Genomic DNA, 52,310 nt, shown 5'->3' with positions numbered 1-52,310 from the left:
CTGGAAATTTCTATTTGCAACTTTACACAAATTTGGTTTTGGAAACTCTTTCATAAACTGGTTAAAAATATTATATAATTCCCCAACAGCTTGTGTTAGAACAAATGACCAGACATCCTCCAGCTTCTGTCTCTTGAGGGGCACCAGGCAGGGATGCCCACTCTCCCCTTCACTATTTGCAATTTTTATTGAACCACTAGCAGCAGCAATTAGACAGAATTCAGTAATTAAGGGCATAAAATGCAAGAACGTGGAACATAAAATCAGCCTTTATGCGGATGATGTGTTACTCTTTCTCCAAAATTCACAAACCAATATCTCTGGGGTGATTGAATTGATAAACTCTTTTGCAAGAATATCAGATTACTCAATTAACTGGTCAAAATCTACAGTCCTACCGATTAATTGCTCCTTCCATAATTCCTCTTCTACACCACTGCAATTGGGAAATATAAAATATTTAGGTATTAATGTTTCTCCCAAGCTTGCAGATCTAACTAAATTAAACCATATCCCACTTTTAAAGAAGGTAGAAGATGATCTGGCTAGATGGAAATGTCTACCCATATCACTCATGGGAAGGGTTGCCACTATAAAAATGATGGTCTTACCAAAAATAAATTATTTATTCTCAATGATCCCAACTAAACCGCCACAAGATTGGTTCAGATCTCTAGATTCATGTATGTCCAAATTCCTTTGGAAAAATAAACCCCCACGTATAAGCTTAAAAACACTACAAAAGACCAAGGATAAAGGAGGACTAGAACTGCCTAACTTACAGCACTACTTCTTAGCCAACAGGCTTCAGTTTATCTCAGGATGGCTAAAACACACCCTCTTAGATGAACCTTGGCTAGATGTAGAACAAGCACTCTGCAATAATCTAGAGATCTCAGACCTACCATTTATCAGCTCAAACATCCAACGACATGAATGCTTTAAAAGCATCAACATCAGCTCTTCTCTGACAGCATGGTGGGAGTTTCTAAAATTGACGGCGTCTTCATTAATCCCATGCAAACGTACACCTATCTGGAACAACCCTGACATATTACAAAACAATAATATGATAAACTTTTCAGATTGGAGTGATAAAGGAATCAAATATTTAGAACATATACTAGAAGGAACAGAATTTATTTCATTTGACGGACTAGTTACACAATATGGGATCAACAAGAAAAGATTTTTAGAATATCAACAAATTAAATCCATAGTAAAAAAGAAATTTAAACCGGGTCAAGTTGAACTACAAACACCACCAAGTGTGGTTCAATTTCTTACTCTTAAACCCCCCAAATTACTATCCAAAATATACAGAATGCTTTCTAAAACAGATGAATCAATATCACTTCCTATTGCAAAATGGGAAGCGGATTTATCAGTTAACTTAGACCTAAACTTCTGGTCTCAGATTTGCTTAAAAACCTTTCATCTAATTAGAAATCCCAGTCTTCAATTAATTCAATACAAAATATTACATAGAGTGCACTATACAGGTCATCGGATGTTCAAGATGGGCTTTACGTCTACCAACAACTGCTCACACTGCCAAACCAATTCACCGGACAATTATATCCACGCTCTTTGGTTCTGTCCACCAGTTCAGAAGTTTTGGCGCGAGATATGTGAAGACTTATCGAAGTGTCTGAAATGTAACATCCCAACTTCCCCCTTAGTGTGTTTGTTGGGCAGCTTAGATAATGTCACTTCAGAAAAGAATATCGCCCATATGGTTTTCACTGCCCTATGCATAGCCAAGAAAACAGTCCTCATGAACTGGAAAAATAAAAATAATCTTAATTCTAACCAATATAGAAATTATCTATTAGATTACATTAGTCTTGACACAGCCTCTGCCACCACATCAGATCAATTGCTCTGGGCTCCTTTGATCAGCTCCATCACCTAGTGGGGGTGGGGGGTCATAGTTTGGTCCCGCCTTCACTGTTGTGATTGGTGTGGGGGTAGGGACAGGCTTAGGGCGTCGGGGGGTTCTCCGGAGGCATCTTCCTTGGGGGGCTCAACCCGGGGTAGCGGTCATGTCCGGTTAGGGGCTCTGTTGGCTCTCCGGTGACTGTTTCCTCGCGGCTGCGTGCAACGGGGCTAGGGGAGGGTCTGTGCTGACGGACGTGGGTTACTGACCTGGTAGCCTGGCTGCCCCTGGGTGGGTCCGGGATGGGCGTGAGGTTCTGGGGGCGCTCCGTCTCTGGGCTGGGACCCGGACCGGGCCTCGGGGGCTTGGGTCCTGGTTGGTGTGTTGCCGGGGTTGTGGGCGGGTGGGTGCATGGGGGCCCAGCCCTGGAGCAGCGTGCCGCCGGTGCGTCGAGCCACCTGGGGGGCTCTTCAACTGGTGGGGGAGATTGTCACATCTTGCAGGAGCTTTCCTCTCCTCAGGAGCTCCCTCTGCAGGAGGGGGAGATACAGGAGAGGTGGAGGAAGATCTCAGCCTGGGTGTTTATTGTCTTATGTAGTCTGGAAGAAGAGTGGATGGTGGGGTGGGTGCAGTTTTCTCTGTGGTGGGGTTGGGTGGACTGTCCCGGGCTCTGTGGGGCCGGGCGGCGCTGCTGCACTGGGCCCGGTCTGGATGGGCCTGGGCCCCCCTTCCCTGGCGGGTCGCGGAGTATGGGGGTGCCTACTGGGGTCAGCGGGGGAGCTGGCCCCAGGGAGGGGTCACTTGCCCCTCCCTTCCTTCCCTCCCCATCTCCAGCTGCCTCCCTCTTCCCGCTCCACCACAACCACCCACACATGCAGGGCCTTGGAGTAGGGGTATGTCACCAGGGTGCAGAGGAGGCTACCCCCCACCCCCCCCTCTGTCCCCTTCTGGCTGCCTCTGCCTCAATTTTATCCTACAACTTAGACATTCACATTACTCACACTCTCATTACACATACATATAGGATCTTGGGGGTGGGCACGATACACGGAGTCCAAAGTACCATCAGGGTGTACACCCCACCCCTGGCATCGTTGCCCACCTCTCAATTTTAAATACACGTAGACATTGAGGGCCAGCAGGAGGGACCATGCGCTTACCTGCTGCTCTCTGGCAGGTAGCTCCAAGCCCTCCTGGGTTTTAATTGCACCTTAGAACACACATGCATCAACACTACAATGAGCGGGTGGAGGGAGGTTTGGAGTCTTCTCTCACCCCCGTTCTCTGCGACCTGCTGGAGCAGGGGGGCTAGGACTAGGAGGAGGAGTTGGCCGTCCGACTGCGGTCTGGAGTGTGGAGCCTTCCTGCTGCTGCGGAGTCGGGGCGGTCTGCCTCCCCCCACCGCAGGGAAAAGGGAAACACCACCTGGGTCTGGGTGCAGTTCCCCCCTCCAGGGGCGGGGGCACCTAGACCCGGTTTGTAGAGTACGCTTGGGGAGTGTGATCGTGTGTACAACGTCTCTTTACGTCTGTCTCCACGTTGGTTGAGTGTGGAGTAAGTGCATATGAGAGCATGAGGGTGGGAATGGATGTTTGTATCTGTGTGTGCCTGTATGTCTGTGTCTATATGTCAGGTTGGGTGTCAGGCGCCACCTCTCTGGGGACATCTCAGGCCCTCCAAGGTTTGGAGGCCTATCTCCCCCTACCACCACTTCCCCTGCCAGTGGCGGACCCCCTCAGACATCGGTGCGTTGGTGGTTCTTTGTGTCCGGGGATGGGCGTCCAGGTACACACCGGCTCACTCCTTGGCGGCCGCTTATCGGGGCCTGGAGCCTGGGGCTCGCTCGGGCCACTTCGGAGGTGGGGTGCCCCCGGCCTCTCAGCCTGGGGCTCGGTCACTCAGGTGCAGCTGGCTGCCGGCGGAGCTCACGGGCGCGTCACTGCAACTCCCCCTGGCTTCTGCTCCGCGGCTGCTGAGTGAGCCCTCATCTGGGACTCTCCTCAGCTCTTTCCGGGACAGTGGCGCAGCTGCCCCTCTGTTGGTCTTCCTTGGTCTCTTGTGTTCTGGGGGCCTCTGGATGTCTGGAGTTTTGATCTCCTCCACACCTGCTTCACGCCCTGGAGGACGGGGCTGTGGCCCCCCCACACCCTCTAGCAGATTATTACATGAAGGAACCTTTTAAAAAAACAAAAAACAAGCGCGTCCATGCTCACAGGTGTACACACGGGTGATCACACCCACAAACTACACCCTTTTTGGCTCCTACCTCAAAGCACACTGTGTTCTGTTGATCTTATGTGCTGCACAATAATGTTTAACATTTAGTATTTACTGTCATATTCCCATATATCATTGTGATGTTGTTTATTCTATTACTCTTGTTCTCTTCTGCTTGCTTTCTTTTTTCTTTCTCAGCAGGTGATCCAGGTGATTGATATATGCATTTTTTTTTCTCTGCCCGTTCTGTTGGTTTTTGTCTTTTGCCCTTCTCCCCCGTACCTCTTCTCAGCTGTTTCTCTTTCCCTCTTTCTTTCTCCCCTTCTTTCCCCCAGTCAAGTCTGTCCCGTATTCAGTAAGTGAAAATAAAATAAACAATAAAAGGTGAATCAAATGGACCATTAAGGCAAGGCTGGGATGGTCAGTTTGGTAAAGTAAATCCGTTGGGCATCTTTCTTTGCCTTTAGACAACAATTCTGATGGCAAAAGAGCCAAACGGGACAGGCAAAAAAAAAAGAAAAGAAAAAAAAGAAAAAAAGAAAATTGAGGTGCTGTTGGGCCTTCTTTGCAACCGCTGAGTTGTTTGAGCTCCACTGGAGGTCTGTGTCTATGTGCACACCCAGGAACTTGAAGCTGGACACCCTTTCCACGCACTCCCTGTTGATATTCATGGGCTGCAGCTCAGACTTCTTCCTTTTGAAGTCGACTAACAGCTCTTTTGTCTTGGTGGTCTTGAGGTCCAAGTTGTTGTCCGCACACCAATCTGGTAGCCTATGAAGCTCAGCTCTGTGTGCTGTCTGGTCTCCCCCAGAGATGAGCCCCACCACAGTGGTATCATCTGCCAACTTAATGACTGCATTGTCTGTGTGGGTACTGACAGAGTCAGTTGTGTACAGAGTGTATAGTAGAGGACTTCGTACACGGATTTGTGGAGAGCCAGTGTTAAGGCTGAGGGCTGAGGAAAGATGAAGACCCACTCGAACTCTTTGTACACGGTCAGAGAGAAAGTATCTGATCCAGCAGCCGGTGGTAGAAGGAAGTCCGATATCCAGCAGTTTTACTATTAGTCTGTCTGGGAGTATTGTACTAAAAGCAGAGGTAAAGTCAACAGAGAGCAGCCTGGCGTAACACCCCTGTTGTTCCTGGTAGGAGATGGTGGTGTGGAGCGTTGTAGCAATGGCGTCTTCAGTTGATCTGTTAGCTTTGTATGCACACTGGAGCAGGTCGAGTGCGGATGGCAGGCAGGACATGATGTGGCAGCAGACCAGTTTCTTAAAACACTTCAGTATAACAGGTGTGTGAGAGCAACTGGTTGGTAGTCGTTGACAAGTCGTTGGCTGACAAGTCATGATGGAGAATGCTGAAGGTCTGTGGTTTCTATTTAGACATTCATACGCATGCATCTCAACTACCCCAAGCTCATGAAGAACACTGTGGCACCATATGCAGTGTTCAGTTCACAGTTAAAAAAATGTGTTGGGCCTCGTCCCAGAGTGAGGCTATGTGATTCCTTATTGCTTGATGCAGGCACTCCGTTTGTAACTTTTCCTCACCCATTAGTCCTTCTCCATACACCTGTAGCTCCATTTGAAGTTTGGTAGATTTTTTTTTTGTGTGTATCTTCTTGTATCTTCTAGTTGGGGCTCTGCTCATGACAGATCTTAAATTGTGAGAGGACATCGGTCTTTGTTACAGCCTTGGTCTTGATAGTTGTTTGTTCTATATAGCATAAATCACAAAGAAATAAAGAGTCTCTCTTTTGTTTTTTGTAAAATTGTCAACACAATATGTCAAATTGGATTCATGTTAGTGAAAACAGTTCCAGTAAACAACAGTAGTGAGTTTCATATGCAAGAGGTTTAGGGCTACTGGGGAACAAAAGCGGGGACAGCACTATACCCTCCTTTTAACACTACACTGGAGGACAAGAGATGGTTACGGGAGCACTGACAGCAGAAGGGTCTTCTTCAAACTGGAGATGGCCAGAAAGCTGAAGAAGAAATGTGAGCCAACATCAGACCCCTAAACTGTTTTGACCAAACGCCTTAGTGTCCTGTTTAGGACACATAATAAAAAACATTTACTGTCTGGGTGTGGTGCCCTCTGTAAAATTGTCAACAATGTGATGTTTTCATGGATGCAGTAAATAAAAATAGACATACTAGCGCAGAACCAAAAAGAGATATTAAGAATTTGTATTTTGAACTTCTATAAAATATAATAAAAAAATTAAATTAGAGAAAAATTATGCATCTGTGTCCAGTTTTAGCTGCAAATATTTCAGTTTCTTTTATCATTCCCACTTTTACATGATACAGTTGTGAGAACTCTTTGTCCCTCCTTCCAGGCCAACTGCAGACTTCCAGTCTGATACAGGACATACGCACACACATGCAACCATCTACACTGACAACAGACACACACGCACAGCTCCAAACGCCTTCAACTGCTTATCTCCTGCCAGGGTCAGAGGGTAAATCTGCGTGTCTCGCGCTGGACTCTGGCTGCAGGACTGGATGTTGCCGTCTGCCCTCGGCCCACTCACTCAAATAACCACAAGGTAAAGAATGCATTGTAAGTGAGAATGTAAAAACCACACAATCAGAATCCACACATGAGCTCATTAACATGGAGGAATGCCATTTATTTTTCATTTCAAAAAATTTCTTTAAAGATAAATATTTAATAATTATGTGAACAGTGTCACACTTGCCAACACTGTTCTGTTACATTAGTGCTGAGATGCTACAAATAAATGTAAAAGTAAGAAAAGCTTGATGTGTGCTCCTTATAATTTTAGGAATCATATTTTGGAATCATATGATGAAGCAACCTTGTATGGGACAGCTCACACAGCATAAGTATGACAATGAGAAGAGTTTGAAATAATACTGAAAATTAGGCCGGAGGATTAGGTGTAGCAATTAAGCCCGACAGTATTGTCAAGAGAGCTGAAAAAAAAAGAAGCTTGGAGATGGAACAGTAGCTTAAGTACTAAGAGATGCAAGTCTGCTGATCGCAGTTAAAACGGAAGAGCAGAAAAAGTATTAAATGCTGAGAGTTTCTGCAAAAAGTGTAGAGAGAGAGGGGAAAATATTGCTCAAGTTTAAACTGGTGCAGGGACTAATCACAGGTGTCCTAGTAGATCTAGAAAGAAATCAGACAAAGTATTTCTGGCAGCGAGGTCAGGAGGATTAAAAGACTGTTGAGAACAGTCAAGAGGGGAAGAGTTGACAGTGTGTCTGTAATGCTAGAATTTTAAGAACCAGTTCTTCTAGATAGAGTTAAGATAGGGTGCATGCGCTTTCCAGTAAGGCCGTATATGCCTGCTCCTCTCAGGTGCTATAAATGCCGGTGGTATGCAGTGTACTCGAGTAGTGAGACTAATTTGTTTGGGACTTATTGATTTATATATATATTTAATATATATATAAATTTTTTTATTTACGTTTAAGTCCACACTCCACACCAGGTGGTGGCGGTAATGCGCCATTTTGCTGTTTGACAACAGTCAATAAATAAAAAATAAAAGAAGAAAAAGACACCAAAGAAGAAATAAAACTGATCGTTTTCCGGATACATATGTCTATTATTTGTCGGGGGTTTGAAGTGGAAACCTTTGGTCAGTATGCTGCTGGTTTTGTCTGAGGAACATAAAGAACATCTGTCGTTCCTGCCGCAGGTTGACGCCGCAGGTTAGTAACTAGCGTGAGGGAGGATAGGAGGTGCAGAGAATCAGGGCTGCATACACTTAAGCTTGTTCTGCATATCCAGGATATCCTTCTGTTATCTAGATACACTTATCCTGACATTGACGTTTAGGATAAATGGTCACACGAAGTTGGTTACCAGCTCGCTGAGTTAACCCAGGGTTTTCCCTGCGCGTTTATATGAAAGGCGTGTTGTTGGCAGCATCGGGGTGGTCATATGACTCTTCTACCACAGAAAATGATCCCTACGAGTTCCACCTGGTTCAGGTTCACTGGCATCGGCAGATTCATGTTCACCGAATGGTCGTCTCTGTCTGCCAGTGTCTCATCATGCAGTTAAACAACATTAAAGACCTCAGCAAAAAGGTCTCCATTTCCAGCTGGTGCAAATGGTAAACACTGAGCAGCAGATCAGTCAGAAGCAGGCCATAAGTTTAAGGAACCGGGCTGAAATAATCTCAGTAATAATAATCTCAGTGCCATAAACCCATTTATTGAATAAACGTATAATAAAATATTACACTTACCCAGCAGTGGCTATGTTTGCATATTCTCCATAACACTGGGATTAATTATTTAAAGATGATATGCTTTTCACAATAACCATCTACTGTCTGTGACCAGTAAACCTGGGTGGGTTTCCTGAATATGTTTGCATCTTGAGAGGATGATATTCAGTCTTTTGAGCAAGGGAACTATATTACTAAGGTGCACAGCTACCTGTCCAAATGATAAGTTTCATTAAATCTATTTCTTTCTAATGCAAATTGGCCAAATCCTCATCAAAGCAACAGGTTTGCTTATAAAGTCAAATGAAGTTATCTCAGTGTCCATCGCTCCCTCCTTTTAAATCCCATTTGCCATTTATCCCAGGTCAGTCACTGTGAGGGTAAACACAAGCTGCAGTAGGTCTGTGCTGGGGAAATGAGCTACATTTGTTATTTTGTGCAGAATATTACAGTGACATTATGGTATATTGCGGGTTTCCTGAATTAGCAGCAGCTGTTGACAGCTGACTGCTGAACGGGATGTGTGCAGGGAAACTCGAGGGACCGTCGAGCTGGTCGTTGGTGTCGTGAGGAAAATGTGGGCTTGTTTTTTATTTTACAAAAAGACAGATGTACCTGGAACACCACCTAATCAAGAGATGATACTAAATGGTTGTGAAAATATCTAAAGAACATAAAAATATACAAGTAAAAGGCAAGGAGAGTGGAAATCTCTTCAGTTTGCTGCAGATCAAAGTAACATTAACCTGACTGATTGAACGGGTATCTGTAATGTATGTTCCGTGTGTCCAGGAATGTGAGACTCAGCAGGAGATTAGAATCAAGTAAAACTAAATTTATGCATTTTTTTCAAATCACAGAAATAATATCCAAACATTCCTGTGACAATGCAAAGCACAGTTTGTACTTTAGTGGTTTTAGTAAAGTACAGCAACTTGCACTTATACCATGTATTCCCCCCAGGAGAGAAGCTGTATTACACTTGTCTATGTGTCTACATCAATTTAATAAAATGTTATAAATTTGTTGTAAAGTGGTTTGCAAACAGAAAGCAAACAGAAAAAAAAATTGAGCAACAAAAAATTTGATTTTTTTTTTTTAAATATTTGCTCATCAGGGATACACAAAGACATTACACAGTGTAAAAAAAAAACACTTGAGACCTTCCTACTGTCTGCACACAGGGGTCTGAGGGATATTCCAAGAATGGTGATGCTATTTCCTGGAGAACTGATTGGTCAAAGGGCAGTGATTTCATATTTGTTGATCTGTGTTCTGCGAACTTAACCTGCTTCAGAGCAGGTTAAGTTCGCAGAATAGTCTAGTATCTAGTATAGTCTAGTATACTAGTGTGTCTAGTATCTCTGTCTGCATGGGTACTCTCCAGGTACACCAGCCAAGTCCAAAGTTTCCCTGTGACAGACTGCTTGTCTGTTACTCTGTGTTAGTCTTGTGATGTGTGTGACCTGTCTCTTGCTCCCTCGTGGCCCTGAGTTGGATAAGTGGAAGAGAATGAATGCATGGAATCTTAACAGAGTAAACCTCAGCGGCCGAATGGAACTAAGAACATTTAAGTTCTGTAATTAAATACAAATTGTGTCTACGTGGAGTATCTCCATTTGATTCAGTCTAACACTTTTTTACTTCAGTAAATCATAAAGCAAACGTTGTGCTGTTTATCACACTACAGCAATCTGAGAACTTTAGGATTACACTTTTATGTCCAATGAAAGCCGGCATACAGGCTTTAAATGATCTTCTTCCTCGTTTCCTCTGGAATTTGGGGGATTTTACCTTTGTTAGCCTGAGTCCTGTGTGTCAATGCTATCGTTCTGAGAAGAATCAATTTAAATTATTGATGCCGAAACACAGTTGGCTATGAGTTATCTATATATCATTCGTGATAATGATGCATTTATGTTTTTTTAACTTCCTCAGTGGTGGGAGAGTTTGGACGCATAGCGCTGGAGTTTCTAAGAAGAGGAGCTAGTCCAAAGGTCTATGAGGGAGCAGCTAGTAAGACTCTTCATCTTTTAGTGCTTCTTTTCAAGCTTATGTGACTTCTGTGGCTCATTAGTGCATAGTATTTGTTTATCAGGTTTGTTTTACTGCAGCAATCTCACACTGCCTTTTCTGAAATTCATATTAAATTGTTACATTATTTAGTATACCTTTTTAAGTAAGTACAACAATCATGCTAATATTGTTTCAAATATTTAGTCTGCCTTTTAGTCCATTTAAGGATTCAAATCTAATGTAATGAGTTTGAGTGATGAGTTTCCCTATTCTTGGTTACATGAATAGGGAAACATTGCTGGTTTGGGTCCCTTCATTAGGAAATTGAAGGACAGATCATAGAGTCTTTAAGATGGTACAAGTCTGCTCTGGTGCTGGGATAATACAGTTGTAGTTTATGTGTTGTCTAACCAGTTTATTATAAGGTAATAAGAGTTTAATTTCATTACTGTGACTGCTAAATAGAACAGGACTTTGTTACAGCGTTGATACATAAAATAATTACTTGTGCACTGCCTCTTTTAACTAAGTTTATGATTCATGCCGTTATGGTTGCAGGGAAACTCTGTGTTCCTGTAGAAATGGTACAACATGGAGTGGAAGGCCTGATGTTCCTGATGACAGAGAGCTCCAAACACATGGTGAGGAATACTTACTCCTCACACCTTGGATCAGTGAACATAGATGAATGTGCTGTTTATCCCTGAATGCTGTGATTTGAATGCTCTTTTTTTTCCCCCATGACGTCCATGTCCCATATTTAGTGTGTCATTTTCTTGATTTCTGCCCTGCATCATCATGAAATACTTAAACACTAGAAATATTTCACCAGCTAAGACAAAAACTGTAAACAAATGTGAGCTCTTCCAAGAGTCACAGCTGTCTCTTTCTCTCTCTCTCTGTAGATATCTGAAGTGGATTTCCTTGATTCAGTGTTGGTTTTGGGCTTTAGCGAAGAGCTTAACCAGATGCTCTTACAGGTGGCTTTTAAACAGTTTTATTTAACTGACTTTGTTTAAACAATGTGTACTTGATTTAAATACTGTATAGTCTAAGTTTTAGTTTTGTTTGTTGAAGTTTTGTTTAAGCGGTACATTGTTTATCTAAGCAGTGTGTCTGTCAGGATGTTGACTGGATCACTTTTCTCTTTTGGTACAGCTCTACTTGCAGCACCACAGTCAGATTCGCAGCATCCTGAGTCATCTGCCGTCCAGTATGCCTGCCTACCACAACCTGGAATGGAGACTTGATGTCCAGGTGTATTGTTTCTAGATCATTTTATTGTTTGACTGTTGTGGTACATAAAGTGGGAAATACAGGATAGTACTTATGTGCAATTGTTGCATATCACACTCAACTCTGTAGTCTGTTTTTTATTTGTATGTGTGTTTTTAATGTATTGGATGTTAAATGTTTCCTGAACTCATGGATTAAGACACTTTACTTAGCTTGAAGGATAAAATTATATTGAAGGGTATACAGGGTATACAGTTTCCCCTGGTCCTCACACTAATATTGTCCAGTCTGGTTTCCATCATCTGACCTTGTGATGTATGGTTTTATATCAGGTGATCATTATTAGGTGACACTGTAAGCTTGCAGGTGTGTAGTGATGTGCGGGTCGATATCGAAATATCGATTCCTCCGATACCAATAATTTATGTTCTAGAATCGATTCTCATATTAAAATATCGATATTTTAGTACTTTGGGGTAAATTGGTAGTTTTTCCATTAACAGTTACACAGTGGAAAGAAACTATCATTCGGATCGTCTAAATTGGAAGGAACTACTTCCTCTTACGTATTTCATAGTCATATGCCAAATACGGCTGCATAAATGTGTTACGGCCCCTGGCGTGCGCACTCACAACAATGGCTGGGCGTAAACGAAGTGACGTGTGAACGTATTTTACTTCCACAAACAGCCAAGACGCGGTTTGCGATACATGTGGCAGGACAGTGAGGTGTTGTGGCAGCACCGCTAACCTCGTCAAACACCTCAGAGTAAATCATATCACAGAATATGATGAGCTATGTTGAGGCGAACTGAAGAGGAGGAGAAGGACATGTGCTGCTAGGGCAAGACAGACGTCTCTCGCGGAGGCCTTTAGTGCTGCAGGCAGGCACCGTGTTCAATTAGCGCACAGCTTTAGGTTTTTTCATTTCTATATGATAATTCTGCATCATTCAGCAATAAGAACAAGTAGTCAGATGTCCTGTAAGCACTATGAAGCTCTATTATTATATTATTATTACAATTACATAATACAGTTATATATTGTATTATGAAATACAATGAAACACTAAGTTTTTGTACAGAGTATCGGTATCGGATCAGTATCGTCGATACCACCCTGAATTTTACTTGGTATCGGATCGAAAAGGAAATCAGTGGTATCACACATCACTGCAGGTGTGTAATGCAGAACAGAGATTTGCACTGTAATCTGAGCTACATAGACTGATTTCTGTCAGTAAGCAGTATTACTAATATTCAGTTTTCAACTATTTTCCCACTCTTTGTCTGACTACCTTATTGTGTTTTTTCTGCTTTTTCTGTCAGTTGGCCAGACGTTCAGTCCGCCAGCAGTTGATTCCTATGCTTACAATGCGTGTCCACCTAACCAGAAGTGACGGCCACAGTGATTACAACTCCAGGATTCTCCAGACAGATCCCAGCACCCTTCTGCACCTCATCTCCACACTGGAGGCCGCTCTGGCTGCCATGAAAACCAGTCATGCTCGTCGCATATTACGGAACATCAAATAATCCCTCTGTACAACGTGTGCCTTCTCTCACTTGCAGCCTTTATACCTGGGAAACATTAAGTAGTGTCTGTATTGTGCAGGGCAGAATGTCACCTTTCTTTGGACCTGGATGTTAAGGCTATATTTTTTTACTGGCAGTGTTTTTTTTATGCCAAGTTGTGATGTATGGATTGTACAGAAAGTTACTACAGTGCTGGTGATACTGAATTAAAGTGTAAGATACAGTTGAAACTTTATTTTTGTGGTTTGTGACGGCCCTGCTAAGGCAGACTGGAATATTATATAGAAGACTGTCATGACGCAAATGCAAATACAGCTCGCGCATTCAAAGAAAACTATGTGATGTGTTAATAAATTAATTTTTTTATACTGCAGGGTTGTAATGGTTTAATAAGTATATCGATGATTTGCTAACCGCGTGATGGTACATAAATCATAGATAAAAGTCGGGAAATGTTCAACGTTTTTCTCCATCAAGTCTTGCTACCCGGGCCAGAACTTCAGGCTCTGGAAGTTCTAGAGCAGGGTCTAGACCGCTACCGAACAAATGGAACGGAAAAGGAAGTGACGTATTCCAGAATCACCTGACTGTCGGCCCTTCACAGGAAGAAGGCTGGCGTATTCAACATGGCTGCGGTCTTCTGACATAGGAGTTGTCTAAAGTAATGCTATAGCCCGGCTTTCTTGATAGTACACTTGACTCCGTTCATTGTGTTAAATAGTTTTGACTCTGCTTCGACATGGCCCAGTGTGTCCAGTCTGTACAGGAGTTCGTTCAGGACTCGTTTGTCCCGATGGTGGCCGTCTTGTGCAGTGAAGAAGCTGAGAGAGTGACTCGCAAAAACAACCTAAATTTTGCGGAGCTGCTGAGGCCTTTTTGCAGACTTACGTCTGAAGGTATGAACAACTATTCAAAACACACCCTCAGTCCCGTTTTCAGCTTCGTAGCTGGTAAAAATGAGTAAAAGTTGCTTAGGAAAATAATGAGGAAAGATGTTTTGCTGCTCGAGGGGCTACGACTGTCGTTAGCTCCTCGCTAGCAGACGCTTAGCAGTTTGGCTCGTGATTAAGCAGCTATGCCGATCGCCCTGCTTGTTGACATGCGAGTGCAAAGTGACCCGAGCTGGAAAAAATAGCATTTGGTCTTCTAGGACAGCGTTTCAGTCAGCAGCTGAACAGTTCTGTTGGTGGTGGTTTATTAGACTCAGCACATAGTAAACAAGCTAACAGACTTTACTTGGAGCACGCAGCAATTGTGTTAGTTGTCATGTTCAGTACAAGCGACGATGCAGCTAAATGTGTTTAAGCTAAAGCTACATATTAAGTTTTTTGATATACATTAACATTCTTACTAATGTATAAACGAAATCTACAGGATATATACATTTTGTTTGATTTTTACACTTGGGTAATGTAAAATCCGTGAAACTATACGATAGCAGTTTAAATTGTATAGCTGAGTAAATATTAAAGATATGCCTCACTGAGTTTTTCACAGTCAACAATCAGTTACGTGCCATTACCAGGTTTGCTGTGTCTCTCAGCACAGTCTCAAGGGCAGGAGGAGATTCCAGGAGACAGGCAATTATCAGGGGAAGTTTTCAGCAGCAAAACAGTGGAAGGGAGATTGATGGAAACGTATAAGGCTGTGTCTTTGATATACCTTAGTAATCATTGCTGTAGTAATAATTTTTGATAAATTTTCACATTGCACTACTCTGAAATTAGTGCTTCCAAATTAATACATGTCACACAAAAAAATATAAAGCAACACTTTTTAATCTAAATTATAACATCAGGTAATCTTGTGGGATATCGCTCTTGTCAGTTAAGCAGCAGACGAGCTATTGATTTCAATTCAGTATTTATTTAGTGCTATTGCTATTTACCTGTTTGCTACGGTTGAGAGATTTTGCGCTGCATTCCATTTATGCATATTTCTTATAAAGGGGACACTTCTCCATCAGTGACATTTTTATGTATATTTTCTGATACTGTTTGAGTGCCATGCTGTGACTTACTCTTTTTTTCTTCTAGGTCACATCCGAGATCCCAGCAATCAACTGCAGGTTGTGAAAAACCTGCGTATCTGTGTCAACAATTTAGTGACAAGTCCAACAACAACATCTACGTCCCTGAGCCCTGCTCAGCGTCAGCTACTCAGTGATGTGGTGTCATCCTGCCAGCCCCAAGAAAGTGCTGTGACTAATGTGGTTATGGCAGGAGATTATGAGCTCAATTTCAGTGGTAAGGACTAATGCTTGATTGGAACGTGTTGATAAAATGTTAGCAATAGAAAAATATAATCATTATTATTATTATGGTAATCCACTATATTTGGCTGGATAGTCAGTTATGGACAATAAGTGATCAATTTCAAATTTTTGATATTTCTTATGAGCTTAGATGCAGTTTTGTGTGTGTAACTGTCCAGATCCATGATTAGAAATAACTGTACACCACAGATGTGTCTCAGAGCTCACTTCTCCTAGGTGTCGTTGATATGTTGACTTCACAGCTCAGTAATGAAAAAAGTACATCAAAGCATAACTGTACTCTATGCTTACTCTGTGCTTCAACCTACTAGATGACTGTGTTAAAGCTAGCACCCCCTGGTACAGTGTCTGGAGAGAAACACTGTTGGAAATCAAAACCTCCAAGTACAGCTCAGGTATCACTATCTGCTAGCCCATGCGTGGATCGCTATAGATCTATAAGATGTGTCACACCTGTTTTGGTCCTTACCTTCCAGTTCCCTGCAGTGTTAATTTTGACAGAACATTTTTACTTAATTCTAGTCATAGTCTATTAACTAAAATGTAATTTAGTTTTAGTTGTAATTTAGGCATCTACATTTTTGTAGTTTTAGTCTAGTTTTAGTTGACAAAAAACTGATTAAGTTAGACAAAATTTAAAGTATATGTTCTTGTTTTTACTAGTGACAGTCGCTCTAAATGATTTACAAAGATTATTATTTCCTTATTATTTCAAATGCGTGTTCATGTGTGTACTGTTTTTTTCTCCCAAGCTTTCACAATTGTTCACAAGAAATGGGAGGTAGCTGAAGTAAAAGAGTTGCGGAGCACCGCCTCGTACCGTTTGTCCAGGGCAGATTAAACTCGAGAATGAAAACTGATAACATGGGTACAAAAGAAAATCTCAGATGAGTTTTAATCTCAGTTACCTTGACCTCAGGGCCACCTGAGAAAGAAGTCACAGAGGATTTTTGAAATAACATAGGTGTGTCTGCTAGGAGACTGAGGGGTACCACTGGATGCAGCCAGTTATTTTATACATAAATTAAGAATGCCGGGATTATAAAACTGTATCAGTGACTAGTTATTTTAGACATTATGGCAGATTAAAAAAAAACTTACATGTACTACTTAATCACACTCATCACATAAGTGTAAAAGTAGGATTTGTGGTTAGTTAAATTTTCAGATGAGGAAGTGTAGACTTTTTTTTTCTAGATCAAACAGTGAGTGAATTAAGGATATTTTGGTCAAACGCATATTTCATGGCCTAATTTGAGTGAATTTGTAACCTGAGTAAGTATAATTCTTGTTATTTACATTTGAGTCCTGTGTAAATGATCTTTTAATGTATGTCAGCTATGAAGTTCTAATAATTAGGACTGAAATATCACCTCACATGATGGTTTTACTGGTACATGTGGTAAAGGAATGTCATGTTCCACATTGGAGTTGTGTGATTAATCCACTGTTAATCCGGTGCTCTTTATGTGCATCATCAAAACACCAGATGAAGGAATAAATTGTTCCAGCGATTCTTAAGTCTTAAGGCCAAGACTCACTGAAGCTGCTGTGTTGACAAGACATTTTATCTTTAGTTTATCGTCCATATTTTTCAAAGAAAAACATTCAAAAGTGGTTATCTTTTAATCTACATGTAGTATTAGAAACTACCTCATTTTTCTGGCTTTTTTTTAAGTCTTTTGTCTATTTTGTCTTTTTTCTATTTCAAGTAACCACGCCCTGGTTTGAAGCCTACAGGGAGAACTTCCTGCAGTCAATGCCTGCCTCTGACCACGAGTTCCTCAATCATTACCTTGCTTGTATCCTTTTAACAGCACACAGATCTGACCAGTGGTCAACATTCTGTCGTCAGCTTTTTTTTTTTAAATAGAAGAGCTGACAAACTGGAATTTAGGATCTTTAAAAAAAAATTTCCTCCTTTGTATGCTTGTGCTTTCTGTTATCGTATTATTAATAGTAGTATCCTTATATGTAGTCTATTTATTGTTGTATCCTTCACATGGTTCTGGCAGGCCTGCTAGTGGTATCATCCACTGAGGCAGTCCCTGTGGAGCAGTTCCTCAAGCTTTCTCAGGAGCAGCACAGAATTCAGCACAGTGGAGAATACACTAATCCCAAGTGGTTTATTCCTAACACACTCAAGTACTATGTCTTGCTACATGACATGTGTGAAGGGGATGAACAAAGGTACTAAAAGAAACATACAGTTCCTTTAAAATTCATCGACCACATTTTGATCATCTTTCATAGTGAAACTACTCCAGAACTTACAATGTCAAATGTTTAAAAATAAGTCAACTATATGTAATAACTTTAAATAACTGTTGAATTCATTATGCTCTAGTAAGTGTAAGCTGTTTTGTTCTAAAGTAGTATTCTCCCTGTATCTCCAGGGCAGATGTGGTTTATGAGGATATGAAACAGAAGTATGGTTCTCAGGGCTGCTATCTGTTGAAAATGAACTCCCGCACCTTCTCAGCTAATGTGGATGAACAGATTCCAGATCCCTGGAGTCAATACTTGCACAAGAATAATCTTCATAACCAGGTAAACATTGCAAACTCCTCCACATGCACTGGCTGTTTTAAATATTCCTGCAACAACTAGTGCCGGTGGACACGATTCTGCAGAAGGAAAAGTTTGTCGATGGCAGGGAAAGTTTGTTGGGTAGACTACAAACCAAAAGAATACAGTAAAAGCACAGGTTTTATGTGTGTGTTTGTCAGTTCACCTTGAGGGGTAGTTGTGACTGAATTGTGGACAGCCCAGTCATTAATAGTACTTTGAACTGTTGCAGTTGCCTGATTGTTCAGTTTTGTTCTCTTTTACCAAAGATTTTACTTTAGTTCACATAGTGAACCTGTTTTTGCAGGATGTGTTTGATGATCCAGCTCCAACTGTGAACAGTGCTGCTGTAGAGACCATTATTAGCAGACCTGAAGTAGACGGCAATTATTCAGCTGAGAAAGGTGAGTTAATTTAATACTTCTTTTGTAAACTGACTTGGGGAGATCTTTGCTTCTCTGCTCTTCAGTTACAAATAATCTAAAGGTCACCATTTTTTTTAATTTTTTTTTTTAATTCAACTTGCTTGGCTATATTGCACTCACAGTAAATTTTATAAATATGACTTCCTTTTTGCAGCTCCATTGTACCGCTTTCCATGTTTTTTTAGTTAGCACTATGTATTCGCTGTGTTGGTCCTGACCAGGTTCTTTGCCAGTCATGCTAGTCTCGATGAGAACTAAACCCTTTTATTTATTTTTGGTGTAATGTTAACAAAGACCATCCTGCCAGTATTCATCAGGCTTATTGTTGACATCTTTGGTGGTTGAATCTTGTAATTTGGCACCAACAGCAAGAGTGAGCAGAAGTGAGCAGAAGGGCACCAAATCTGTTTGTAAAGGTTGACTATGCCGTATGTTTTATACTGCTTGAAACACCAGTTTCCACATAATCCTTGCACCAGCAGTAGTTACTTTTCTGGGTGCATAAATAGTGGTACTATTTTATATTATGTAAGGTTATTGTTATGAGTTTATATTTTACACTATTTCCTTGCAGATGAGATGTCCAGTAGCTTGGAAGGGCATCCTCTCCAGTTGGACAGCAGCATGGCAAACCTGCACAACCTCAGTGCTGTACATACGGACCTAAAGAAAGGTGCTAAAGATTCAAACAGCCCAGCCTGTGCTGCAGGTAGCCATGGGGCTTGTCTGACCCTGAACGACCATGATTACATAAGACAGTTTATCCAAGAATTCACCTTCAGAGGTCTACTGCCACACATAGAGAAAACCATCAGACAGCTGAACGATCAGGTACGACTCATTTCTTGACCCTCAACATATTGTTGTTTGTGATTGTGATGTGCTTCAGGCAATGTAAAATTATACTAACTATATTAACTGTTTTAGAGAATGTAGTTTGTTGAGCATTATGCTGAAACAATATGTATACTTCTTTCATATTTCTGCCCTGGAACTGTAAAATTAATCATAATGGCATAATTTGAGTTTATGGCTTGTGAGAGTACACTAGCCATTTCAGTCAATTCTATTGTTTCGCTGACTTCTCCCAGCACTTGGAAACATGATTTGCTTCCCTGTCCACAGCTAGTATCCAGGAAGGGCCTGAGTCGGTCTCTGTTCACTGCAACAAAGAAGTGGTTTGGTGGAGGAAAAGCTCCAGAGAAGAGCATCAGTGAACCAAAGAGCACATGTGGCCTTCTGTAAGCTCATTGCAATGCATTTTATTCTTATAAATGAAGCCCATGCAACACCCTGTATATTGTATGCAATGCCCTTGACCCTTCCCTTCTGTCATACCAGATATCCCCCAGAAGCCCCAGAACTGCAGATCAGGAAGATGGCTGACCTGTGCCTCCTGGTTCAGCACTATGACTTGGCTTACAGCTGTTATCATACTGCCAAGAAGGACTTCCTGTCAGACCAGGCCATGCTGTATGCTGCTGGGGCACTGGTGAGAGCACGCATGTTGATCTGTCTGCAGACCGTGATGATATCAGAACAACTTCTTCTGCCTTTTGTTGTAAAATCTCACTTCAATTAAAACTTTGCAGTGATGGAATATTCTGTTTTGTTAAGTGTCCTAGAGAGCAAAAAGAGTTGTATATGTGACCCACAGTAAACTTTTGAGGGAATAAATCAGAAGGAAGCTTTTGAACTCAGCATTACAATATTAAAAAGTAAATTCAAAGTACTAACAAGTTCTAGTACAAAGTAATACGAGTTCAGAACATTTAGCATTATCTAAAGTCAGCCGTCAGACAAGAGAATTAACCTCGTAATAGACTCTGGAAATGTAACATTATCGGTCTTTTAAAGTGACTACTAGCATTCAGTCATTCAAATTCAGACACTTTTACCTATTATATCCTGTGTATCGCAAACAAAAACACAATAATGATAGAGAGTGTTACAGTACACATAAATACAGGATTTTCCATACAGAGGTCTAAACTGCTCCTGCTTTTAGTCACTGTAAAGTAATTAGAACATTCACATGCTGTTAAGATTATTAGGTGTACATATCTGATATATTTGCACATTCTTATTTTTCAAGATTACACTCACTACAGTGAGCTGACAGTAGTGTTGTATTACTTATTTAAATGGTACATAGACTGATTCTTATATAGCGCTTTTCTACTCTCCCGGAGTACTCAAAGCGCTCGAAGTAAAAGATTTTAAACTGTAACACAAAGAATATGCCGCGTATGTCTATGTATGTTGTCAGTCATTTAGGTCATGATAATCTAAGGAGCTTTGAAAGAAAGCAGCTGGACGTCTTTAAGTTTCTTGAAGACATCTCACCTCTCATTCAGTTATACAAACCAAATGGTGGAGAGTCCCAGGAATAAAAAATCCTGGTGGGTGTTGTCTCTCAACAGCGTTGTTGACCCACTGTTGATCATGTGCCTCATCACATGAGGCAAGGTGTGAAAGAAGGCATGCGGGTCATTATCAGCAGAGATTTTCGGGACGTTGCTCACGCTGTGAGGGTTGAGGCGCCTGGGAAGGGATCTCACTGTAGATAGCAGACTCTTGGTGTTGTAAGCCATACCCTCTGTTCAAAGATGGTCGTTTACAGTGGACGTGTTTACTCCTTTTTTAAATCATCTTCAAGAGGAATACACACATATAAAGAAAGCTCGTAAATCAAGTTCTTATCCCAACTGGGCCTTCATCAAATCAGCGTGGATGAACAGGAAAGAAGCTCAGAAACCAACTAGGGAGAAACAGAATAACAAACGCAGCACCGTTGTCATCCATTATCTAGCAGGTTTATCAGAGAAACTCAGGAGAACTTTCTCCAAGCATTACATCTAAGTGCACTTCAGCCCTCACAACACCCTCAGACAAAATTTGTTTCATCCCAAGGACAGAACTCCCAAACACAAACTTAACAACATAGTGTATGCTGCGCAGTGCAGAGTGCTCAGACTTCGACAGGACAAGAATCGGCTGTACATCTGAAGGATTTCACTCTTTTGAGTGGCTTACGATACCAGCTGTCTGCCACCTAGACTGAGATCCTTTCCCAGGCACCTCAACTCCAGTCACATCTTGTGTCAGATGATTTCAGTGGGTCACATGATAGGGTAAGGCAAGATGTCTCAATGGTTTCACCCAAAACCTCTGCTGATAATGATCATGTGCCTCCAAAAAGTTGATTCTGTTCATCTGAATGTAGCATTTTCAGTGGGAGCTTCGTCACTTGGAGCAGCTTGTCATCAAGTATGTCTCTGTACATTGCTTCAGTCTGAGACTGAAGAAGTCACTTGGATGAGTGACTCCCACTCCCACTGAAAATGCTATGTCCAGATGAACAGAATCAACTTTTGGGGATTTACTTACTGGATGAATGTGTGTACATCAAGAGCTTGGCTCATGTGATGAGGAACATGATAAATAGTGGGTCAACGACCCTCATGAGTGACAGCTCCAACTAGGGTTTAATTAGATGGCACCATTTGGTTTGTAGAGCTGAAGAAGCGTCCTCGATGAGAGGTGAACGTCTTCAAGAATGAAGTCCACGCGTTGTTTTTCCAAGCTCCTTAGGATATGGTTCTGAATAATGATATTTATTTTGCTCACTTTTATTTTCTATTCTGTTCCTTGTTACCATTACTCTTTATCTTTCATCTATTCATTCTGATTATTTTGTAGGAAATGGCTGCGGTGTCAGCCTTTCTGCAGGGTGGAGCCTCGAGACCTTATCCAGCACACTACATGGACACCGCAATACAAACGTACAGAGATGTCTGCAAGTATGACTGATGACTAACTAATTACATCATCTATTTCTTTCTGGTGTTTTAATTTCAGTGGATAAATTTCAGTTTGGGATTGTGGGAATTTTGCATAATTTACTTGATTCCCACAAATATGTCACTTATGATGCAGGACAATCCAACACACAATTACAGTCCTCTAAAATCTTCATCCTCATGTTGCACTGGTTTGTAATAAGTGGCCAATAACACTACAACGATGAGCCAATGTACAACTAGCACGTTCTATTTTCCCTCTAAACAAGGCAACCCTTTGTTGTTTGAGGAACTCTCACTAGCATATAAAGGCAGGCTTTAAAGATGTGTACTTGAAGGCATGCAAACATGGATTGCAAGAAAAAATGTAAATCTGAATTACCTGTTGTACCTGTTGAAGCAACTTTTACGCTTATAAAATGCTCCCTACACACAACACACACAATATCCCATAATTTAATCATTTAAGATTCATTTCAGGGTCTGGCTGCGCCACTCGAGGACATTTACAGAGTGGACTTGAAAGCCACTCATTAACTACCTGGCTGTGTGCTCAGGGTCACTGATGTCCACAGCGTTCTGGAGCAGCTTATCATCAAGCATGTCTCTGCACGTTGCTTCAGTTCAGTCTTTCCCTCAACACTGACTAGTCTCTCACTTCCTGCTGTCAGAAAACATATATAAGACATGATGCTGCTACTACTATGTAGTAATGTAAAATTTCTCCAGTCAAGTTGCAGAAATATGTGACAGATTAGTGGAAACTTTTTGAGGTGAAAAATGAATTTAATCAGTTTTGGAATGAGGCCATGACATATCAAAATGTGGGAGAAAAAAATGGTTGTGAATACTCCGTAGAGACTGCATGTTATTGTTTTGTTTTTGTGTGTTTTTTAAGACCCCATTATTGAGAAGCTTGTTCTTCTTGTAAACAAGAGGATGGTGCATTTACTGAATTGGTGTTTTCAGTGACTTCTTCAGTCTCAGCTGACTGCAGGTTTCACCAACCTTATAAACAGTACATTTGCACAATGACTGAAACTAGCACCACTGAATGAGCAATGGGCTGTGAGGTCAGTTTCATGATCATTTAATATGCAAGTTGTCATGACCAACGACCAATGATCATTGATCAATGGCGTTGGGTAACATTCACAGACAATTGGGGAATGGCTGCAATCACAGCATTGTAAGATGGTGAAAGATGTACCCTTAGGTCCCAGAATTCCTCCCTGTCCAGGATGTGTACATCCTCATCACCTGAAAGAGTGTCCACTGGCCTGTAGGTGTGAATAGACTGCGGACTCCTGGCCTGACGAGTTAGCTCTTCCGTGTTGTGCCATCCACTTAGCCAGAGGTTATTTGGTTTCCCCGATGAATAAATCATTGCAATCCTCCTGAGACTTAACAGTTGGGTTCATCCTGTCATCTCTTACGAACTACATCCACTGCTTCAGTGACTGGAACAGTGAAGTGGAAACAGTGGAAAGTGAAGAGAGCTGTAACATAATATAAGAACATTGTTTCTTCTGCCTCCATAGTGTCATTATCTCTTGTTCTCAAAATCCAAGGTCTTCTGGATGCGGTGTTTATAGCCAGAAACTTTCAGATGTTGTAGGTCACAGGTGTCGGACTCCAGGCCTCGAGGGCCGGTGTCCTGCAGGTTTTAGATGTGTCCTTGATCCAACACAGTTGATTTAAATGCCTAAATTACCTCCTCAATATGTCTTGGGGTTCTCCAGAAGGCTGGTAATGAACTAATTATTTGATTCAGGTGTGTTGACCCAGGGTGATATCTAAAACCCTGGAGTTCGACACACCTGTGTGATCGAGTTGATCATACAGACAATTGGTCTTTTTAGGATTTTGTTTAATATGTGACATAATGTACAGAGATGGTGTACAAACAGAGGGGTACCAGCATCTGAACTGGAACTGTTAGTATCTCTTCTCCTGATGGTATATTTCCCCACATCTCTTTACAGGAACATGGTGCTGGCTGAGCGCTGTGCTCTACTCAGTGCTGAAATACTCAAGAGTCAGGGAAAATACTCAGAAGCTGCCACTCTTCTCATTAAAATGACCAGTGAGGTAAGGAAACTATTATTTTGAAATCAGCTTGGGGTGCAGTTATTAAGAAGACTGTATTAAATTAGACTGCATTAGAATTCTGCTTGAAACTTAATAGAGGTTTTTAATTATTGCAGGACTCTGATTTACGGAGTGCCTTGCTGCTGGAGCAGGCTGCCCACTGCTTCATTAATATGCGAAACCCTATGGTGCGCAAATTTGCCTTCCATATGATTCTGTCTGGTCATCGTTTCAGCAAAGCAGGACAGGTGAGTCTTTTCTGCCATTTTTGATCTATCCTTCCATTTTACACCTGCATTGTATTGTGATGTAAAAATGTTCCCTTTTACAACTTTTATTTAATAGACTTTATTGACTTATGGGCAGGACTGAACTTAACAACATAAACAAACAAGCTTTATTCGTCACATACACAATCAGAGTACAACATGCAGTGAAATGTTTTGTGTCCGAGCTGTGGACAGGCTGCAGACGTCCATTTGTGATCCTTGTAATCAATCATGTGCGTGTGAAGTTCTTTTCTAGTGTTGCATATATACATAAACATATAAATACAAGCACATGCATACAGTTCACTATAGATTTATGATCAGAACTAGGCATCATTTCACTTTTGTTTAAAAAACAAAAAACAAAATGTAAAAGTATCCACACTACTCCGGGTCTGGGACCAGTTCCTGCCCCAGGTGGGGAAGTTTAAGTATCTTGAAGTCTTGTTCATGAGTGCAGGGAGAGGGGAGCAGGAAATCAACAAACGGATTGGTGCTGCAGCTGCAGTGATGCAGACACCGTACCGGTCCTTTGTGGTAAAAAGAAAGCCGAGCATAAAAGCAAAGCTCTCAGTTTCCTGCTAAATCCATGTCCCTACACCTATGGTCACGAGCTTTGGTAGTGACCAAAAGGATAAGATCGTGGATACAAGCGGCGAAAATGAGCTGTGGCTGGCCTCTCCCTTAGAAATGGGTGAGGAGTTTGGCCATTCAAGAGGGGCTCAGAGTAGACCCGCTGCTCCTCAACATTGGATGGAGCCAGTTGATGTAGTTCAGGCATCTGATAAGGATGCCTCCTGTGTGCCTTCTGGATGAGGTGTCCCACTGGGAGGAGGCCCCGGGGCAGACGCAGAACACGCTGGAGAGAAAATGTATCTCTCGACTGGCCTGGGAACGCCTTTGTGTTCCCCCAGACAAGCTGGAGGAGGTGGCTGTGGAGTAATAAGTCTGGGCTTATCTGCTTATTCTGCTGCCCCTATATTTAATGTTTTTTATACACCGTTATCGTGATAAAGTGTGTAGTCCAGCAGTAGATAATAAATGGCCTCATGCTAACAGCAATCATCTCATCTCCTCTAGTGTTTTCCGTCTTCTATATATTTATATCCTCATGTTGTCCTTCTGTCTCCCATCCTTTTTGCTGTTTCATAATGTAGAGGAGGCACGCACTACGGTGTTACTGCCAAGCCATGCAGGTGTATAAGGAGAGAGGGTGGTCTTTGGCAGAAGATCACATCAACTTTACAATTGGGCGTCAGTCCTTCACACTTCGCCAACCAGAGGAGGCTGTAACAGCTTTCAGACAGATCCTGATCAATGACAGCAGACAGACGGCTAAACAGCAGGGCGCCTTTCTGAGAGAGTACCTCTATGTTTACAAGGTAATGTAAAAAAAAAAAAAAAAAAATTTCTATGATTTTTGTCCCGTTTTATTTTCAAAATACATACTATCAATGTCCACTTTTTGCTGGGATACCACAATATTGTGTCCAGCCTTATTTTTCCTTCCTAAAGTTTCATATGGGAGGTGGATAAAGCAAAACAAGGTCCATAGGAGCTCAATGGCTATATTTACGTGAATAGACACTATATTTCATTTCAGCAATTCAGTTGATGGGCAAGAAAGGTTGCTGCTGACACTTCACAACATAAACTGTTTATGACATTTCCCTGTGGCAGGTGGCTACGGGCCATCACAACCAAAACCTGACAGCACAAGAACATTTTCTTTCTCCAGGCTGTCAGTACTTAACAACGCCCTCTTACCCTGCTCACTAGTTAGTTAATGTGTCACGATAACACACTTACTTACTCAGGCTACAAAAACGTTCCACAGTGGACTTGGTACAAGCACTTTGCACATTATGTTCTATCTACATTTTATAGAATTTAATATTAAAATTTAATATTGTGTTTAGGTTGAGTAGAAAAGCACTATATAAGAACCAGTCCATTTTACTATTTGCCATTCAGTTAAATAGTAAAATAAAAGTAAAAATTCAGTAGTGGCATATAAGCAGCATTATATGAGATTGTGACCTGATTGCACCCTAGTTTAATAGCTTTATCACAAAGGAACTATAGTTTATTTTGTCAAAGTTGCACACCAACCCAACATTAATTATAGTGAGGTTACAGAGTGTTATTGCCTCTGACGTTAATTACAAGCACACCAAATCTGTTTATCCTCATCCAACAGTTTTAAATTGGATTCTTTGTCACGTGGTTTGCATGTAGCTTTGGTCCCAGGAGCATGTAGCTTCACAAGTCTAAGAATGTCATTAATAAAAACTATTATATATATTCCTTTATCTGTATATGATGGTGAAAATTTAAACTGGGGATTTTGTGTGTAGCACCTGGTGTAATCAGTAACATTTCTGCATTTTGACCTGGTTCAGAAAAAAAACAACTTTCAAAAACTCTTATGTTTGCGTATTATTTTTTGTTTTGTTTCGGTTATTATAGAGCGTGTTGGGAGGAAATGAAGTCAGCCTTCCCCAGCTTCCTCTGCCCTGCATCCACAGCTCAGCAACAAGAGTCTACTTTGGACACGAACGCCGCCTTGCAGAAGGTAATGTCCTCGAGCCTACTCCTTTATCACTAAGCAGCAAAGTGTACAAAACACTTTGGGAAGTGGTGCAGGGTACACCTATCGATATATCAGCAGCTGAAAGATATTATCTGCCTGGTGACTTTGTGCAATGCGGCATAAATGACAACGTTACTGTAACACACACGACTCATATGCTGCCTCTATAAACTTTACAGGAGTCGAGGCACATGCTTATGTATGGCTTTTAATCCACAAGACAATAACTAACATTATTGCTTTGGAGACTGTCACACACAATGTGAAATGCCCAGGGCTGTGTGAATTTCAAGGTTCGCATCTGTAAGTGTCAAGCCTTATTTTGTATACAGATCAGCATCATTCCTGAAAAACCTTCAGTTAATCCAAAATGCTGCAGCATGAATACTGACAGGCACTAGAAAGAGAGCACATTTCGCCCATATTGGCTACTTTTCATTGGCTCCCTGTTCATTCCAGAATCAAATTTAAAATCCTGCTCCTCATGTACAATGTCTTGAATAATCAGGCCCCATCTTATCTTATTGACCTTATAGTACCGCACCTCCCACTAGAGGACTTCACTCTCAGACTGTGGGCTTACTTGTGGTATTTAAAAGTAGAATGGGAGGCAGAGCCTTCAGGTTCCAGGCCCCTCTTCTGTGAACTAAGTGTTAGTTTGATTTCAGGAGACGGACAACCGCTCTTTTTTTTTTTTTTTTTTTTTAAAGATTGGGCTTACGGCTTTTTGATCAAGCCCATTGTTAGGACTGGATCAGGTGACCCTGATTTGTCTCCCCTAGGCTGCTGGGGGCTTCTAATGATCCACTGAGTGTTTCTTCTTCACTCACCTTTTTAGATGTTTTTTCCCCTCGCTAATGTGTTTATATACCACTCTGCATTTAATCATTAGGCTTTATCAGTTTTTTGTTCTCTTCGATAGTGCGTCTTTTTTCAGTCTTCCTCCCCTCACTCTCAACTGGTCGCAGTAGATGGCTTCACCCCTAAACCTGATTCTGCCAGAGGTTTCTTACTGCTAACAAGGAGTTTGTCCTTCCCACTGTTGCTAGTTACTCTAGGAGAGCGGGACATGCTAGTACAAGGCAGCAGGACCAGTATCTGCGTCTTTGTACAAGAAGGAACAGGATCACCACTACCAGAGCCAAATTGGCCCCCAGCAGGCCACCAGTGTGATGTCTGTTTCTGATTGCTTGGGCAAAATTGAAGAGTTCGTGAGAGTGGCCTGGCAGCCCAATGTCTTCTAGTGGGCCCTGTGTTTACCTGCCTGGCACTGTGGAAATGAATACCAGATTTACCAGGTCTGCCACTGGCACCCTGTGGGTCTTTTTTTTTTTTCTTTTTCTTTTTTTTGATGAGATGAGAGTAGGTTCACCCTGAGCACATGTGAGAAATCATGGAGAACATTTTGCTGCCTATTACATCTTTGAGTGTGACCAGTTTGATGGATCAGTAATAGTCTAAGGACGCATATCCATGGAGAGATGCACGACCTCTACAGACAAGGCAATGGCACCCTAACTACCATTAGATATTGGGATGAAATTCTTGGACCTATTGTCAGGGGTGCAGTGGGTTCTGGGTCCCTCCCAGTGCATGAATTGTCTCATGTGGCTGGGATATAAAACAGTTCCAGGAGGGTGAAGGAAATGATAGGCCTGCCCTCCAGATTAACCTGACCAAGATACAATAGAACACTTCTAGGACATCATGCTTTGGCCCATCTGATGCTCCCAGGTTGCAGCGTCAGATGGGCCAGTGATGGGTCACCACTAGGTCAGTGATGACTGGTCCAATCTTGGAGATCTCCCAGGACACTATCTGTCGTCTCATTGTCATCTCATGCCCTAATGTTGTCAGGCATGCATACAAGCACATGGGAAGCATACAGGCTGCTGCAGCACAAAAACAAACATAAATTCAGTGCTTCTTAGATTTTTTTGTTTTGTGTGAATCATAATCTGTTATTAACCAAGAAAATAAAAGTAGAAAACCTTGTGAAGGAGTCCATTTAAAGTTAAGATATCCAGAATTCTTGTGACACTAGCGTTCAGTTTGCAAATATTTGTATATATTATGACCATTATGGACCCTGTCTAAACCCTGTTTTCAATGCAAAGCGTAACATGAAAATGTAGAGTGTACATAGGATGCTGACATACCCGAGCAGAGGTTTACTGTCAGACTTTTTACAGCAAAATTAAGTGGTTTGCATTTTTGGTTTGTATTTAATCTGATATTTGATCTGTTCAGGAGAAAAGCAGGCAGCCACTCACGTGTCACTGGACCAGGAGTTTGACCAGGATTTGTCAGCCATGTGGTGCCATCTAGAAGAGCAGCTTGTAGCGTCTGCAAATGGGGGTGTTGTCCCAGTAAATTTTCAGCCCACTCAGTGCTGCCTCAACAGTCAGACAGACAACCTCCGTCATCCCCTGGCTGTGGTTGAAGGTAAGATGTGTTCAGCACTAACACGGGAACTTTAAAATGTTATAAGTGCTTTTCTGGTTCCTGACAACTCAAAGCACTTAATACTTCAAGCCACATTTAACCATATATTCATATAGTATTTATTCTCTCCACTTTACCAATGTCACTGCCGTGGCCAAGCTAAAATTACCAGTTACCTAACGCGCATGTATGGATTGAGCTGTAGTACCCAGAGAAAACCTATGAAGGCACAATACAAATATGCAAACTCAACACAGAAAGGCCCCAGTCTGGGTTCAACCAGGAAACTTCTCACAGTGCATGACAGCGCTCACCTGTACCATTACTGAAATGTAAAGTTTGAGCCATCCCATGTCTAATAAATTGTGCCCACACGCTATGCAATCTTCTTTGTCTTTACAGAGCCAATCATAGTGGAGGTGACATTCAGGAATCCTTTGAAGGTTTCTCTGGCCCTGTCAAGCCTCTCGCTCCTGTGGAGGTTTACTGTTGACGGTTCATCTTCATCAAAGGAGATGACAGAAGAGACCATTACCAATGAGGAGACCTCGGCTGTAGGGGTGGGCAACATGAACAAATATGCTCTTAGGAACTGTGATTTATTTTCACCTTGTTTTTAGGTCTAATCTTATTTTTTTCTCTAATCTGTTCATTATATGCTTCCTCTTGCAGATGACACAGAAAGATGATATTGTAACCTCTGAGACTATCCAGGAGTTTCAGTTGGGTCCAGAGGAGACCAAAATGGTAAGCTGGTCTCTAAATGTAAATTCATGGATCTTTTTTCAGAATCTTTTCTGTTTCATAATGCTGCTACATTTTTTAACAATTCTGACCTAGTGTTGGGAAATACAAAGAGAGTCACAACATGTGTTTGCATTCACATGAGGAAGGAGGTTACACATAGTGATAATCTTTCATGTGAAATTGTACAATAAGATATGCTTAATGTAAGCATATCTTAAGTACAGCTTAGTTTAATCTTTTCAGTTTTAGTGTTGTGCGTTCTGTTTTGGCGAATAAAAGTGACAGCACAAACTGAATGCACTTTGGTGAAATAGGCCTTTGATGCTCAAAAAGTATTCACATTGGCCTCAGAAAATCGTAGAGTATTTAAAATATCTGCTAGATACTAATTGTACTGTACTGTACTCTCTTCATCCAAAAAAAGTTGATTCTGTTCATCTAGACGTAGCGTTTTCAGTCGGAGGAACATTTCATGCAAGTGACGTCTTCAGTCTCAGCTGACTGCAGGTTTCCCCAACCTTATAAACAGTACATTTGCATAATGACTGAAACTAGCATCACTGACAAACAGTGGGCTGTGAGTTCAGTTCCTTGATCATTAATATGCAAGTTGCCATGACCACTGATCAGTTCCATGGAAGAGGGGCCTTAAAGATGAAGGCTCTGCCTCAACACAGAAAGGCCCCAGTCTGGGTTCAACCAGGAAACTTCTCACAGTGCATGACAGCGCTCACCTTTACCATTACTGAAATGTAAAGTTTGAGCCTACATTCTACTTTTCAATACTCTAGGAACAACAAGTAAGCCTGCAGTGCGAGAGCAAAGTGGTCTATAGGGTGATATGGTACTACAAGATCATTAAGATAAGATGGGGCCTGATTATTCAAGACATTGAATGTGAGGAGCAGGACTTTAAATTCAATTCTGGATTTAACAGGAAGCCAATATAGGAGAAATATGGTCTCTCTTTCTCGCCTCTGTCAGTACTCTTGTTACAGTATTTTGGATTAACTGAAGGCTTTTCATGGAGTTTTTAGGACATCCTGATAATAATGAATTACAGTTGTCCAGCCTGGAAGTAATAAACTGACTAGTTATTCCAGTGTCGCTCTGAGACAGGATGTTTCTAATTTTTATTGTGCAAATGGAAGAAAGAAGTCCTACATATTTGTTTAATATGTGCATTGAATGACTCCAAGGTTCCTCACAGTGTTACTGGAGGCCAAGGTAATGCTATCCAGAGTAAGAATCTGGTTAGATACCATATTTCTAAGATTTTATATTTGATCAGTGGTTGTTGATAAATGGTTGTGATAATTTGCATATTAATGATCAAGAAACTGACATCGCAACCCATTGTTCACCAGTGGTGCTAGTTTCAGTCATTGCCCATATGTGCTCTTTACAAGGTTGGGGAAACGTGCAGTCAGCAGAGACTGAAGAAGTCACTTGGATGAGTGACAAAATGTAATGCATAATGCAAACACCACTGAAAACACAACATCCAGATGAACAGAATCAACATTTTGGGATTTCCTTACCTGGATGATTGAGCATGCATCATGACATATACAAATACCTAATGCTAAACAGAAATCCAGTTATTTTGTGCTGATCACTTTGATCTCAGGCCCGACTCAAGCTGCTGCCACACAGAACTGGTCAGCTGAACATTGTGGGTGTAGTGTACAACCTGGCTGCAGGCTCCTCTGGCGAAATGGCTTCTAGCACTGAAGGTAAATTTGACCTCATGTCAACTCATATGCTTTATTATTATTTGATGAAGACAGAATGTTTTTCCATTTGCATTATGCATTACATGGTATTTAAAAAAATAAATAAATAAAATTCCAATATGTTGTACTTTTTTTTTTTTTTGTCTTGCTGCCAGTTAGAAACCATATGGATTTCCTCTTGTTTACAGACCAGCAGACTCTAGATTTGATGGTTCGTGGGAAACAGGACTTGAACATCCTTGGCCCACGTCTTAATCTGACCAAAGAGGACAAGATGTCAGTTCGTCATGGTCCTGATCGACGTCTGAATCCCATCATAACAGCACCTATGCCCCTGATGGAGGTAGGACTTATTCTGAAAACCTTCATGGATGTAGTCATCATGAAATCACTTTACTGGGTTTTAGATTCTGCATGTTGAAAACATTTTTTTCTATGTTAGTTCTATGGAGTCAGATGTGGGAAAACTTTGATGGGAGGGTAGAGTTTGAAGTTGAAATAATGCTAGCAAGCTTTGCTAGAGAACAGAAACTATAAACACACATACACATGGATCTAACGGACAAACATATCTAATTCGACAGTAACATGCAATGTTAGTTTTTTGACAGGCTGTATCATATATATTATGAATATCTGTCACAGAATTCAGTTCAAATCCAAAAAATGACATCTACACTACAGACACAGTCGAGAGTTCTTGTTTCAAATAAGGCTCAACAGACACATACTGGCTACTGGTCAGTCAACACTCCTGTCCAGATGGATGAACTATTAAAAAACAATTGTGAAAAAGAATTATTATTTTTTTCATTTTGTTTTTTTGATTTGTGGATAATGACTCCATTATTGTTGGCTGGAGCCTTAGAAATGTCTTTTTAAGTCTTTCCAGGTGGATAGATATCAATGATTTTCTCATCTGTTCTTGAGTTTCTTGACATCGTGACAGGATGTGTTGCATGATGATGTTTTAGCCTACTTAAATTTGTTAGACATGTTCTATTGAAGTGACTTATTGATTCAACAGGTCTGGTTTATTACTGTTAATGAATGATTCAAGCTGTGGGACATTCATTTTTTTCACATAGGGCCATGTGGGTTTGGACAGCTTTCTGTCCTTATAAATTAAATCTTCTACCAGAAACTGCATTTTCGTTTTATTGTTTACTGTTTGTCTAATATTTAAATTTGATGATCTGAAACATGTGTAACAAATTAGCATAATTAGAAATTAGGAAGGGGAAAAATACTTTTTTCCCCTCCCCCAGTAGCAGCTGGGCTTTTAAAACAGGCTTCCAATGAACCTCTACTTGAATATCTATGCTTTCAAGTGTAGTTTCACTTATGTGTGGTGATGCTGCAGTATTGCTTTCTGTTTATTACTCTGTGTGTGTGTTTGTATGTCAGGTTTTTTTCCTGCAGTTTCCCACTGCTCTGCTGTGTGGCGAAATCCGAAAAGCATATGTTGAGTTCTGTAATGTCAGCGGTGTTGCTTTGTGTGGCCTGCGAGTGGTGTCCACACACGCCGCTTTCTTCACCTTTGGCAGCCAGGCCACGACACCCCTCAGCCCGACGTCAGCTGAAAATTGTTCACCTTATAAAACCGTGGCCACACCTCTCCAGCGGGCCTCAGAAGCCACTGAGAGTCTGGTTTCAGCTGATGATTTCCGACAGCCATCTGGTGTGATAGAAATTCCAATAGATGGCAGCATCCTGCAACCAGGGCAGTCCACTCAGCTGCCTCTCTGGCTGAGAGGACCAGACCAGGAGGGAGTCCATGAAATCAACTTTCTGTTCTATTATGAGAGCGCAGAGAAAGGACTCAAGATAAGGTAAAAATTGAAAATTAAGCACTTTTGTGAACTGACCTGTAGGCATACATATCATTTCTTGGAACATATTAGTATTTTTCAAAGAAACATGATCAGCCTGAAATGTAACTTACATAAATTAAGGATTGAAAAATACTTCTATGTATGTATTTTTTGATTATATTGACAAAAAGTAGATTATTTCAGTGCCGGGGCACCAGTGAAGAAAAGGGTCATGTAGCCGTGGGAAAATAATTATTTGATCTCCTGCTGAATTTGTAAAGAGAAAACTTACAAAGAAATAAACAGTCTATATGTGAAATGATAGTTTTAATGGAGAGAGATAAAATATCAACAAAACATTCTAGAAATAAACACGTTACATAAACCTTATAATTTTATTTGCATGTCAAGTATTTGGTCCCCAAGCAAAACATGATTTAGTATTTTTTTGGAGAAGCCCTTGCTTGCAAAGTGCTTTGTCAGCAAGACGGTGCTTTTGACCCACTCTTCTTTACAGAAACTCTAACTCCAGGCAGGCAGCATTCAAGAAACTTGAAGTTAAGCTCCCTCTACAGATTTTCTATAGGACGGAGGAAGAAGATTGGCTTGGCTACTCATAAACTTTAAGCCCTTTTTCCATTAGTACCTACTCAGATCGGCTCACCACAATTCAACTTAGATCAAGTATCACCTAATGTGCGTGGTCATTGATATAGCAACGTGTCCGAGCGTCCCGTGATGTAATTAGTATGCGACACAAATGCTATAGCAAAGGTGGACGTCAAGGCAACAATATACCTGCTGCTCGGTCTGTGGCTTTTGATCAGAGTCGAGGGGATCACGGAGTTGTTTTTGTTTGTTTTGGTGTTTGTGTTGGATTTTGTTTGTTCGGGCCCTTTCCCTTGTTGCCGTTTCAAAAAAAAATGGCAGTTTTGAATTTTGTGAACGAAACACTCTCATGACTCATCGAACGACGCCACTGACCAGCCAATTGGTGGCATGCAGTCTGATGACGTCACATTTTAGTACCATTCTGATTGCTTGGAGCCACAGCCGTGCAGGTGCTATGACCTTGTCCCGTAGTGTATTGAAGTCATCCACGTTTGGGTCATACTCAGCTTTTCTCTTCCTCCAAATAAGGTGGTTCAAGTTGCTCAAGAGCTCGATTTTAGTTTCATCTGATTATAATGCTTTATCTTAATCATTTAGATGTTCACTGGCAAGCGTGCGATGGGCCTGTACTTGTGCCGTTTTTTGAGCAGGGCAAATTCACGGGTGCTGTAAGATTTAAATTCATAATGGAGTAGTGTATTACCGATGGTGTTCTTGGTGATTCTCCTCCCAACTGCCTTTAAGTCATCAACAAATCTCTCCCATGTATTCTTGGGATGATATATCACCTTTCTCATGATAATCCTCATCCTGTTATTGCAAGATCTTGTATAAAGCTTCAGTTGAGAACCATCGATAGGTGTTTTATATTTCTTATTAATCACACAAGCACTTGTCAACTTCTCACCAAGCTTCTTGCTTCTTCCAGTCTTGTGGATGTGTACAATCTTGTCCCCGACATCCTTTGACAGCTCTGTGGTCTTGCCCATTGTGGTGGAGAGCTTGGAGTGTGAATGAATTGATTTAGTGGACAAGGGTGCAACAAGTTAATCTGGAATTGTTTGAAATCTGTTTGCCACATGGGCACGCAGCTGATCTTTGTGAGCCAGAACTCTGCCTAGGTTGTAGGGGATCAAATACTTTGATCATTTAATATCACCAGGTTATAACTTTTATGTAATGTATACAAAGTTCTTTACACGTTCTGTGTGACAAAGTCTATAAATCATATCCTTATCTGGATTAAACATGGCTGTTTTGGGTACGCACGGACTGGACTGTGACCTTAACAAAGAAATTTTTTTTTTTTAGTTTGCTGTGTGTGGGGTCACATAATGGCACAAGCCATAGTTCAGGTTTGTGTATGTTTGTGCTGAAAGTTCTCATAATCCTTGGGAAAAAACAATAAGGCTTTCTCTTTTCCCTCTCTCCGCATGTAAAGTCACCGGGTGCTGCGCCACACAGTATTTATCTGTGCTAGTCGGTCTTTGAGCATACAGGCATCAGCCTGTCGCAGCAGTGTTCCTCCACATCACTGTCTGGATGAAAAAGGCAGTAGTGGAACCCTTGTCTTTATTGATGTGGAGAACATCAATACGGTGAGATGCTCAGCATAGCACACACAGTTACATAGTTAAATCATGCCTGCTGCACAAATAACGATTGAACATTACTCTTCTCACAGAATGAAGGTGGTGTGCGAGAGTTCCACATCGTTCAGGTCTCGAGTAGCAGCCAACATTGGCGCCTTCACAAGTACATCAACCCGAACAAGGATAAAGGTGAGGTCTGGTACACCAGGAGATTTGTGCTTCATTTCATTTAATGGGCTAGTTCAGTTTCTCCATACAGTGTTAGCATGATTGATGAATATAATTTTCTATGGTGAAGTTCAAAGATTCAACCCATTAAAAACAATTGCTTCTAGAGCAGCAGCTGACCGGTCCTGTGCCCATGAATTTTAATTATTTGTGATGAAGCTAGATCTCCTTCAGAGGTTCAAAATCATGCCTCTTTCACTTTCATTTTGGGAAAGTGGAACATCTACACCACAGCAGCAGTGATCACTGAGATCCTTGGCTACAAGATGAACAGTGTCATGGAGCAGACCTCTCCATGGAGAAGGAGATTGAAGGCCAATATCAAGGCAGCACTAAGAGAAGTTAGCCAACTATTAGAGCTGCAGAAAGGTGTGATTAAGAAAGGAATGTCTGAGAAGTACAGCAAGCTGCCCATACAGGAGGCCAGACATTCAAGACAAAGTCTGAATCATAAACAGTTGGACAGCACCAGTCACCAACATGATTCACGCCTACCTACTGAAGAAGCTAACGGCATTCATGAGCGCCTGGCAGTATAAGATGAGATAAGATAAACCTTTATTATTCCCACACGTGGGAAACTTGTGTCACAGCAGAAAGTGGACAGTGCAAAGTTACAGTAGCAAAAATTAAGAAAAACAATGGAACAAGATAATAAGAATAACATACTATATACAACAGAATAAAATACTACACTGTCAGAAAACAAAAATACACTTAGACTTACACTTATAAATGAACCAGCTGCTAATGGATGAGTTGCACCTGGAAATAATCCCCCAGAAGGGATCAGTCAGTATATTAGCAATACATCGAAGCTCCGGTCAGGTATCATAGCTGCTAACATGAACAGGCACATAGCTCAATACATGAGTGAAATGGCAGAAATACCAGTTACTAGCAGATAAAGCAGTCAATTAAGACTGTAAGATCAGACTGTGACCAGTCTGTACACCACCTGGACTGATTGCAAGAAATCCTACGACTCAATGTCTCACACATGGATCCTGATGAACAACACTAGAGGCCAACTTTAAGGAAATTGCACAAGTTGCCAGCAAGTACCACTGACTACCAATGACTAGATCAATGGATATAGTCTGTAGAACAGAGTAATCAGTAAGCACTTCTTTTATATGGATGACATCAAGAGAAACCTAATGTTATTTCCTTTAACTAGTGAGGGACAGTAACATGCAGGACTTTTTTATGAACAACAAACTTTTTTCCAGGCTACATGAAGGTGTTTTGAATTAGTGATATGTCATTTTCTTTCCACCATACAAGTGATCTCCACTGTTTTCTTCTTCAATGCCATGTGCCAACAGTGTGGAGCAGCTATCTGATCTAGTTGTACAGAGGTCGGATTATCTTCTTAATACATTTACATCGTCGCTGCGCGTGACTGTGGAGACTGTGGATCATTTGAAAAAGAAACCCCCAAATCAGAAGTACTTGACTTCCTGGTATAACTGTCAAAGGCGAACATTAAAGGAGGGATTATATGGTTAAACTTAGTTACAGCACTTTGAGGATACTGTTTCATTTTCAGTGTCTCTGGTATATGTCAGAACGAGATCTAGCGTGTGATTAAAGTGGTGGGTGAGTTCTTTAATATTTGTGAGAGAAGTGAGTTGAGTCTAATAATGGATTAAATGAAAGAAATCAGACAGAAACTGGATATTGATGTGGATCGTAACTTGTCTTTTTCTTCCTTTTCTCCTTCAGAATGTAAACTTGGCAGCAGAGAAAGAGCCAAGCTGTGTTTTAGGGCCACACGTTGCAAACCCAGTGAAGGTACTTTTAGTGAAAAAACAAACCCCATCAGTTAGGCCATTTTCAGTGAGCATGAATTTCACAGTTCTGTCTGTTATTTCTAGCTACCTCTAAGGCTGTAGAGAAGTACACTTTTTCAGACCTGAGTATGGGAAATGAACAGGTGAGTAGAACATACACTTCACAATATACAATTTTCTGTTATGGTTGTATGTTCTCATGCTTTGTCATAGTTGTTTTTTGGGGATGTTTTTTGTTTGGTCCCAAAAGGTTGATTATTTTCATCTGGACGAAGCGTTTCCAGTGGGAGAAACGCTTCGTCAGTCATCCAAGTGACTTCTTCAGTCTCAGCTGACTGCAGGTTTCACCAACATTATAAACAGTACATTTGCACAATAACTGAAACCACTGAAAGAAGAATGTGCTCTGAGGTCAGTAGCTTGATCATTAATATGCAAATTGTCATGACCAACGATCAACAACCACTGATCGAAGCCTATTGATCAATGGCCATGAGCACCATTCACAGAGTTGGGGAACGGCTGCAATCACAGCATTGTAAGATGGTGAAAGATGTACCCTTAGGCCCCCTCTTCGATTCAGAGATGGTCTTTCCCTTTTCATGTAAATGGTCTCCTTGACTCTGCACTCACACCAGCGTTCCTCCCTGTCCAGGATGTATACATCCTCATCATTGAAAGAGTGTCCACTGGCCTGTAGGTGTAAATAGACTGCAGAGTCCTGGCCTGATGAGGTAGCTCTCTGTGTTGTGCCATCCGCTTCGCCAGAGTTTGTTTGGTTTCCCTGATGTATAAATCCTGGCAATCCTCCTGGCACTTAACAGCATATACTATATTACTCTGTGTTGGGGGACCCGATCCTTGGGGTGCACCAGTTTTTGGTGTAACATGTTTTGGGGTTAAAAGCCACAGGGATGCTGTGTTTAGAGAAAATGTGTCTCAACTGTTCCGATATTTCTGACAGATAAGGGATCGCTAAAGGTTTTCACTTCGGCAGCAGTTGTCCTTCTCTCCTTGATCACCTGGAGCTTTCTTTAGGAGCCTTCCCAGCTTTGACAAATGTCCAGCTGGGATATTTACATTTACTCAGTAGGCTGGTTTCAGTTATTGTGCAGATTTACTGTTCATAAGGTTGGGGAGACCTGCAGTCGGCTGAGACTGAAGAAGTCACTTGGGTGACTGACGAAACGTTTCTCCCACTGAAAACTCGACGTCCAGATAAACAGAATCAACCTTTTGGGATTTCCTTATCTGGATGATTGAGCATGCATCAAGACATTTTTGCCTTGTGTTTGTTGTAAAACAAATTTAAAGCTAGAAGGAACCATCTAGAAATGTTTGCCTACTTCTATGTAAGCTTTTTAACAAACAGTAACTCTTTCTGAATTTTGTGGAATTGAAAATGTGTTGTCAAGAAAACAGTGATGTAGCAGCATTATTTAATTCAATATGCTGTCTAACAGTCATCTATTAATGTATCACTGAGTTAAGGAGGAACGTTGGCGAAGTTCAGTTGTGTCGATGTTTAAATTTCCTTTAACTGACTGGCCTGCATGGAGAGAGGGTCTAAGTGATAGAGAGTGAATGGTGCTGTCTTTGTCTAGATCATCAGTTCTACCACACCATGTGGGGATTTCTTCTTCCGCTGCCTGACGTTAGAAACTCAGGAAGCATACGGAGCATCATCCAGGATATCATCAGTCAGCAAGAGTCAAGGCTCTGTACCCACTGAGAACAGAAGTTCAGACCTGACAGATATTGCCAAGGAGTGCAGTGAGCTGGACCTCAACATAATTGTCATTTGGAAGGTAAGAGAGTTTAGTGATACATGGATGGATAGATGTGTAGCACTGTAGATATTTACAGATAGCGAGCACCAGAGTCTCGGTTTGCAAGAGCAGTTTATAACTGGAGATCCTAAAATCCAGACTACTGTAAATGTTTAAATGCTGGCTTTTTTATGGGATATAAAACACACAAAAATATATAGAGAGAATTTCTAATGCACATTAATCTATTCATCCAAATTGCAGCATAAAAATAAATAATGGAAGAAAACAAAAATACAGTTAAGTCCTCTGTGCGTAGCAGTGACAGAAATGATGGTGTGGTCTTACCACAGTTTAGAAATGTGTTCTTATCTCTTGAATATAAGTTGATCCAGCAGGAATAGTTATCTTAGGGGTGGCTCGCTATCACGGTTTCACAATCTCAGTTTTACAGGTTCACAGAGCAAAGTTGTCCACTCGGCTAAAACAAACAAAAATCAGGTCAAATCCTCATTCATAAGTAATCAGGATAGATTTTAACCATAAAGGCTGGAGTTGGACACAAGGTTTATAATATAAATGCATCTGTTCTCAACTTGCTTGGCAGTTTAATCTCTCTCCGTCACGCTGGTTTCTGCTATCCACACTACAGTCTCTTTCTCACACTTAGTGTTTTTTTCCTTCCACCAGTGAGTGGCGCTGTAGTTACAATGATTGATTGCCAGAAAATAAGATAAAAGAACAATACACCAAAAACAAAAATACAAGTCACCACCACCAATGAAATCATACATGCTCATACTCATTAAGGGATCATTCTTAAATGTGCAATATACATTAGATCATATTAACCCTGGATGGATATTTTGATGGACAATAACCATTTTGTGCATGTCTGTCTAACTAGGCTTATGTGGTTGAGGACAACAAACAGCTTATCCTGGAGGGCCAACTCCATGTTGCACTGCAGACCATCGGAAAAGAAGCCACTTCTTTGACTGCTAAGGAGGTACCGCAAGCTCTTTGTTTTTAGTCTATTTTTCTAAAATAAAACCAGCATAAGAAACCTAAACTTAATCCCACTTTTGATTATTCTTAGAAATAATGCAGAACTTTAAGCCCAAAAGCTAATATAATGTTTTATTTCAGGAGGGTTTTAAATATTTTATATAATGCTGGTATGATTACTTTTATTTGTTAGAGCAAGTCTTCTTTAATAGTGTATGTGTGTTCATCTTCAGGAAGCTCAGGAGATGGTGCTCCTCAAGTTTAAATCAGACCTGCCTCCTCCAGTCATTCTTCCCTCTGCAGAGTTTTGTCAGCTCATCAAAACCAATCTACACTACCCTGAAACCTGCACACACCCATTTGTGCAGGAAAGGTGAGGCACCTGGCGTGTTGTTTTTCCTAACACAATGTTTGGTCCAAGTGATTACAAAAGGTTATTAAACAGGTGCATCTCTCTGAAATGTTCTATCAGATTTAGAAACGTATTCTTCAGATAAGAGATGGGACAGACTACGAGCAAAGGTTAATGTATAGCTCTCGCTTTAAAAAAAAGCTTTCACACTAGGAAAGCCCCCTGGGATCCATAGAGTTAAGTTAAACTCAAGAAGTTACTCCAGGCTGAACTAAATTATCTCATCAATTCTGTTTGGCACTGTGTTGGAAATGAATTCTTTTGAAGGTCTGCATAAGACCCTTAGGCACCTAGACCAACACAGATTTCCTTTTTGCAAGTCTTTATTGTAACCATAACCATTAAGAACCACCAAATGAGGAAAAACATTTAAATTTTATGTGATCTCCTTATTTTCTCAAGTTTAGGATTATTTTGTCATCTTTACTGCTGGAAAATAAAAAGAAGACTGTGCAAAGTAATTAGTAAAGCAAAAGGCTGCTAGCTGGTTAGAGAGTGAGGTAGAAAGAAGAGAGAGGACAAATAACAATATAGGAGAAAGACGATTTAAAGGTTAATGGTATGCAGTGATGGTTACACAATTAAACATATGGAGAGTCAAAAGAGGTCAGTGTACATATTCAGTGGAAGCTCCTTAAACAGCCTTTGTCTATAGCAACATAAGAGAAGGTTCAGGGTGTTTTGATATAGCTATAAGCACATAAAGCATTATCACAAAGGAGCATTAAGCCTTACCTATAGTAGAGCTTGGATTTTATTCTGTCTCACATATCCAAACTCAGGATCAAATATATGATACTATGGGTTTTTATGATATGATGGTGGCCGATTATTTGGGACTGTTTGGCTTTGTTTGGATTTTTAAAAATAAAGTGATAAGTGAAGCTCTTTAGAAATAATGTCTTGCAGTTTTAAAAAATTAGTTGTGCGGCTTATAATAACCACATGCACAGAGCAGTTTTTCAGTGCCATCCTAAGACAGGATAATAAGATGTTACCATGTTTGGCAGTATTTAGCATTATTACATTTATCCATCCCATCCTCTGTTTGTAGACCTTTATTGTTTGTTTAGAATTTTTCCTATTCGCAAATATTTTTTTTTGTTAATAAAAAGCTGCGTTTCTCTTTGTGCCTAGTCTCTGTTTGGTGCCAGTTACTCTGACTCTGTCCAACTGCTCCTTGGCTCAGGTAGATGTCATCATTGACTTAAGACACAAAAGCAGCAGGTAGGTTTCTTAAAACAACATGTGTTCCTTCCTCACATGATTACTTTGTAAGGAAAATGGAGACAAAACTGTTGTGGACAGTGGATTTCACTTAAATAAGACTGACGTTGCTCTTTTTCAGTATAAAATTCAGCTGATACATACAGTGGCTTGAGAAAGTATTTATTTTTCATATTACCTCAAGATATATTTTTTATAATTAAAATTTAGCTCAAGTTTAGATTGAACTCGGAATGACCATGGGGGAAAATGGTAGAAAATCTGAGCCACAGAAGTATTCAAACCCTTTGTTGTAGCTCCTAATTATCCTGTGATGCATCCTGGTTGAGTATCCACTAGTAGACAACTGAAAGAAGTCAACTCTCTATAGAGCATCTCAATTAAATTGCAGTGATACACACATTAGGACCAGGATGTAAAGCTTATAGTGTTCCCAACAGTACACGGGCCTCAATAACTGAAAAAGTAGACCATCAAGACTCCATTGAACTGTGTGAACAAATTGAGTCAAAGAGCAAGCATTTCTTTGGTTAGTTGATCCAACAGTAACCACAGATACTTGAGGCAGAATGTGAAGATGGTTTCTAACATGAGGTCAAAATAACACATTTTTCTAATATCAGGTGATAAGTTGTGACCTCTTAAATGTAGCATTCTTTTCCAAAAGTACTTGTTTTTTAACATAACACTTCTATTTGTCTCTTCCAGCCCAGAGTCCCTGGAGGTCCACAGCTCATTTGCTTGGGTGGGTCAGTCCCAGTACAAGCTGCAGCTAAAGCCCAAGGAGGTATTGTGTCTAACACTGCAAGCCTGTTTCCTTCAGGCGGGAGTCTACAATCTCAACACTCCCAGAGTGTTTGCCAAGCCATCTGAGCAGAGCATCATGTGTGAGACAAGTCAGCAGACGGCTACTCCTGCTCTTATAGTCATCAGCAATGCCTGAAACGAGCCCGATGGTCTTCAGGCACCTCTAGACCGTGCTGTGTGTTTTAACTCCATTCAAGGACCATTGACATAAATTCCTGGATAGACTGAGCATTTGTTCCGTCAGTTTTTGCAATACTGTAAGAAGAGCTGTTTACATCCTGAATTGTACATCTTTTTATTCAGTCTGCAGTCCTTTCAAAGGCAAAATGGGCACTGACGACTGAACCGCATTTGCTGCCCATTCTCTAACAGTCTACAATTTCATTATGCACACGTTGTATTTTGTTTCTGGACCAGTGAGTCAAACTGTGTTTAACCTCAACATATTGTCATTTAGCTCTTGTATGCACTTGAATTGAAATCTTTTCTGGAAATTATGTAATTTATTTATATATAACAAATTGGTTGTAAATAGAAAATAAAAGTCTAATGATACTGTAAAGGAATGTCAAGGTCATGGCATCTTTTTTTTTTTTTCCTGGTAATTTTGGACTACAGCCTCTGCATTATAGAATCAAATATTCACATGTGGTGGTTATTTGCGTAATTTAGCGAAGAAAGTTTGTAGCACATAATCTGGAGTACACTGAAACAAGACTTCCATGGCAGCTTACAAGACAAAGAGTACAATGAAAAAGCACTTTATTAATCCTCATTAGTAACTTATCACACCTAAAGGTCTCTTGTCTGTGTTACAGCAAATTACTTAGTTATCACAGTTTCATTTGCAGTAAAGTCTTGATTCAAGACAGTAGTTGTCAGAAAATGATTAGAAGTGAAAGTTTAGAGAAACTGACTCGCTATGGTAACCTGGTTTATAACAGGTTTACCACCTTAATTACGAATGACATGGATAATAACAGTTAGTGTTACAGTTGCTTTTTCAATTAATTTCTGTCTTCCCTTTTCTTAATTAATATTCATACGTGAGTTGGTGTTAATGAGACGTGTAAATCCCTGCTTTGAAGAAACTGGCCAGATTATTTTCACAATGAAAGTCAAACAACAACCATAAGTTCTCTTTAAAGCTGTACATAAATGTGCTTCTTTGGGTCACTCCAGCGAGTATCAGTCTCCTTGTTGGTTCACGAGTGGTTCATACTGTGACGATCGTCTGTAGAGAACATAGTGCTGAGTGATAAAAAGGATGTCAAACACGATGGAGAACAGACCCAGACCGAACTTTGTAGGATCACCAAACACCAGCTTCCACTCATCTGAGGATCAAAATTAATACAGAGATACCGTCAAAATGCTCCAGTGCTCACATCAACAGTACAGGTGGTAAAGTAGATGCACCTATTTAACCATTTAAAAATCCTAATTCTTCTCAAGTTATCACTTCTCCATGCCGCCCACAGGGCGAGGTGACAACAATACCCATCAGCTTCTTATAGCTGAGGGGTAAAATAAGCACAGTAAACACACTTTTACTTTTCATGTCAACATTTCCTTTCTTTCCGTCGCTTCAGAAATCCTGCTTATTTCATTAAATATTTTTGTATGTACAGTAAGCAAACTACTGTAATTACCATTGTTATAAGACTGCAGAATCATCTGGAGAATGCTGAAGAATCCACCAGTGAAGTCCAGTAACACATTGCCAATGCTCCATCCTTCAGTACTCTGTCTTTTGTAGTTCATGTATGCCTGGAAACACAGGAAAGCCATCAACTGTATTCACTGCTGATAAAAATAAATATGGCATAGAACATTTGAGACTTGTACACTGCTCAAAAATCATCAGGTCATATCAGGTGAAGAGAGGAGGTGCCCCTCTAGTGCGCCTATTGTTAATTTCATTAACATTAAGCAGCTAAAACTCTTTAATAACCCCCTGCTAATTAACTGACCAAGATCAATATCCCAACTTAATGACACACTCTAATTAAAAAGTGTTTTGTTTAGCAGTGTATTAATCAGGTTAGATGTGAACATTGTATTTCTAAAACATGTTTACTGTAATAAATCTCTTAACATGTGGCACTGTTACTGTAAAAGAAATGTAGACAGATGCACCACTGGTGGGCAGTGAAGGTGGGCATCAAAACACATTAAATCGATGGAACATCCAACAACGCAAGATTTTTTTTAATATGGTTTCAGTCTAGTATTCATTATTTAATGTGCAAGTCCAGTTTGTGTTTGAGTCTTACCTGTGGGACATATTTGATAAGAGTCACTGCTAGCTTAATGTAAGAGAAATAGTAAAGGTAGTCCAGCCAGGTGATTGTTTTGGCTACAGCAACAAATAAGCTGATCAAAGCAAACATCCAGCCAATCAGCAATAACACCAAGGCCGTCCGAGAGACTCTCTGTCCACCCCTCTGTAAGAAAAATGGCACCTAGCATTATACACCCGTCCTGAGTCTGAGACATCCTGCCAAACAAACTGACTCTGTGATAAAAGTGATTTTGAGAGTCATGTCGTATTCAGTCTTAACAATAAAGTCATTACATTAAATTATTCTGCTCCTCTGCTTTAAGTGTCTTAAAGCAGAAAGTCTGTAAGTATATGAAATGACATACACATACCTCATACACAGTAGCCTGGCTGAAGTAGACCAAACACAGCAGGACAGCATGGAGACTGAAGAAAACATCATTAGCAGTCACAGGGTTGATTCCATTAGGGTTCCTCTTCAGAAACTCCTCCTACAGGAGGAGCACACAGTAGCTTAACAAAAAGTATTATGTATGTATTATGCAAAACCTAATGTTATTCTATACAAAGGCAACAGCCACTAGGTGGATCGTCCAGTGTAGTCATGAAAAACATCAACTGATCATCAAGAAATGCCACAAATGGATGGAATGTCTTCAAATTCACAGACAGTTGAGTGAAAAGATCGTAGAGTTGTACTCAAGGAGACAGTATGTTAAATACAGTTATAAATCTAATTAAGCATTTAACTTTCAAAGGTTTCTCTAGACTCACTGGTACTGGCTGGTATCCTATTCTTCATGTGTATAAACAATGGAGTGTCCATTCAGTGGCTGGAGTTACCTTTATAGACGGTATCCAGAACAGTCCTATATTGAAGACGCTGTAAGCAATGAAACCCGTCAGGTTGAGAGCCAGGAAGTCAAAGTTGAGACCTACAACACTGAAGACAAACATGTTAGTTTTAATTTTGAGTAACTTTATTTTTAAAACATTCTACAAATTTCACACCACATTAAACCCAACACACAAGAGAGACTGAAGAGAAAAAGTCAGGGCAATCAATGTCATTCATTTTCTAGATTCTCCCTCCCCTCCGCCCTGTGTCAGATCTTTTCTTGATCTTGCCTGGTGTTGTAGGCCTTTGCCTCTACTGATATTGTGCCTAGACCTTGACCTTGTGCTGCCATGATTAGTGCCTCTGTGCTGTCTTTCAGTCCAGCTTTGTCCAGCCACTGGTAGGATTTTTAGATTTTTAGACTTCTTCTGCCTGCCAACAGTACATGCTGTGCAGTGCCCTGTCCTTCCACGATGATTCCTCTTCTTAGTTCCTCTTCTTGCTCGGGTCCTTTTTCAGGTTTCTGCTGCCCGAGGTATCTAATAAGCACACGATCACTTGTGGCTGATGCACTCATGGCCCTTTGCTGTTTTATCCTGAATAGCAGTTCTGACACTCACTAGTCCTCTTTCCTTCCTTCTGCTTGGCGTACAGTCTCAGGGTGCTGGACTTGGGGTGAAACCCTTCATGCATGGTAAAAAGCTTTCCTGTCTTGAAGTCAGTGACTTCTATTTTTTCCTTTGACCAGCTCTGACAACTAGGTTGGGCGTAGGTGTCGATTGCCTGGCTCTTGTTCTTTCCATTCAGTTTACTCCTCTGGCCGTGACTTATTCTCTGCAGGTAGTTGCAGCTTTTCTATAGTGGACTCTTCCTGGTTCTCATTTGCCTTCCAAGGTACTTACAGCTATCCTCAATTTCTGCAATGTTGTCTTCTAGTAGTACAATCCACTCATACCTGACTACCTTCACTCTTTTTGGGCTTGAATTGAGCTCGATATCTATGTAAAGAAGCTAACATAGATATGTATCCGTAGCCAGTCTTGTTAGGTGTAAATCGTGTCAAGGCCTGGTTCTGTCTAACTTTTCAAATTTGAAACCCTTTCTTGGGTGTCTGCCACTGCAATGATTACTGGATCATGTTCAGGGAGGTTGCTGTGGTCCAGTAACTGCTTGTCTCCTTAAATCTCTATGCTCTTGAAACTGTACTTGGAGACACAACAAACCTTCTGACAAAGGCACTGATTTATGTACTGATGTACCGCCTTATGCTACCAGTAGTGATTTACTTTAGCCGAATGCAAAACTATTAAAAACAAAAAGATGAAGGGGAAAAAAAAAAAAAAATCACACGTAAAACCATTTAGATAGATGTCAGTCTAACTACAAAATGATAACAATAATAAGAAGGAAATACATAGGGACAGATAAAAGATGTTTGAAAACTACCTTTTTCTCCTCCAGTTTTCGAAGGCTTGTGGATAAAAAGACACTGACCAGGCCAGAAAGTAAATCCAACCAATGACTTCACTAATTATGGACAGGACATTGCTATGGACAACTATGAAGCGGATCCTGACAGGCACACTGGAAAAAAAGATATAGCTTATGTACACAAAGAAACTGGACAGTTAATCAGTTAAAAAATAAAATGGCAGCAGACATCAGCCGGCCTCTGGTGGATCCCTCCATCCATACAATACAATACAACTTTATTTGTATAGCACCAGCAGTACACCAAAGTGCTTTACAATAAAAACAGGAAAATTCCATCTCATCGTGAGCATCATTAGCTCTGAGTAGTGCAGAATTAACAACTTTCTATCTTTTCAACCATTAGCTTATAACCATTTTGAGATCCAGACGTTTTGCGTGACAAAAGGGGACAAAGAAAACACATTTCAGTGCGTTTGTGCTCTGCTGCTTCAACCAATGTCTTGTAATAGCTTGTACAGTCTGGAGAGAATTAAAAACTTAACAGGAGATTCACTGGCACCAAGACTCAGTTTATAAGATTTGGACACCAAATTTGAAGAAGAAAGTGGTCACTTTAAGATATTCAATTATTGCATTCAGTGAAGGAAATTATTTTCTTCGTGCTGGACTGACACCCACCTGTTGAGCTCTGTGCTGTTGGTAACCAGATATGTGGTCACCTGACCAACATCATGGGCTGTCACATTAAAACTGACAGCGGTAGCTTGTACTGGCATCATGACCTAAACAAAAAACTCACATAGATTTTGGTCTCTGCCTACTGTCACAAATACATTTTGATAAAAAATAATAATTTAGTTTCATCAAACTTAGGTAACGCAGGTCTGATTTTGTCTTATAAATTCAAAAAACAGCAGCAAAAGAGGAACTGGCCTATGATAATAGTTATGGACTCCATCAACCTCTGAGAGGCTCTTTTTATACCCAATCATTCTTTAACCTTTCTGTAATCAGAGGTGTTGTTGTGTTCATATTATGATATTACAAAGTTATTAAAAAAACAAACATCCAACCTGACTTCCTCAAAAGTATCCTAGCTTGAAATGTTTTGTTAAGCCCATGTTTTGTTGCCTCATATGCAGCATCATTTTTTCATGTTTGGTTTCTTACCTCCTCAGGCACTGTGATTATAGACGAGTAGTTTATCTTGGAGCTGTGTGTTACATTTAGGTGAATCACAGCTGACTGGTTGAGAGGGGAACTGCACAAAGACACGAAACACCAAAGGGAACAATACAAATGTTAACGCTTGCAATAACAAAGTCTATATTAAATGCCAGTTTAACACATCTTACTTCATATGGGTATAATATCGCTTCTCTTTGGTTCTATCTGCTATGTAATGTAGTTAACAATGGATTTAGAAAAGAAAAAACAGAAAGGTTGCTGATGACTGTGAGATGAAGTTCTGTATCCTTTAAAACTATGATGTAGCTATAAAAGTCTTGCAAATAATTCAATGTGTAGTACAAATGATAACTACAATTATTTCAATTAACCCAGAATCCAAAAAGGTTTTCCAGAATATAACTGTAAATGTATTACATGCTGAAAACACTGGTACTGTATACAGAATCGTTTTATTGCAATTTTAACAGGCTTTCTATTATTAAACACAGAAAGTACACTTATATATATCTACACTGGTAATATGGCTTATCTAAAATACTATTACCTGGAAGTAATAACGACGGCATTTTTAGAGTATTCCTCAAGTGTAACAGCCTGAGGAGCAAACAAACTCAATCTGGATTCTGAAGTACAAGCAGAGTGTTGGAGGGCAGCGTTAGTGTTAATTTCACATTTTATGTATTTTTCTGCAGTGAAACGGATTCATTTAATCATAACAGTTCATCACCAGACATGTTGGTCAACATCCAGAACACCAGCAGCTGAGCAGGTAGGCATCTCTTTCCCAAACCTTGGCCTGTCATCTCTGTAAAATTATGAAAACCTAAAGAAAAGAAAGCAGCCAGAAGTCATTGGAAATCAGAGCTATCCAATGCAATCAAAATTATAGTGTAAGATAAGAGGATTAAACAGATACTTCAGGTAAAAATTAGGGGTGGGCTTTATACTGCATGTACGTGATCTATCGCAATTTTTTCCGTGTTTGATGAATAAATAAACCAGCTTAATTTCAGTTGTTTTATTTTGTCTCATGAATTCTTGTTTGATGTCCTTTTTGTTGCCGTGATCTTTTGTTTGTTAAAGGTCTAGTGTTGACCACAGAAAGAGACTTAATGTGACAGTATTGTCATTTGTGGAAAAACCTCTGTGTGCAACTGATGGTTAACAAATGGTTAAAATAAAACATTTCAATTCATTCAGACTTGTTGTATTCAAAGTTGAAAAAAATGGCCGATTTGAATGAGTATACCAGGGCAATTTTAGGCACTATAGGGTTGAAAATAAATATTTTTTTGGAGGCTTTTTAAACATATCATGATATATATTGTGTATCGCGATATATCCTCATATCGCCCAGCCCTAGTAAAAACTATTACTGAAAACACAATGTAGGCTGTAGATCATTTAATGTCTGTTATTCAAAGCCAAACACAGGTGAAAGTACAAAGGTCCTGTTTTTGTTTCATGTTTTAATAAGATTAATCAGATAAATATCTGTTTCCCGGGTTACCTGGATTTCATGTTAACTAGTTAGATTTGTTTACATATTTCACTCTCCGTGTTCCAGATGTTGCATCTGCAGATTTGTCAATTTCTGTGAGCAGGCTATATCATAGTTTATTTGACCTCACAAAAAAAAAGAAGACTGCAATTCCCAGGTCATGAAAATGCATATAGGTGTCAATATTATCTTCAGAGAACAATCCAAATTAAGCTAACTGCAAATAATTATAATACAGCTGCATTAACTCATTATATTGTATAAAATAAATAAATGTGCCTCATCATTCATCACACCTTTCATCACATCAGCTGGGCTGTTTGTTTGTGTTTATCCTCAGAGTGACTGATTTGATTTAAAATCGATAGTCATGATTTAAAAAGAAGACACTGAGTAGCGGATCACTCACGATGGAAACCAAAGTTTATCAATGAATCAGTTTGGAATAATTTCTTTCCAGTTGGCAGGTAAGTAAATGCTGTGTATTTCAGCATGAAACATGGCATAGAAAGTTTAGAAATGGAGCTGTAGTGCCTACCACTGATTTCATTGCTTCACCGACAAAAGTGATAACCAGCAGGTCATCCTAAATGCATGTCCATGTCAATATATTCTACGTTTAACATTACAAAACAGTGTTTCGTTAAATATACTGTATTAAATTAAACTTGTTGAGCTGATTCATACCAGTATAGCTTAGTAAAATAATTCACAGTTGTCTTCCTTGATATGCTGCCAACCTGCTTGAAAATTCTTCTCTTTTGGATATATGGTGTTACCCTCAGCCTTAAGGCTGCATGATTTGGTATACCTGCCCTTGATAAGTGGTGATAGTCACAGTCCACAGTCAAAAACTTTGCCTCCGTCCTAAAACTATTCACTTCGTCTTCATATGGAGTGTTTGAGGTGAGCCCCACGTAGCTCTGCTTCTCAATAGTTGGATTTTACTGATGTGCAGCAGAAATAAACTGAACTGACGGAACCTCCCCCACATTTCAGAAAATCTAGGGGATGTACCACAAGGAAGTTTAATACAACTATCACTGTTAGTATAGAGGGGTTTTTTTTTAGTATAGCGCACCAAAGCCAAGTTTATATAGATCAGACAAGACAAACGCATCTTCCAAGGAATCAAATGCATCAAATGAAGTCTAATAAAATAACAAAGTTGTCTGAGATAAAGCGATGTCTTCATCTTACCTATTTGGTCTGAAAGAACACGTACACACAAATAATAAAGCAATAGGCTTGCGTTAAGTAATGAACGAATAAATCTTTACCCGAACATATAAAAACTACTCGACAAAACACGTCCTCAGCTGTACTTCCCTAACAGATCACGGGATATCTTCTTCGTCCTATAACAGACGCTTCTATGTGTACTACTGCCCTCCGCAGGGTAACTCAGCTATAAAGATGCGTACAGATGAAATGGTGCTGCTGCTGCTACATATGTAAAAGTGGATTGAATTGTTTAATGACGTTCAGGAACAAGATGTATTTTATTTTATTCAATCCCCACTGCAGCCAAGTCAACATACATTGTCAGATCGGCATGTATGCAGCACACTGACTGCACACATACGCTGCAACACCAGCAGTAACCCTAACCGTATGTCCTTACGTTAAATAAACATCATTCATTTACCGTTTGTCGTCTGTATTCTGAATTGAAAGCTCCACACAAGACAGAATTATTCTAGAGTGCGAATTATTAAATGCGTACATTTAATAATTATTAAT

General features: G+C 40.4%; 3 protein-coding genes across 5 annotated transcripts; 2 read left to right on the top strand and 1 right to left on the bottom strand.

Moving 5' to 3' along the window:
* Positions 1–7,619: 7,619 nt before the first annotated feature.
* commd2 (COMM domain containing 2) lies at positions 7,620–13,325 on the top strand. Its single transcript, XM_004564957.2, has 6 exons — positions 7,620–7,791; positions 10,254–10,331; positions 10,890–10,972; positions 11,237–11,311; positions 11,490–11,588; positions 12,896–13,325. The coding sequence occupies exons 1-6, from the start codon at positions 7,725–7,727 to the stop codon at positions 13,100–13,102; spliced, it is 609 nt and encodes a 202-aa protein (XP_004565014.1). The 5' UTR covers positions 7,620–7,724; the 3' UTR covers positions 13,103–13,325.
* A 349-nt stretch (positions 13,326–13,674) lies between these two features.
* trappc8 (trafficking protein particle complex subunit 8) lies at positions 13,675–43,885 on the top strand. 2 transcript variants are annotated; one of them, XM_004564958.2, is made up of 30 exons: positions 13,675–13,998; positions 15,139–15,348; positions 15,689–15,772; positions 17,090–17,179; positions 17,393–17,567; positions 17,774–17,927; positions 18,253–18,349; positions 18,945–19,201; positions 19,496–19,611; positions 19,712–19,862; positions 22,073–22,173; positions 24,159–24,264; positions 24,381–24,512; positions 25,691–25,915; positions 27,003–27,108; positions 29,377–29,571; positions 29,974–30,131; positions 30,244–30,318; positions 31,949–32,054; positions 32,243–32,397; positions 33,462–33,886; positions 35,922–36,078; positions 36,165–36,261; positions 38,029–38,097; positions 38,181–38,239; positions 39,701–39,904; positions 40,773–40,874; positions 41,107–41,246; positions 42,423–42,512; positions 43,221–43,885. In XM_004564958.2, the coding sequence occupies exons 1-30, from the start codon at positions 13,842–13,844 to the stop codon at positions 43,453–43,455; spliced, it is 4,428 nt and encodes a 1,475-aa protein (XP_004565015.1). In that variant the 5' UTR covers positions 13,675–13,841; the 3' UTR covers positions 43,456–43,885. The 2 variants fall into 2 exon arrangements, with proteins under 2 accessions (XP_004565015.1, XP_004565016.1); XM_004564959.2 differs by lacking the exon at positions 15,689–15,772 and having other exon boundaries at positions 13,676–13,998.
* A 179-nt stretch (positions 43,886–44,064) lies between these two features.
* Positions 44,065–51,943, bottom strand: ctns (cystinosin, lysosomal cystine transporter). 2 transcript variants are annotated; one of them, XM_004564961.2, is made up of 11 exons: positions 51,848–51,943; positions 49,794–49,889; positions 49,611–49,689; positions 49,046–49,136; positions 48,554–48,657; positions 47,888–48,025; positions 46,447–46,546; positions 45,975–46,094; positions 45,596–45,766; positions 44,972–45,089; positions 44,065–44,656 (listed from the first exon to the last, which is right to left on the bottom strand). In XM_004564961.2, exons 2-11 carry the CDS (start codon positions 49,867–49,869, stop codon positions 44,508–44,510), a joined length of 1,146 nt encoding a protein of 381 aa, XP_004565018.1. In that variant the 5' UTR covers positions 49,870–49,889; positions 51,848–51,943; the 3' UTR covers positions 44,065–44,507. The 2 variants fall into 2 exon arrangements, with proteins under 2 accessions (XP_004565018.1, XP_004565017.1); XM_004564960.3 differs by having other exon boundaries at positions 51,768–51,905.
* Positions 51,944–52,310: the final 367 nt, after the last annotated feature.

This window comes from Maylandia zebra, linkage group LG17 (genome assembly GCF_041146795.1).
Source record: "Maylandia zebra isolate NMK-2024a linkage group LG17, Mzebra_GT3a, whole genome shotgun sequence".
In the NCBI taxonomy this organism is placed as follows: Eukaryota; Metazoa; Chordata; class Actinopteri; order Cichliformes; family Cichlidae; genus Maylandia; species Maylandia zebra.
Note: the sequence above shows the minus strand (reverse complement) of the source record. Positions and strands in the feature narration are given on the sequence as shown.

Excerpts from the sequence above, each read along its gene's own strand:
- commd2 (XM_004564957.2), top strand. The coding sequence starts at position 7,725 with ATGCTGCTGGTTTTGTCTGAGGAACATAAAGAACATCTGTCGTTCCTG. Across the intron at positions 7,792-10,253 it reads GCCGCAGGTTGACGCCGCAG|TGGTGGGAGAGTTTGGACGC; the intron begins GTTAGTAACTAG and ends TAACTTCCTCAG. Across the intron at positions 10,973-11,236 it reads CAGAGAGCTCCAAACACATG|ATATCTGAAGTGGATTTCCT; the intron begins GTGAGGAATACT and ends CTCTCTCTGTAG.
- trappc8 (XM_004564958.2), top strand. The coding sequence starts at position 13,842 with ATGGCCCAGTGTGTCCAGTCTGTACAGGAGTTCGTTCAGGACTCGTTT. Across the intron at positions 32,055-32,242 it reads AATGGCTTCTAGCACTGAAG|ACCAGCAGACTCTAGATTTG; the intron begins GTAAATTTGACC and ends TCTTGTTTACAG. Across the intron at positions 41,247-42,422 it reads CACCCATTTGTGCAGGAAAG|TCTCTGTTTGGTGCCAGTTA; the intron begins GTGAGGCACCTG and ends CTTTGTGCCTAG.
- ctns (XM_004564961.2), bottom strand. The coding sequence starts at position 49,869 with ATGACAGGCCAAGGTTTGGGAAAGAGATGCCTACCTGCTCAGCTGCTG. Across the intron at positions 48,026-48,553 it reads AACAGCACAGAGCTCAACAG|TGTGCCTGTCAGGATCCGCT; the intron begins GTGGGTGTCAGT and ends CTTTTTTTCCAG. Across the intron at positions 45,090-45,595 it reads TTATCAAATATGTCCCACAG|GCATACATGAACTACAAAAG; the intron begins GTAAGACTCAAA and ends CTGTGTTTCCAG.